The sequence below is a fragment of the Nicotiana tabacum genome, chromosome 2 (genome assembly GCF_000715075.1).
Source record: "Nicotiana tabacum cultivar K326 chromosome 2, ASM71507v2, whole genome shotgun sequence".
In the NCBI taxonomy this organism is placed as follows: Eukaryota; Viridiplantae; Streptophyta; class Magnoliopsida; order Solanales; family Solanaceae; genus Nicotiana; species Nicotiana tabacum.
The window spans coordinates 76,813,846-76,874,793 of NC_134081.1; the positions used below are offsets into that span (position 1 = coordinate 76,813,846).

At 37.8% G+C, this 60,948-nt stretch overlaps 3 protein-coding genes across 6 annotated transcripts; 1 reads left to right on the forward strand and 2 right to left on the reverse strand.

The window, feature by feature from the left end:
• Positions 1-29,732: 29,732 nt before the first annotated feature.
• On the reverse strand, positions 29,733-42,301 carry LOC142166938 (uncharacterized). The gene is made up of 3 exons (XM_075226832.1): positions 41,606-42,301; positions 30,755-30,848; positions 29,733-30,655 (listed from the first exon to the last, which is right to left on the reverse strand). Exons 1-3 carry the CDS (start codon positions 42,299-42,301, stop codon positions 29,733-29,735), a joined length of 1,713 nt encoding a protein of 570 aa, XP_075082933.1.
• A 6,417-nt stretch (positions 42,302-48,718) lies between these two features.
• On the forward strand, positions 48,719-49,728 carry LOC107776759 (nuclear transcription factor Y subunit B-3-like). The gene has a single exon (XM_016596673.2). The coding sequence runs from the start codon at positions 49,051-49,053 to the stop codon at positions 49,504-49,506; it is 456 nt and encodes a 151-aa protein (XP_016452159.1). The 5' UTR covers positions 48,719-49,050; the 3' UTR covers positions 49,507-49,728.
• A 1,091-nt stretch (positions 49,729-50,819) lies between these two features.
• On the reverse strand, positions 50,820-60,299 carry LOC107776760 (DEK domain-containing chromatin-associated protein 4). 4 transcript variants are annotated; one of them, XM_016596674.2, is made up of 12 exons: positions 60,121-60,299; positions 58,965-59,714; positions 58,811-58,844; positions 58,429-58,508; positions 54,318-54,377; positions 54,013-54,123; positions 53,660-53,740; positions 53,492-53,572; positions 52,104-52,569; positions 51,873-51,985; positions 51,490-51,520; positions 50,820-51,296 (listed from the first exon to the last, which is right to left on the reverse strand). In XM_016596674.2, the coding sequence occupies exons 2-12, from the start codon at positions 59,697-59,699 to the stop codon at positions 51,136-51,138; spliced, it is 1,953 nt and encodes a 650-aa protein (XP_016452160.1). In that variant the 5' UTR covers positions 59,700-59,714; positions 60,121-60,299; the 3' UTR covers positions 50,820-51,135. The 4 variants fall into 4 exon arrangements, with proteins under 4 accessions (XP_016452160.1, XP_016452161.1, XP_075090830.1 ...); XM_016596675.2 differs by having other exon boundaries at positions 60,160-60,295; XM_075234729.1 differs by having other exon boundaries at positions 58,965-59,760; positions 60,160-60,291.
• Between the last annotated feature and the right edge of the window lie 649 nt (positions 60,300-60,948).

Consider the following 60,948-nt stretch of genomic DNA (forward strand, 5'->3'; position numbering starts at 1 on the left):
TAGAGATGTCATATTCCTCATATCATTCAGAATTGATCTATTTTACTTGTACTGAGTTTAACTGTTGAACTTGAAAGCATGCCTACATTTCTGTATTGTTATTTCAATACTGGACTGTACCTGTTGAGCTAGTCACTACTTTCAGCCCAAAGGTTAGTATTGTTACTTATTGAGTTGGTTGTACTCATACTACACTCTGCACCTTGTATGCAGATCCAGGTACTTCCGGATACGGTGGCTGCTAGATATCAGAGTTTCATCTATTGGAGACTATCAAGGTAGCTGCTTAGCGTCCGCAGACCTTGACTCTCTTTCCCTTTCAGTTAATGTATTGTTCTACATTTCCAGAAAGTGTTTGTATTAGTGAGACTATGTTTTCATCTAGATGCTCATGTACTCGGTGACACCGGGTTTTGAGAGTGTTTTTATATCAATATTGGTGAGATTTTATATTGAATTTAAATATTATGTTTTCAAACTTAATAGAATTTATGGTTTATTGAGGTTGTCAGCTTGCCTAATATTAAGATAGGCACCATCACGACAGGTTTGATTTTGGGCCGTGACAAGTTGGTATCAAAGCCTAGGTTATATAAGTTTCATGAGTCATGAGCAGGTTTAGTAAAGTCTTGCAGATCGGTACAGAGACGTCTGTACTTATCTTCGAGAGGATGTCGAACCCTTAGGAAAATTTTACTTTCTTGTATTCTGTCGTGCGAATTGGTTGATTCCGAAAACTAAATTTTTGTTATTCTATTCTCTCACATATGGTGAGGATACGTACTACCGGATCGGATGGCCAACCACCAGTGCCACCAGTTAGGGCCATGAAAGGCCGGGGTCATAGTAGAGGTCGAGATATAGCTCGTACAGCAGTTGGAGTAGCACCTGTAGAACCACCAGTTGCTCCAACTCAGTAGCAGATTCCAGGTATAGTTGAGCCGGCGTGGCAAGCTCAGTCACCAGCTATGCCTATTGTGATTTCAGGCCTTCAGGAGGCTCTAGCACAGATATTGACTGTTTGTACTGGCCTTGCTCGGGTGGTTTTGGCTCAGGCCGCACCAGCCACTTCTCAGGTCGGGGGAGGTACTCATACCCCTATCGCCCGTACTCCAAAGCAGGTAGTGCAGGGACTTCAGATACCGGGGGCACTACCAGTCCATCCGGTTGCAGCTGCTCAAGCCCAGGTGGGTCCTATTAAGAATGACGATGAGCAGAAGAGATTAGAGAGGTTTGGGAGACTCCGTCCTCCAACTTTCAGTGGAACTGAGTCAGAGAATGCTCAAGATTTCTTGGATAGATGCCAGCGAATGCTTCGTACAGCGGGTATTTTAGAGACCAGTGGCGGTCTCATTTACTACTTTTCAACTAGTCGGAGCAGCCTTCAGATGGTGGGAGACTTATGAGAGGAGCAGACCAGTTGGTGCAGCACCACTTTCATGGCATGAGTTCTCCGTATTATTCCTGGAGAAGTTTGTGCCACAAACTCGCAGAGAGGAACTACGCAGGTAGTTTGAGCATTTACGATAGGAGGACTTATCCGTGACTCAGTATAAGATGCGGTTTTCATAACTGGCTCGCCATGCAGGTTGGCTGGTTCCCACTAAGAGGGAGAAGATCAGGAGGTTCATTAATGGTTTCAACCATCAATTCTGTTTTGTTATGACTCTAGGAAATGTAGCAGGTGCTAAATTCAACGAGGTAGTTGACAGTGCTCGACGACTAGAGATGGTCCATACTTAGGAGCGTGAGGAGAGGGAGGCCAAGAGGTCTCGTGGTCCAGGTAATTCTAGTGGTGTTCCTTATGGGGGACAATCCTATCACAGCAAGGGTCGACCTTATAGGCCTGCTTAGATGGCTCATCCAGCTCATCGTGGCGCATCAGCTAACCATGGTTCATATAATGCTCGACCGAGTCAGTCTTCTCTTAGTGTACTTCCAGCTCAGAATTCATCTCGTGCACCATCAGTTCAGGGTTCATCTATACCAGGTTCTTCTAGTAGTTATTCTGGTTCTCAAGGTCCGCCTCAGAACTCGCCACCATTCTTCGAAAGGGATTGCTATGAGTGTGGAGAGATGGGTCATGTGAGGAAATATTGTCCCCACCTTTCGCGAGGTCCAGTTCAGTAGAGGAGTCAGGCTACGACTCATGCACCAGCTACTACGCCATCTGCCCAGCCAGCTCGGGGTAGGGCTCAGGCAGCTAGAGGTCGCCCTAGAGGGGGAGGTCGATCAGGTGGCGGTTAAGCCCAATTCTATGCTATTCCTGCCAGGCCAGATGTCATTGCTTCATATGCAGTGATCACAAGTATTGTCTCAATGTGCCACAGGGAAGCTTCTATATTATTTGACCCTGGTTCCACATATTCATATGTATCATCATATTTTGCTCGTTATCTGGATATGCCCCGCGAGTCCTTAGTTTCACTTGTTCGTTTATCTATGCTAGTGGGTGATATTATTATTGTGTACCGTGTGTATCGGTCATGTGTGGTAACTATTAGGGGATTGGAGACTAGAGTTGATCTTTTATTGCTTAGTATGCTTGATTTCGATGTAATCTTGGGTATGGATTGGCTGTCTCCATGTCATGCTATTCTGGACTGTCACTCAAAACCCATGACATTAGCGATATTGGGATTGCCAAAGGTCGAGTGGAGAGGTGTTCTAGATTATGTTCCCAACAGGGTAATTTCTTACTTGAAGGCCCAACGGATGGTTGGGAAGGGTGTTTGTCATATTTGGCCTTTGTGAGAGATGTTGATGCAAATACTCCTACCATTGATTCTGTACCGGTAGTGCTAGACTTTCCGGATGTATTTCCTACAGACCTGCCGGGTATGCCACTCGACAAGGATATTGACTTTGGTATTGACTTAGTGCAGGGCACTCAGCCCATTTCTATTCCTCTGTATCGTATGGCACCAGCTGAATTGAAAGAATTGAAAGAACAACTTTAGGAAATTCTTGATAAGGGATTTATTAGGCCTAGTGTGTCACCTTGGGGTGCACCGGTTCTGTTTGTGAAAAAGAAAGATGGTACTATGCGGATGTACATTGATTACAGGCAGTTGAACAAGTCACAATCAAGAACAAGTATCATTTGCCTCATATTGATGATTTATTTGACCAACTTCAGGAGGCGAGGGTGTTCTCCAAAATTGATTTGAGGTCTGGGTATCACCAGTTGAAGATTCGTGATTTATATATTTTAAAGACGACATTCAGGACCCGGTATGGACACTATGAATTTCTCGTGATGTCTTTTGGGCTGACCAATGCCCCAGCAGCGTTCATGCACTTGATGAACATTGTATTGCAGCCATATTTTGATTCGTTTGTCGTAGTATTTATTGATGATATCCTGGTATACTCACGTAGCCAGGAGGAACATGCACAACGTTTGAGTATTGTACTATAGAGGCTGAGGGAGGAGAAATTTTATGCCAAGTTCTCTAAGTTTGAGTTCTGGCTTAGTTCGGTGGCATTCTTGGGACACATAGTGTCCAGTGAAGGAATTAAGGTGGTTCCGAAGAAGATAGAGTTAGTTCAGAGTTAGCCCAGGCCATCTTCAGCTACTGAGATTCGGCGTTTTCTCTGCTTGGCCAGTTATTATCATCTCTTTGTGGAGAGTTTCTCGTCTATTGCGGCGCCTATGACTAAATTGACCCAAAAAGGTGCTCCATTCAGGTGGTCGGATGAGTGTTAAGAGAGCTTTCAGAAGCTCAAGACTGCTTTGACCACAACTCTAGTTCTAGTTTTACTTTTAGCTTCAGGCTCTTATACAGTGTATTGTGATACTTCTTGGATTGGTATTGGGTGTGTCTTAATGCAGGAGGGTAGAGTGATTGCTTATGCTTCACGCCAGTTGAAGCCACATGAAAAGAACTACCTTATTCACGATTTAGAGTTGGCAGCTATTGTTCATGCATTAAAGATTTGGAGGCACTATCTCTACGGTATGTCTTGTGAGGTATTTACAGATCATCAGAGTCTTCAGCATTTATTCAAACAAAAACATCTAAATTTGAGATAGCGGAGATGGTTGGAGCTGCTAAAGGACTATGATATTACTATTTTGTATCATCTCGGGAAGCAACGTGGTGGACGATGCCTTGAGTAGAAAGGTGGTGAGTATGGGTAGCCTTGCATTCATTCCTATTTGTGAGAGACCTCTTGCAGTTGATGCTCAGGCCTTGGCTAACCAGTTCATGAGATTAGATATTTCGGAGCCCAGTCGGGTCCTAGCTTGTATGGTTTCTCGGTCTTCCTTATATGACCGCATTAGAGAGCGTCAGTATGATGATCCCTATTTGCTTGTCCTGAAGGACACAGTTCAGCACGGCGATGCCAAAGATGTTACTATTGGAGATGATGGGATGATCAGAATGCAGGGTCGGATTTGTGTTCCAAATGTAGATAGGATGCATAAGTTGATTCTTGAAGAGCCCATAGTTCGCGGTACTCCATTCATACGAGTACCGCAAAGATGTATCAGGACTTGAGATAGCACTATTGGTGGAGAAAAATGAAGAAAGATATAGTGGGGTTTGTAGCTCGGTGTTTAAATGGCCAGCAGGTGAAGTACGAGCATCAAAGACCGGGCGGATTGCTTCAGAGACTTGAAATTCCAGAGTGGAAGTGGAAGCATATCACCATGGACTTCGTAGTTGGACTCCCACAGACTTTGAGGAAGTTTGATGTTGTTTGGGTAATTATGGATCGGTTGACCAAGTCCGCGCATTTTATTCTAGTCGGTACTACTTATTCTTTGGAGCGGTTGGCTGAGATTTATATCCGTGAGATTGTCCGTCTTTACGGTGTACCAGTGTCCATCATTTCAGATTAGGGCACTCAGTTTACATCATAGTTTTGGAGGGCAGTACAGCAAGACTTAGTCAGACAGGTACAGTTGAGTACAGCATTTTACCCTCAGACGGATGGACAGTCCGAGCGCACTATTTAGATATTGGAAGATATGCTACATGCTTGTGTTATAGATTTTGGGGGTTTTTGGGATCAGTTTCTGCCGCTTGCAGAATTTGCCTACAATAATAGCTACCAATTGAGGATTCATATGGCTCCGTTTGAGGCTTTATATGGGAGACGGTGTCGGTCTCTGATAGGTTGGTTTGAGCCGGGTGAGGCTAGCATATTGGGTATTGATTTGGTTCAGGATGCTTTGGAGAAGGTTAAATTGATTCAGGATCGACTTCACACGGCACAGTCTAGACAGAAGAGTTATGCTGACCGGAAGCTTCGCGATGTTGCTTACATGGTAGGAGAGAAGGTACTACTCCGAGTTTCGCCTATGAAGGGTGTTATGAGGTTCGGAAAGAAGGGCAAGTTGAGTCCTAGGTATATTGGGTCTTTTGAAATACTTAAGAAAATTAGAGTGGTGGATTACGAACTTGAATTGCCTCCTAGTCTATCGGGCGTTCATTCAGCGCTTCATGTATCTATGCTCTGGAAGTATGTCGGAGATCCATCTCATGTTTTGGATTTCAGTACAGTTCAGGGATGGTAATTTGACTTATGATGTGGAGCTGGTGGCCATTCTGGACCGGAAGGTTCGAAAGTTGAGATCAAAGAACATAGCTTCAGTGAAAGTGCAGTGGAGAGGCCAACCAGTCGAAGAAGCTGCTTGGGAGAATGAGCGGGAGATGCGGAGCAAATATCCACACCTATTTAAGAGGGGGAGAATGTAACGACCCGGCCGGTCGTTTTAAGTATTACAACCCCGTTATGCCATTTACAGCTAATCTTGTGTTAAATTATAATTATGTGACTTGCCGAGGAGGTTTCAGAATGAATTGGAACATTTAGTTCCAATACTTAAAGTTAAAGGGAAATCATTGATCGGATGTTGACTTATGTGTAAATAACCCCGAAATAGAGTTTTGATGATTCCAATAGTTCCGTTTGGTGATTTTAGACTTAGGAGTGTGTCTGAAAAATTATTTGGAAGCGTAGATAAATTAGGCTTGAAATGGCGAAAATAGGAAGTTTAAGTTTGGAAGTTTGACCAAGGAGTTGACTTTTTGTTATCGGGGTCGGAATCCAGCTCTGTAAATTTTCATAGGTCTGTTATATCATTTTATGTGTAAAATTTGAGGTCAATCAGACTTGATTTGATAGGTTTCGGCATCGAATGTAGAAGTTAGAATTTCTTAGTTTCATTAAGCGTGAATTGGGGTGTGATTCGTGCTTTTAGCATTGTTTGATGTGATTTGAGGCCTCGGCTAAGTTAGTATCATGTTTTAGGACTTGTTGGTATATTTGGTTGAGGTACTGGGGGCCTCGGGTGAGTTTCGGATAGTTAACGGATCAAATTTGGACTTAGAACGAAGCCGAAAATTTTTGCCTACTCATGCAATCGCACCTGCAGAAATTTTCACTCATGTACGAGCTCGTAGATGCGAGCCTGGCATCGCAGAAGAGGACAAAACCTCGCAGAAGCGCGACCACAGAAGCGACAAAATGGTCGCAGATGCAGCCTGGGCTAAGGAGGGCACTGGACCATAGAAGCAGACTGTTGTTCGCATAAGTGAAAGGAGCCGCAGAAGCAGGCAGGACCTCGCATCTGCGAGACCGCAGATGCGGTTAAACATTTTGCAGAAGCGAAAAGCCCTGGACAGAATAAAATCAGAGGGGCTGCGGGATTTTGGCATTTTTGGACATTTCCAACACGGGTTAAGGCGGTTTTTTAGAGATAATTCATGGGAAAACTTGAGGTAAGTCACTTGTGATCATTGTTAGTCAATAATATTGAATTATCACTGAGTATTTCGACTAGATTACGTGTTTTTAAGGTGAAATTTTAGGATGTTGGCCTAGGAATTTGAAAATAAGATTTGAGGATTTGAAGGTCGAGTTGATGTCGGAATTTGGTAAATTTGGTATGGTTGGACTTTAAACGGGCATTCGTATTTTATAACTTTTGTCGGGTTTCGAGACGTGGGCCCCGCTGATATTTTTGAGTTGAATTTCAGATTTTGTTGGAAAATTAGTATTTTCATATGGAATTAATTCCTATAATTTGTGTTGACTATATCGAATTAATTGTGACTAGATTCGAGGCGTTGAGAGGCCGATTCGCGAGGCAGAGGCATATTGGAATAAAGAATTACACGGTTTGAGGTAAGTAACACTTCTAAACTTGGTTCTGAGGGTATAAATCCCTGAATTACGTGTTATGTGAATTGTATGAAGGTAACGCACATGCTAGGTGACGGGCGTGTGGGCGTACATCATAGAAATTGTGACCTAAATAAATTCTGTGGAGTTGTAAAATTAAAGAATCATGTCATTATCCGCATATCCTCCAAGTGTTAGATAAATTGAGCTGAGGCTCATATTAAAGATCATGTTTAGGCTACGTGCCGATATTTTGGGACCCATAGGGTCGTGTTGCTATTGAATTAATTATTTTTAAAATGTACATTTCAAACTCGGTCATGTTCATCCATTGTGAGAATTTTTATGGGATCGAGTTGCGCGTCGCATCATGCCATATTGGCTTTATATATTAGTATTATATGGATCGGGATTGCACGCCGCAGCAGGCCTTATAGGCTTTATTATTATGGGATCGGACTGCACGCCACAGTAAGCCACATCGGCTTTATATAGTGCTTGGGCTGAAGGAGCCCCTCCGAAGTCTGCACCCCCCACAGTGAGCGCATATGATCTTATGTTTGGGATGGACTTCCCAGGGCATGGAGTTGCCTTATTAATTTATAATTGCGATGCATTCCTTAGACATGGATCTTTTTCGAATCGTTTATATTCGGGGATGGATTTTCCCCTGGGCTGGATTAGCCTTATACAGTACTGAGTGAGTGAATGTCAATTGATGTATATATATATGGGATAGATCTTCCCTAGGCTGGATTGGCCATATATAGTACTAAGTGATTGATTATTTTGAGATCGTGAGTACACGAGGTTTCCACTGAGGTGCATCACATACAGCATGTACATTGGCATGTAGATATAGAGAAGTCATATTCCTCATATCATTCAGAATTGATCTATTTTACTTGTACTGAGTTAACTGTTGAACTTGAAAGCATGCCTACATTTCTTTACTATTATTTCTATACTGGACTGTACCTGTTGAGCTCGTCACTACTTTCAACCCAAAGGTTAGTCTTGTTACTTATTGAGTTGGTTGTACTCATACTACACTCTGCACCTCATGTGCAGATCCAGGTACTTCCGGATACGGCGGCTGCTAGATATCAGAATTTCATCTATTGGGGACTATCAAGGTAGTTGCTTGGCGTTTGCAGACCTTGACTCTCTTTCCCCTTCAGTTATTGTATTGTTCTACATTTCCAGGTAGTGTTTGTATTAGTCAGACTATATTGTCATCTAGATGCTCATGTACTCAGTGACACCGGGTTTTGGGAGTGTTTTTATATCAATATTAGTGAGATTTTATATTTAATTTAAATATTATGTTTTCAAACTTAATAGAATTTGTGGTTTATTGAGGTTGTCGGCTTGCCTAGTATTAAGATAGGCGCCATCATGATAGGTTTGATTTTGGGTCATGACAACCAAGCCACTCCAGCTTGTTCACACTGATGTGTGTGGACTAATCAATCCACCATCTTTTGGTAAAAGTAAATACTTTCTACTTTTCATTGATGACTTTAGTAGAAAGACTTGGGTTTATTTCTTGAACCAAAAATCTGAAGCTTTTGCTGCTTTTAAAAATTTCAAAGTACTTGTGGAAAAAGAAAGTGGCTATGAAATAAAAGCTTTAAGGTCCGATAGAGGAGGCGAATTCACTTTAAAAGAATTTAATGACTTCTGTCAGTCTCATGGAATTTGCCGCCCTCAAACGGTGCCTTATTCACCCCAACAAAATGGAGTTGCAGAGAGAGAATCGAACGATTCTTAATATTGCTAGATGTATGTTGAAAGCTAAAAGTGGGCCCAAGGAATTTTGGGCCGAAGCTATTTCTTGTGCAGTTTATTTGAACAACAGGTCTCCAACAAGGAATGTTAGAGATCAAATGCCACGACCCAAAATCCGACTAGTCGTGATGGCACCTAACCAAACCCGCTAGGTAAGCCAATTATAAAATATCAAATTCCAATAATAATTATTTAAACAATTTAAGTAAAAAAAAATCTTAATCTTATACATTCCCCAAGAACTGTTAGTACAAATCATGAGCTTCTAAGAATAGAATTTAATAAACTGGTATGAAATAATACATCATCTGTTCGAAATGTACATGAACAGATTTTTATAAATTAAAGGCTACCATGAACAAGAGACGGCTACAAGCAGAACGCAAGTACATCTTCAGATCCAGCTCCCAACGAACGCAGCAACATCAATTGCCAATATCTGCACGCAAGGTGCAGAAGTGTAGTATGAGTACAACCGACCCCATGTACTCAATAAGTAACAAACCTAACCTTAGGTTGAAAGTAGTGACGAGCTTGTACCAAGGTCGGGTCGAACTTCAATAATCAACAATAATTCATAACAACATAAAATAAGTAATACCAGAAGTAACTTAACGATCAAATGCTCAACAAAAATATGATTTCTGAAAATAGTTCTACCTTTCAAGTACATCAATGAAAACCCAAATAGTTTACCGAAGTTCCCAAAAATATGAAAAGTTTGAAAACAATAATTTTCCCAAAATCCTTTCAATAATAAATAAGATGTTTCATTTTCTTTCCAGATAACTAGTGTAAAACAAATGCATCACTATGCCAATCTGTCAACATGTGTGAGAAATCATGAATGATGTGATACCGTACAGCATGAGAAAAATACATCTTTATGCATATATGTCATGTGTGCATGTCAATGCAATGTATCTCAGAGATGAACTCATGTACTCATACTCTCAGAGTACTCAATTTCCCTTTCTCACACATTCCACTCATCATGCCCAATCACTCGGTACTGTATATGGCCAATCCGGCCCAGGAAAGATCCATCCCGGAATATACACATCAACTGATCATCAGTCACTCAGTACCGAGTAGGGCCAATCCAGCCCATGGAGAAAATCCATCTCCAGGTATATAATACTTAGGACAAGATCCATGTCCAGGGAAGATCCATCTCTCAATAATATCAACCGCGCTCACTGGGGGTGTGTGCAGACTCCGGAAGGGCTCCTTCATCCCAAGCGCTATCATAAATCAGTATCAATATTAGAATCAATCAGGCCCTAGCATGTGCGTCACCTCAACACCAAATACATAACACGTATAATCAGGGTTCATACCCTCAGCTCCAAAATTAGAAAAGTTACTTATCTCGAACAAGCCAATACCAATGTCGAGCAAGCTAAACAATGCTCCAGAAATTCTATTTTGCGCGTATCAACTTCCGAACGGCTCGAATCTAGCCACAATTAATTTGATTCAATCCACAAATTTATAAAATTTAATTCCATATCAAAATACTAATATTTTCCCATAAAATCCAAAATTATACTCCAAAACTCGCCCGTGGGGCCCATGTCTCGGAATCCGACGAAACTCACAAAATCTGACAACCCATCCAATTACAAGTTCAACCATACTAATTTTACTCAATTCCGACTCCAAATCGATGTTCAAAACTCAAAAATTTATTTTATGAAATTATAGGAATTTCCTTCGATTTCTCTTGAAGATTAGATAATCATACACCAAAATGAAGATTAATTCATGAAATATAATCACAAGGGAGTCAAGAACACTTACCCCAAGTTGTGTGGAAATATTCCTCTCCAAAATCGCCCAAACCGAGCTCCAAAATCCGAAAATGAGTGAAAATATTGAACCCTCGAACTTAAAGGGTTCTGCCCAGGCTTTTCGCACCTGCGGAGCCTGGGCTCGCACCTGCGCACCCGCTTCTGCGGAAAAATGTCGCACATGCACTGCCCGGCTTCCTCACCATTTTCTGCTTCTGCGAATCCCTGCTCGCATCTACGCAATTGCAGGTGCAAAAATCCCATCGCACCTGCGACCTATGCTGACACTCTCCAACTCCGCACCTGCGCTCGAGTTGCCACACCTGCGGCCAAGACCCTCGCAGGTGCGATCACACCAGAAGGGCTACAGCTTCAACAACCTCACAACTCCGATTTTTGACCTGTTAATCATCCGGAACTCGCCCGAGGCCCCCGGGACCTCAACCAAATACACCAAGAAGTCCTAATACATACCATGGACCTACTCGAGGCCTCATATCACATCAAACAACATCAAAATGACGAATCATACCCCAATTCAAAATCTATGAACTTTGAACTTTCAAATTCTATATCTTGTGTCGAAACACATCAAATCAATCCGGAAAGACTTCAAAATTTGCATACAAGCCATAAATGACATAACAAAGCTATTCCTATTTCCAGAATCGGATTCCGACCCCGATATCAAAAAGTCAACCCCCCTCCCCCGGTCAAACTTTTCGAAAATTCGACTTTCGCCATTTCAAGCCTAATTCCACTACGAACCTCCAAATAATTTTCCGGGCACGCTCCTAAGTCCAAAATCACCATACGGAGCTATTGGAATCATCAGAATTCAAATCCGAGGTCGTTTACATATAAGTCAACATCCAGTTAACTTTTTCCAACTTAAGTTTTCAATTATGAGACTAAGTGTCTCATTTCACCCCGAAATACTTCCGGACCCGAACCAACTAACCCGGTAAGTCATAAAATAACTGTAAAGCATAAATTGAGCAGTAAATGGGGGAATGGGGTTATAATACTCAAAACGACCAGCTGGGTCGTTACATTCTCCCCAACTTAAACATACGTTCGTCCTCGAACGTGCCAAGGGTTGTTTCCAAGCCACCAAATCATTATTCCATCTTACCACGCACGTACCCGGGGGTGATCCCACGTCACCCTATTCCACATAGGCCTGACAGCACAATACAACTGAAAATCCTTAATTTAACCTTAGTCCAAAAACCTTGGAATTCAATTCCCAACCTTCAGGATTTCTTTTCAAGACACGAATCTTACATTTACACATTGTACAAGTCTGAACAAGCTGCATCGAGCCATAGCCATTACCACGGATATAATTACCTAACATATTACACAACTCGCATGCTCGTAGCACCATTCGTGGTCACAATAACTACTTCAAAACCAACCAAGTACTAGTATTAAACCCCATATCGAACCAAACTTCATCCCACAACCTTCGTACACTGTTGATAATAAAAGAAACAAGCAAAATCTTGTAACCCCTTATCAGATCCATAATCACTTCTTAAGCCGACTTTTAATATTATCCTCCCGAATATACCATAATCGAACCCGATAGTACCCATTCTAGGTACAATGACCTTATATTATTAAACATAACTATCCCACAGACATGCCACACCAATATAACTCAGAGCCACAACCCGTGCCATCAGTGCGCCAATACGCAATAATTCAAATGTACTCAGTCATGAAAAATGACTCAAATGAGAGAACTACCCCGCAAGATTAACAAGTACAGCCACAACGAAATGCTGAAAATCCATCACACCGTAGAACCATCACACGATTCTAACACAAGGTTCATACCTTAACATAACTCCGCTGCAATGCGTGACCCCATCCAAACGATGGTCCATATTATCTACCTCGAGCCACCTTGCTCAAAATCAATAACCACGGAGAGGCAAATGACATAATTCTACACAAAACCTGAAGGAACCTAACCAATACACAATCGATCATGCAATACCCAAATACTCATCTTGCTCAGATTCCGCCATAAGGCCTCCAATAGAATCGTACCATGTGTGCATATAACCAATGAATCACAACTCCTCGTAGCATGGGAGAGTAACTCACCGATCATTTCAGAATACGAATAAGTCCAACACCAATCGAATGGCACATCCCTCAACAATAGCAGTATGGAGCCAACCAATCCGACTCGGTGTAGAATACACATCCTAATTGGGCCTACCAATAGACCCCCAAATCAACTCTAGTCACCCACAAATAGATAAATAACCCTCCGAAAATCCACAACGATTGAGTCATAATACATACTATTTTCTGGCTAGCTTCGGCCACGACTTCACAGTTTGCAACCATGAAACAAACTGCTCCTGACAACTCCCAGTCGATCAATCCCTAGAACACGTGAATCACCATTTCTGATCCAATCTCCACAGCCTGAATGACTATCACATCCTTCATGTACCATCATCCCACTCGGAATATTTCCATAATTCTTCCATGCCACATAGCAATAATTTGAATATCAGCAGTCTAACAACCAGGGCAGTGCTGCAATACCTATGAAATATCCATGATTCAAAACATAGTGCGCCTTCTGAAATATACACTCTACTCACGCAATACCAATTAGTTATAGCATTCATCTAAATATCGAAAACTGTCCATGCCCTCTAAGAATTTATGACCTCCCTTTCAAAACTAAACTGTGACCTGGCACACGCAAACCTTAATACCACACAACACACTGTATCTATCATGCCATCATATGAAAAATACGAGAACCCCATAATCATTCGAAGTCACAAGTAGAATACATATCCGATCAGCCAGAAGCCTTCCATTTGATCCCATCTGGTAGAAAATCACAATACTTAGCATGCTTCTCAGGCCGGTAGGAAAATACCCATCTCAAACCGTGGTAGGAATCCTCGAGAATGCCTTGGAATACATTTTCACATAATCAAGCCATCAGATTTAAATCTCTCTAACTCAACCAAGCCACGCATGTCGCCAAACCCAAGAGTATTGCCACAAAGCACTTGCAGTAAACCCCCACATCATAGGCACCCAAAGAACCGATCATATCCATTACCATACTGATCCAACCTACTACCAAGATGTCCTATTTCTCCGAGTCCCTTCCGATTTTGTCTTCAGATTGATACTTCTCCTTACTAAAACGTCACGATCTTTAACCACAACTCACCCCACAAACCTTAGCATAGAACCACAATGCCCTTAAGCAACTGTATTCTTCTTAAGCACCTCCATAAATACCACAACTGTAACACTCACTCTGAAAATACCTTGTGTGAATTTTAAAATTGTTCTTCTTACCTTCTTTGTACTAAACTGTTGAATCCATAGTCATACAGAATTTCCACAAGTCCAGGCACCATTAAATGCAAATCTCAGATTTTATCCATACACAAGTCCGGAGAAATTCTCAATTGCTATATATAAACCTCGGACCTATTGAAACTTTCTCAAGAGTCTCCCCCTTTGTTCAAATCCAAATTACACAGCCCAAATGAGCCAAAAGACACGTGCCCCATTAGCACAACAACACTCAAAGAAGTAACTCTACTTTAATACCACCTATCAAACTCATACTCCGTGTGCACTACATCATTCACAAATAACAACTCACTCATCCCACGATTTTCATATACTTATAAAGCGCAATATAACCCGTATCCAGAAATTTCCTTACTCGAGTCATTCTCGAACTCCACCTCTGCAAGTCATAACTAACCCACAAGTATGCCTCAGCCCAAAACTAAACCTTTACATATAACCATGAAATTGAATTGTCAATAGCAGGCTCCCCCACTTGGCTTAAAGCCATAGATTAAAACACTCGATAACTCACAATACCCATACTCTATTACTGCTTTAATACCGTAGTCAGTTCAACGAAAATTCTTCTCACGTTCATACCATGCCAACCATAAAAATACCTCAATGGTCTGCTAAGCTCGCATCCATTCCCTTAACACTCAAGTCAACTTTCTCAACCAGATTCAAATTCAAGTATCTACACATACACCCCGCTGGAAGAAAAGAAACTCTCTATTCACATCATAAAAAGCACACCTACGTAGATTACTCCGCAGGAGATAACCCACCTGCTTAGTCTCAAATTGGCATCTTGTTATACCCTTTCGTAGCCACAATTACTATGAAATCACTTAGTCTATCTGAGTCCAAACTCATTAAGCAAACATGAGAATTTAATTTGCCCCAAAATTTAACAACGTGAAAGATCTTTCAAAACATTCACACTCGAGACTGTACGTCACATCAAAACAAAAATCAAGCACCCAATGGCCTTCCTTTACACTTCAAGGAAACACTTCTCACCACATTCAAATCGTCTTAACACATTCCGCAGTTACATCATACTCGTCACAAAGCCATTTCACCGCTCATCGAGCCACAAATTCCACTCGTAAGGACATTACCGGACATATGAGTCCAAATGTACAAGTTACAACTCAAGCTACCGAGCTCAAGCTGCAGTCTAACCATGGCCTCAAGTCCTCCAGACTGGCCAATCACCAAAATATAGTATACACATCTCGAACTTCGTTTATATAATCACAAGCCAGCGATGCACAGCTGATACCGAGCACTCATGTGCGCATACGAATGCGTAGAAGGAATTCAAAGAGTTATGTTTCAAGCTAAATCAATTTAGCACGATAAGGAAAGAAAGATGGAAAGTATATATCCTAAATGCCATGTAGCCTCTCGAAGATAAGTATGGACGTCATCATACCGATCCACAAGACTCTACTAGACACTTGCTCATGACTTGTAGAACCTATGAACCTAGAACTCTGATACCACCTTGTCATAACCCAAAATCCGACTAGTCGTGATGGCACCTAACCCAACCCGCTAGGTAAGCCAATTATCAAATATCCAATTCCAATAATAATTATTTAAACAATTTAAGTAAAGAAAAATCTTAATCTTATACATTCCCCAAAAACTGGTAGTACAAATCATGAGCTTCTAAGAATAGAATTTACAAAACTGGTATGAAATAATACATCATCTGTTCGAAATGTACATGAACAGATTTTTATAAATCTAAGGCTACCATGAACAAGAGACAGCTACAAGCAGAACGCAAGTACATCTTCAGATCCAGCTCCCAACGAACGCAGCAACATCAACGGCCAATATCTGCACGCAAGGTACAGAAGTGTAGTATGAGTACAACCGACCCCATGTACTCAATAAGTAACAAACCTAACCTTAGGTTGAAAGTAGTGACGAGCTTGTACCAAGGTCGGGTCCAACTTCAATAATCAACAATAATTCATAACAACATAAAATAAGAAATACCAGAAGTAACTTAACGATCAAATGCTCAACAAAAATATGATTTCTGAAAATAGTTCTGCCTTTCAAGTACATCAATGAAAACCCAAATAGTTTACCGAAGTTGCCAAAAATATGAAAAGTTTGAAAACAATAATTTTCCCAAAATTCTTTCAATAATAAATAAGATGTTTCATTTTCTTTCCAGATAACCAGTGTAAAACAAATGCATCACTATACCCATCTGTCAACATGTGTGAGAAATCATGAATGATGTGAATACCGTACAACATGAGGAAAATACATCTCTATGCATCTGAGTTCATTCTTCTGCAGATGCAATGTATCTCAGAGATGAACTCATGTACTCACACTCTCAGAGTTCTTAATTTCACTTTCTCACACATTCCACTCATCATGCCCAATCACTCGGTACTGTATATGGCCAATCCGGCCCAGGGAAGATCCATCCCGGAATATACACATCAACTGATCATCAGTCACTCAGTACCGAGTAGGGCCAATCCAGCCCGTGGAGAAGATCCATCTCTAGGTATATAATACTTCAGACAAGATCCATATCCAGGGAAGATCCATCCCTCAATAATATCAACCGCGCTCACTGGGGGTGTGTGCAGACTCCGGAGGGGCTCCTTCATCCCAAGCGCTATCATAAATCAGTATCAATATCAGAATCAATCAAGCCATCGGACTCACTCTGTCATCAATCTCTCCAGTCTCTCTCTCATGGGATCACAATGTCATGATTATAGCCCAAAAATGATGATATGATGTATCAATAAATAACAACAGAGACTGAGATATGATATGCATTTAAATGCATATGACTGAGTATGTAATGCAATGAAAGCAGATAACTCAACAGCAAAAATGACCTCGGTGGGTCCTAACAGGATAGACATGTAATCTAAACATAGTTTATAGCATCAATCACATTTTGATAATTCTAGTACGTAGAGATTTCATGATTTCAGACAAGTTCAAATTACTATACAGTACCACAGAAATAACTATCATAGTTCACACGGTGCACGCCCACACGCCCGTCACCTAGCATGTGCGTCACCTCAACACCAAATACATAACACGTATAATCAGAGTTCATACCCTCAGCTCCAAGATTAGAAGAGTTACTTACCTCGAACAAGCCAATATCAATGTCGAGCAAGCTAAACAACGCTCCAGAAATTTCATTCTGCGCGTATCAACTTTCGAACGGCTCAAATCTAGCCATAATTAATTTGATTCAGTCCACAAAATTATAGGATTTAATTCCATATCAAAATACTAATATTTTCCCACAAAATCCGAAATTACACTCCAAAACCCGCTCGTGGGGCCCACGTCTCAAAATCCGACAAAACTCACAAAATACGACAACCCATCCAATTACAAGTTCAACCATACTAATTTCACTCAATTCCGACTCCAAATCGATGTTCAAAACTAAAAAAATCATTTTATGAAATTATAGGAATTTCCTTCGATTTCTCTTGAAGATTCGATAATCATACACCAAAAATGAAGATTAATTCATGAAATATAATCAAGAGGGAGTCAAGAACACTTACCCCAAGTTGTGTGGAAATATTCCTCTCCAAAATCGCCCAAATCGAGCTCCAAAATTCGAAAATGAGTGAAAATATCGAATCCTCGAACTTAAAGGGTTCTGCCCAGGCTTTTCGCACTGCGGAGCCTGGGCTCGCACCTGCGCACCTGCTTCTGCGGAAAAATGTCGCACCTGCACTGCCCGGCTTCCTCACCATATTCTGCTTCTGCGAATCCCTGCCCGCATCTGCGCAATCGCAGGTGCAGAAATCCCATCGCACCTGTGACCTCTGATGACACCCTCCAACTCTGCACCTGCGCTCGAGCTGCTGCACCTGCGGCATCGCACCTGCGCCAAGACCCTCGCAGGTGCGATCACACTAGAAGGGATACAGCTTCAGCAACCTCACAACTCCAATTTTTGATCCGCTAATCATCTGGAACTCGCCCGAGGCCCCCGGGACCTCAACCAAATGTACCAACAAGTCCTAAAACATACCACGGAGTTACTTGAGGCCTGTAATCACATCAAACAACATCAAAACAGCGAATCATACCCCAATTCAAAATCTATGAACTTTGAACTTTCAAATTCTATATCTTGTGTCGAAACATGTCAAATCAATCCGGAATGACTTCAAATTTTGCACACAAGTCATAAATGATATAACAAAGCTATTCCCATTTCCAAAATCGAATTCCGATGCCGATATCAAAAAGTCAACCCCCCGGTCAAATTTTCGAAAATTCGACTTTCGCCATTTCAAGCCTAATTCCACTACGGACCTTCAAATAATTTTCCGGACGCGCTCCTAAGTCCAAAATTACCATACGGAGCTATTGAAATTATCAAAATTCAAATCAGGGATCGTTTACACATAAGTCAACATCCAATTAACATTTTCCAACTTAAGTTTTCAATTATGAGACTAAATGTCTCATTTCACCCCGAAATACTTTCGGACTCGAACTAACTAATCCGGTAAGTCATAAAACAACTGTAAAGCATAAATTGAGCAGTAAATAGGAGAACGGGGTTATAATACTCAAAATGAACGGTTGGGTCATTACATCAAACCCATTAAGAAGCATGGAGTGGAAGAAAGCCAAGTGTCAAGCACTTGAGAATCTTCGGGAGCATAGCCTATGCTTATGTGCCACATCAAGGGAGAGCGAAACTTGACGATCGAAGTGTAAAGCATGTATTTTTTGACTATGATATGAGTTCAAAAGGCTACAAGCTATACAACCCAAGTAGCGGCAAGGTGGTGGTAAATTGAGATGTTGAATTTGATGTAGACTTGGCATGGAATTAGGAAGCTCGGGATGCAACTTCATATGATTCTCTTCTATACTTTGGTGATGAAGAAGAACCAGAGACTGTGGGACATGTGCAGGATACAACTCCACCTCCTTCTCCAACCAATGTTGCATCTCCCTCTTCTCAAGAAAGTTCAAATGAACAGCCGCAAAGTACAATGAGTATTTAAGAGATCTATGAGGACACAGAAGAAGTTACTAATTTTGATTTTTTATATTGTCTCTTTGATGACAGTGAACCAATGAACTTTGATGAAGTTGTTACAGACAAAAGGTGGAGACAATCCATGAAGGAGGAGATCGATTCAATAGAGAAGAACAACACTTGGGAGTTAACAACTCTTCCCAAGGGTCATCGCACAATTAGAGTAAAATGGATATACAAGACAAAGAAGAATGCTGATGGAGATGTGGAGAGATACAATGCATGACTTGTGGCTAAAGACTACAAACAAAGGTAAGGCATTGATTATGAAGAAGTCTATGCACCTGTTGCCCGCATGGAGATGATTTATTTGCTCATCTCTTTGGCGGCGCAAATGAAGTGGAAGATCCATCAACTAGATGTCAAGTCAACCTTCTTGAATGGATATCTTGAATAAAAAGTCTATGTTGAACAACCATTGGGCTTTGTCATCAAAAACCATGAAGATAAAGTGTTGCGGTTGAAGAAAGCTTTATATTGATTAAAGCAAGCCCCACGAGCAAGGAATAGTTGCATCGATAAGTATTTTCAAGAAAATCGGTTTACTCGTTGTCTCCATGAATATGCTCTTTACCTTAAAGTTCATACTAATAGAGATATATTACTTGTTTGTCTTCATGTTGACGATCTTATTTTCACGGGTAATAACCCAAGATTGTTTGAAACTTTTAAGAAAGATATGTCCCGTGAGTTCAAGATGACATACGTAGGGCACATGTCATGCTACCTAGGCCTAGATGTGAAGCAGATAGAGGATGAAATTTTTATCTCTCAAGAAAGTTATACAAAAGAGATATTGAAGAAGTTCAACATGCTCGATTGCAACCCCGTGAACACACCGATGGAAATTAGGACAAAATTGTCCAAGTTTAATGAAGGAAAAAAAGTGGATCCCACATTTTTTAAAAGGCTTGTGGGAAGTTTGAGGTACTTGACTTGTACCAGTTCAGATATACTCTTTACAGTTGGAGTAGTAAGCCGCTTTATAGAAGCTCCTACATCCACTCACTTAAAGGTCACTAGAAGAATTCTTCGTTACCTAAAAGGTACGATTGACTTTGGGCTATTTTATTCTTCTTCTAGTGATTTCAACCTTATAGGATTTTGTGATAGTGATTATGCGGGAGATATTGATGATAGAAAAAGCACAACTGGCTTTGTATTTTTCTTGGGTGATTCTGTTATTTCTTGGAGTTTAAAGAAACAATCCACTATTACTCTCTCGACTTATGAAGCTGAATATATAACAGCAACATCTTGTACATGTCATGTTATTTGGCTGAGAAGATTGTTGAAGGAGCTTAATTTTCCACAAATTGAAGCTACAAAGATTTGTATTGACAACAAATCCGCACAGGCACTCGCAAAGAATCCGGTATAACATGATCAAAGCAAGCATATTGACACAAGGTATCACTTCATCAGAGAATGCATTGCCAAGAAAGAGGTTGAGCTCAAATATGTGAAATCTCATGACCAAGTTGCAGATATCTTTACAAAGCCTCTCAAGTTTGAAAATTTTTAGAGACTGAGATCAAGACTTGTAACGAAAATAAAAAATCAAAATTAAGGGGAAGATTTGTGGGACCCATTTGAATAAAACGAAATTTAAAAAAAAGAAAACAAAAATTAAATTGGTTTGATTTGCTGCTTGGGCGGTGGAGCAAGACCAACTTGTAACAAATTTTCAATCTTGCAAATCTGCAAAGTAGGTGTCGAACCAATTTTAATTGGTTTTGGTGAGCAACAAAACTCTATAAATAGAGACGCTTCCTCCTCATTGTAAGCACACCAAAATAAGAGAAAAGCAATAGAAGTTAGAGAGAGTAATCCATGGATTGTAGTATGTGAGATAAATAGTGAGTGTGAGTAATATTGTAGTGATGTGTTTAAAATAGAGAGTGTTATTTCTTTCGAAGTTGTAGTAGTCCCTTGACACTACTAAGTGGTAATATTATAGTGATAACATTGCTCCGCTCGGATATTATATTTTACCCCGTTAAAATATCTGATGTTATTTTTACTCCCTTATGTTATTATTATTTACCGTGGATATTATTCCTGAGCGGGATATATTTATTTTTCTAACAGCATTTACATTGCATGGTCACACTTAATGTGATGTCATGCATGACATTATTAAGGCAATTTCTCTTCTATAAATAGCAAGAGTTTTATTCATTTGAAAATATCTCTCACTTGCCTTCTTATCTCCTAAGGCATTTGAATCGTCTTTCTCTCTTATAGTATTTCACTTGTATTTTTGGAGTGAAATAAAGTTTGAGTTATTGTGTCCGAGAACTAGGCAAAAATCAAATTTTGTCGAACCTCGTTAATTTTTGGTGTTCTTTTTATTATTGTCTCATTTACTATTTATTAGCTACCTTTAGATATAATAATTGTGATTTAATCACTCTATATATATTCGTCTTCCGCAACAATTGGTATCAGAGCCAAGGTTCTATCTGAGTATACTCTGTGGTTGCAGCATAGTCTGAACTTCCACATCAGAAAAAAATTATTTTGGTATTCTGTACTGTCAGCAAATAAATAGTATTTGTAGCATAAATGGGAGATAATAAAAATAAAGAGTCCACATCGGATGTCAGTAATACGTCGTTGGCATCTTTTCTTATAACATGAATCATGTCAAATGCAAAATTTGCAGTTGAAATTTTTGACGGGTCAGGACATTTTAGGATGTGGCAAGTTGAGGTTCTTGATGTCCTTTTTCAGCAAAGGCTAGATATTGCCATAGAAGAAAAGAAACCAGACAATATCATAGAATAAGATTGGAAGATTATCAACCGCGTTGCTTGTGGTACCATTCGATCTTACCTCGCAAGAGAACAGAAGTATCCATACACAAAAGAAACTTCTGCAAGTAAATTGTGGAATGCATTGGAGGATAAATTCTTGAAGAAAAACAATCAAAATAAACTTTATATGAAAAAAAGATTGTTACGCTTCACATATGTTCATAGTACTATAATGAATGATCATATCGCCAGTTTTAATAAGTTGGCGACAGATTTACAGAATATGGATGTGACTTTTAGTGATGGAGATATGGCCTTAATATTATTAAGTTCACTTCCCGATGAGTACTAGCACCTCGAAACAACTCTACTTCATGGGAATGATGAAGTATCTCTCAAAGAAGTTTGTTCTGCCTTATACAGTTATGAACAAAGAAAGAGAGAAAAGCAAAAGAGTGGATAAGGAGAAGCACTGGTTGTGAGAGGTCGTTTTCAAAACCAGATGAGAATGAAGAAAGGAACATCAAAGTCAAGATCAAGACCTCGCCTTTTGCCGAGAAAAGAGGCACTGAAAGAAAGACTATCCAAAGTTGAAAAACAAGGCCAAACCTAACAATGGGAAGGTTGTCATGGATTCAAATGTAGCTGATTGTGACGAGTCTGATTTCTCACTAGTTACAATTGAGCCATTCAAACCATCTGACATATGGCTGATGGATTCATGTTGTAGCTATCATATGTGTCCCAACAGGGACTGGTTCGTTGATTTTCAAGAAGGAGAATGTGGAGTTATTCACATCGCAAATGATAATCCTTTTACCGCATATGGTATTGGTTCAATTCAATTAAGGAACCATGATGGATTGATCAGAACATTAACAGATGTTCGATACATACTGGAATTGAAGAAAATTCTCATTTTTATAGGAGCCCTAGAGTCAAAGGGGCTCAAAGTCATTGCATAAAATGGGGTAATGAGAATATACTCTGGTGCACTAGTGGTAATGAAGGGAATTCGGCGAAAGAATAACATGTACTATTATCACAGTAATACAGTTATTGGGACAGCAACAGTGATATCCAGTGATACCAAAGAGGCAGAAGCAACCAAGCTATGGCACATGTGCTTGGGACATGTGGAGGAAAATCCTTGAAAAATTTATCACATCAAGGATTGTTAAAAGGAGTATAGACTTGAAATTTGGAGTTTTGTGAGTATTGTGTCAAGTGGAAACAAACAAGGGTTAAATTTGGAACAGCAATCCATAATACTAAAAGTATTTTAGATTATGTTCACTCTGATGTTTGGGGTGCTTCTAAAACACCTTCATTAGGTGGAAAACACTATTTTGTAACCTTTATTGATGACTTTTTTCGGAGAGTGTGGGTGTATACGATAAAAACCAAAGATGAGGTGTTGGGAATTTTCTCAAATGGAAGGCGATAATAGAGACTCAAACAGGCAGAAAGATAAAGTGTCTTCGCACAAACAATGGTGGAGAATACAAAAATAATCTTTACAATAAGATTTGTGAATATGATGGCATTTTGATACATTTTACCGTCATAAATACACCATAATAGAATGGAGTGGCAGAACGTATGAACCGGACTTTGCTGGAGAAGGTTCGGTGTATGTTGTCCAATGCTGGCTTGGGCAAAGAATTTTGGGCTGAGGCAATAACATATGCATGTCATCTCATTAATCGTCTACCATCTGCTGCTATTGGTGGCAAGACACCATTTGAAAAATGGTATGAAAAACCTGCTGAAGATTATAATTTTTTGCATGTATTTGGCTCAATTGCATACTATCATGTGAAAGAGTTAAAATTGGATCCGAGAGCAAAGAAAGCTATATTTATGGGGATTACTTCTGGAGTCAAAGGATACCGCTTATGGTGTTCAGAGACAAAAAATATTATATTCAGCAGAGATGTTACCTTTGATGAATCTGCCATAACAGATAAGGTGACAGTTGAAGATGTCAAACAAACTGATGGTGCTTCAAAGCAGGTGAAGTTTGAGGGAAAATTAAGAAAACGAGAAAAAAATAGAAGATTCTCCCCTGGAAGAAGAGTCAGTGGAAGGGGAGATTCCAACTCTGGAACCCCAACAACAACTTGAATCAATAGCAACCAGTAAGCCAAAAAGAACAATAAAGACACATGTTTGTCTCATAGAGACAGTAGCTGATGGTGTTTCTACCACTTATAAAGACATAGTCCAAAGTTTAGAAGCAGATAAGTGGAGAATTGTCATGAATGAAGAAATGCAGTCCCTTCATCATAATCGCATATGGAAATTGGACAATCTCCCGAAGGGAAAGAAAGTAATTGGGTGCAAATGGGTATTTGCAAAGAAAGAAGGATTTCCTAACCAAGAAGATGTTTGCTACAAAGCAATATTGGTGGCCAAAGGGTACGCTCAAAAGGAGGGAATTAATTACAATGAGGTATTTTCTCCAGTCGTGAAACACTACTCCATTAGAGTTTTGTTGGCTTTGGTAGCACAATTGAATTTGGAACTAGTTCAGTTAGATGTAAAAATTACATTTTTACATGGAGACTTGGAAGAAGAAATCTATATGACTCAGCCACAAGGATTCAAAGTTGTTGGAAAGTAAAATATGGTGTGCAAACATGAAAAATCATTGTACGGATTAAAACAATCTTCTAGACAATGCTACAAACGATTTGATAAGTTTATGTTGCGGCAGAAGTATAAAAGAAGAAAATATGATAATTGTGTGTATTTACACAAGCATGAAGACGGAACCTTCATATATCTTCTCCTATACGTTGATGATATGTTGATAGCTTCTAAAAGTCAAGAGGAAATTGAGAAGTTGATGATTTAACTGAGAAAAGAGTTTGAGATGAAGGATTTGGGTGAGGCGAAGAAAATACTTGGCATGGAGATAAAAAGAGATAGACATTCAAAGAAACTCTATCTATCTCATAGAGAATACATGAAGATATTAATCGATCGATTTGGAATGATCGATTAGGAATGAATGACAACACGAAGTTGGTTAGCACTATTCTTGCTCCTCACTTTAAGCTTAGTGATGCTATGTCGCCGAAGAATAAAGTTGAACGAGAGTATATGTCAAGAGTACCATATGAGAATGTCATTGGTAGCTTAATGTATGAAATGGTTTGCACAAGACTTGATATTTCACATGCTATCGGAGTTGTAAGCAGGTAAATGCATGATCCACGAAAGGAGCATTGGAAAGTTGTAAAATGGATTCTGCGGTATATTCGTAATATTGTAGATGTTGGATTAATTTTTGAGCAGGAAGATATTCAATATCTGGTTGGATATTGTGACTCATATTATGCGGGTGATTTGGACAAGCATAGATCAACTACTGGTTATGTTTTTACTTTTACAAATGCACCAGTTAGTTGGAAGTCTACTTTGCAGTCAACGGTTGCTTTGTCTACTACTGAGGCAGAGTACATGGCAATTACAGAGGCTGTAAAGGAGGCAATTTGGCTTCAAGGGTTGCTTAGAGAGCTTGATATTGGTCAAGAAAGCATCATACTATTTTGTGATAGTCAGAGTGCAATCCAATTAGAAAAGAACCAAGTTTATCATGGAAGGACGAAGCACATTGATGTTCGATATCACTTTATACGAGATATTATAGAAGAAGGTGGAGTCATGGTGCAGAAAACTCGGACTAGAGACAACCCTACTGATATGCTAACAAAAGTAGTGACTGCGATTAAGTTTCAACATTGTTTGAACTTGATCTACATTGTTGAACTTTGAAGATTAAAGTTGAAGACACAATCAAAATTTACCAGTAAGAGAAAATTGAAAAAGTGAAATCTTGCGAAGGTGGAGATTTGTTGAATTTGACAAGATTAATGTGAACTAGTGTGAATATTTGAAGCCTCATTTTAGGAAGAAATTGGTAGATGTATTTTTTTTATGCATTTACATTACATGATCACACTTAATGTGATGACATGCATGACATAATTAAGGCAATTTCCCTTCGATAAATAGCAAGGGTTTCGCTCATTTGAAAACATCTCTCACTTGCCTTCTTATCGCCTAAGGTATTTGAATCTTCTTTCTCTCTTGTAGTATTTCACTTGTATTTTTGGAGTAAAATAAAGTTTGAGTTGATTGTGTCCGAGGACTAGGCAAAAATCAAATTTTATCGAACCTCGTTAATTTCTGGCGTTCTTTTATTATTGTCTCATTTACTATTTATTAGCTGCCTTTAGATATAGTAGTTGTGATTTAATCACTCTATATATATTTGGCTTCCGCAACAAATGTCTCAACTAACTAAATTTATGTTTCACTTTTCTACTTCTTAGTAGTCAGGAAATTAAAAATCACCAGAAAATCCAAAAGGAAAAGCATATTACGAGCAATAAATAACAAAAGAAAAAAGAAAAAATTACAGAAACTAAAAGCAAAAAACTATAGATTAAAAACAAAACAAAAAAAGAAGAAGTAATAGAAGTAGATAAAGGAACAATTAACTCACAAGAAGAAACAAAGCGGGAGCAGAAGGAAGGAGAGAGATAATAAGAATGGACGACATCAAAGACCGAGAGTATCAGGTATCTATTTCAATTTTCACAGATACATGTACAGATCAGATAGAATGATTGACATGCATGTTAAAGATCTAGCAAGAAATTACGCAAATAGTAGGAAAAATGGACAAACCTTCAAAGAGAATCCAGAAGCGATGGGCAAAAATCAGTGCAAGAAAGGAAAAGGCAAAAGAAAACTTATTAGAACTAACAAATGAAACAGATCTAGGCAAGAAACCACAAATGGAGAATTTGAAAAATGATACTCAGAAGCGAATAACAAATGGAGTGGGAGAAATAGAATTAGAGAACAATGTAAAATTCGCTGGAACATACAGAAGAAAGGAGAAAAAATTTAGGTCTCTATAGGGGCAACTTCAAGACATATTTTTACAGAATGAGCACCACTTTAATCACTGATAATTACCGAAACGCGCTTCGTCGTACACAAACTTTCTCTTATTATATTGTTAATTATACTGACCTCCCCTATTGTATTAGAACGTAACCTCTAAAAGTGAAATTGTATTAAGAAGAAGAAGAACAGAAAGGTACATACCCAGTAGAGAAGAAGAGGAAGAAGACAGAAGAGAGAAGAAGATGATGAAAAATGAGAAAATGTTATTTTTGCATTATCTGTCAAGTGCACATACACATGTGTATATATACTAACACTTGTCTAACTAACTTAACCACTTACTTAATTCTAATTGGTTGAGTATAGTGAAATGATTAATCTACCCTCTAATGAGTTATGTAACACCTTTCTTAACACTCCCCCTTAAATTAGGAAGTGTAAAGATGTTCGAAGCTCCTAGCTTGGAATTGAGATATTCATGTTGAACTCGATTAAGTCCTTTTGTCAGAATACTAGCTGGTTGATCTCTTGTAGGAATGTATTTTGTTGTGATCAAGCCTTTCAATATCTTTTCCCTAATGAAATGACAATCGATTTCGATATGCTTGGTACGTTCATGATAAACTGGATTTGCCGCAATCTGCATAGCTGCCTTCCTGTCACTCTAAACATTCACATGGTGTTTAACATCAATTCCCAGTTCTTTTAGTAGTCCAAGTAGCCAAATTAACTCTGCTACTATTGATTCAAGACTCTTATATTCAGCTTCTGCTGAGCTTCTGGAAACAGTAGTTTGTTTCTTAGACTTCCAAGTAACTAATGACTCACCAAGTTTGATCAAATAACCAGATACAGATTTTCTAGAGTGAGGGCAGGCTGCCCAATCAGCATCACAGTATGTTGTAACTTCATTATTGCATTTGCTGGACAGAAGAATTCTTTCTCCTGGTTGTTGCTTTAGATATCTTACAATTCTGAGTAGAGCTTCCATATGAGATTTTTTAGGCTTCTGTAAAAATTGGCTAAATGTTTGAACACTGAAGGAGATGTCTGGTCGAGTCATAGTTAAGTATAGGAGTTTATCAATCAACTTCTAATAAGGATTCTGATCCACTAGTTCTGCATCTTTTGAGATCACATCCTTCTCTTTTTTGACATATTCATCATACTCTCTGGTATTTAACTTCATGTTGAAATCCAAAGGAGTTGTGGCAGGTTTGGCTGCTCCCAGACCTAATTCCGAAATCAATTCCGGTGCATATTTTTACTGATGCATTAGGATTCTTTGACTGGATCTTGCAAACTTAATGCCAAAAAAATATTTGAGTTCATCTAAATCTTTCATTTTGAATACTTGTTGTAGACCTGTCTTAGTGTCTAAAATTAGATTTAGGCTATCTCTAGTTATAAGCATATCATCAATATAGACTAAAACTATAGTGATACCTTCTGATGTCTTTTTGAAGAACAGTGAGTGATCATATTAACTCTGATGGAAGTGAGCTTTCAGTAAAGCCTCAGTTATCTTGGAATTACATTGCATTGGTGCTTGTTTTAATCCATACAAGGATTTAATAAGTCTAAATACTAGTTTCCTCTCCCCCTTACTGTTAAATCCTTGAGGTAAATCCGTGTAGATTTCATCATAGAGGTACCTTTGAAGAAATGCATTATATACATCCATTTGATGTATGTGCTAATGTTTAGCAGCAACTATTGCTAGGACAGTCCTTACAGTCTTTATTTTTATAACTGGTAAAAAAGTTTCTTGGTAGTCAATACCTTCTTATTGGCTAAATCCTTTTGCGACCAACCTAGTTTTAATCTTTCAATTTCCCCTGTAGCTTTATACTTTATTTTGTAAATCCACTTGCATCCTATAGGTGATTTACCTTCAGGTAGTGGAACTATATCCCAAGTGTGATTGTTTTCTAAGGCTTCAATCTCAGCCTTCATGGCATCTATCCATATAGGATCTTTGATAGCCTTATGGTAGTTTACAGGTTAAGATACAGAAGAAGATGCAGCAATAAAGGATTGATAGGTAGGAGAAATGTTTTCATATGTTATGAATTTAGATAAGGCATAGGGAGACTCCTGATGAATGTTTAAAGACACAAAGTCTTTCATCCAAAGTGGTGGTCTTTTGTCTCTATTTGATTTCTTCAAAGTCTCTTCTGTTGACAGAGTAGAATTTTGTTGACTAGATAATTGAACTTGAATAGTATTTGAAGGTAAGGTTTCAGTTGCTACATCAAATATTCTATTCTGTTGTAATGCTTCAGAGGTAGTATATTGTATCTTATCAGCTGATAAGTTTGGGCTTTGTTGATTTAAATCTTTTGTACCATTGTGGAAATCACCAACTTCATTTGTTTGAATGTCATTATGACTTGGTTCAATAACTTCAGTAGTGAACTGGTTGACTGGTTCATCTGATATTTGTTGAATTCTATTAGGCATGAAAATAGGCTGAACTTTGGTTTGATTGAGAGTTTTGAATGGAAAAATATCTTCTTTGAAGATAACATCTCTGTTGACAAAGAAGGTCTTGTTGTTAATGTCATACAGTAGATATCCCTTTTGAGAAGTTGTATAACCCATATGAATGGCTGCCTTAGACCTGGGCATCAGTTTATCTTGTTCTTGAACTATTTTTGCGTAGCATAAGCAGCTTAGTACTTTAAGATATTTTAATGAAGGTTTCTTCCCATACAATTTCTCATATGGAGACTTGTTTGCTCGTACACAACTTGACATTCTATTAATCAGATAGGTTGCAGCTAATACACAGTATCCCCAAAACCTTATAGGTATGTGTCCCTAAAATCCAATTGCTCGTGTGACTTCTAAAATATATCTGTACTTTCTTTCAGCCACACCATTCTATTGTGGTGTGTAAGCACAGGTTGTCTGATGGATTATCCCAAGATTATTGAACATATTGTTGCAGGTTGTATTGACAAACTCAGTGCCATTGTCAGTTCTGATGACTTTAATTGTTTTGTTAAATTGAGTCCTTACAAGCATTATGAATTGTTGAAGAATAATGCAGACATCAGACTTAAGTTTGAGCAAAAACAGCCATGTTGTTCTGGAAAAGTCATCCACCATTGTTAAAAAATACTTGTTACCATCAAACGTAGCTACTTTATATGGTCCCCAAAGATCTACATGAACCAAATCAAATGAAGAAGTAATTTTAATGCAACTAGTATGAAAAGTTTGCCTTGTTTGCATTGCACATTGGCATACAGCACACTTATTCACTTTTTCTGCTATAAGCTCTAGTTTAATAGGTAGTAACTTCCTAAGTACATTTGTTGATACATGTCCAAATCTCTTGTGCCACAAATCTATATCCCCTGCTGAGCTGAAATCATAACTGGCTGAACTTTCAATAGTTGTAAGAGTAACTTCACTTATGTTTCCCGCTGCTTGACTTCTTAGTATATATAGACCATGATCTTCCTTACTAATCGCTTTCACCTTCCCAGTGAAGAGCTCTTGAAAAATACAAAAATCAGGGAAGAAGGCTACTAAGCATCTCAACTCTTTTGTCAATTTAGAAACTAAGAGTAGATTGAATTTGAATTGAGAAATGTAAAACACATTAGTTATTGTGTTTCTACTTGCTAAGGTACTAGCTTTCGTGTGTGTAACATGTGTCACACCTCCATTAGGCATAAACACTCTTTTTGGATACTGAGTTTGAACTATAGTAGACTTGTCCAACAAGTACATATCTGCTACCATATGGTTGGTAGCCCCAGTGTCTATTATCCAGTCTTTAAAATACTTAGATGTACCTGCTACATTGGCATTAAAAGTTGGCCCAACATTGTTGTTTAGCATATGGAAGATCTACTTATACTGCTCTTTAGTAAAGGTGCAACTGGTCAGCTGACCTTGCATGTTAAGTTGATTACTCATGTTCTGCCCCATTGATTGGTTTACAGTATCTATTGATCCAGTGAACTGGCCAAATGCATTTCTTGTAGTCTAATTGTTCTGCAAATTATCTTCATTTAGAACATTACAGGCAGCTACATTATTGAACCTTGTGTTTCCTGTGTATTAATTGTTCTAAGCTGCTGATTCAGTCTGTGTTTTATGAGCAATATAGTTCCCAACTCCCCGTTTCTTCCGAAGTTTAAAATTTGTGGGATACCCCACAATTTTGTAACAACTTTCTTTGCTATGACCTCTGAGTTTGCAAAACTCATATTGAACATTGTAGTTCTTCTTTACTTTCTGATTAAACCTTTGATTTTCACATGTTCTTCAGTACATAGCCACATCATACTATCCAGGAACATTAGTTGGATTTGCACCTAATAATCATGCTGAAGCTGCTACTATTTTTTGGCTTTCATCACATATGATCTGTAACATCCCGACCGATCGTTTTGAGCTCTAGCACGTCCTTCAGCAGTTTGAGGCCATGCGCAACTTTAATTCAGGTATTATGACTTGTATGCATGGTCGAAATTGAAATTTCAGAAGTTCAAAATTGATTTGAAAAGAAAATTCTCATTTCGAAAGCTTTAAGTTGGAAGAATTGACTAAGGTTGGATTTTTAAGTAAACAATCTCTGAATCAGGATTTAAAGGTTTCAACAGGTTTATATGATGAATTCAGAATTGGGCGTATGTCCGGATCTGGTTTTGGATGACCCGGGAGCGTTTCGGCATCTATGGTGGAAGTTGGCATTTTGGAAGAATTTCATAAATTTGGGTTGAAGTGCATTTCGATGTTATCAATGTCCGTTTGGGATATCAAGTCTGAGAATAGCTCCGTATGGTGATTCTGTTATTGGGAGCGCGTCCGAAAGTGGATTCGGAGGTCTGTAGGTCATTTTGGAGTCATTTGGTTAAAGGTAAAAATTTAAAGGTTTTTGAGAAGTTTGACCGAAAGTGGACACTTTGATATCGGGGTCGGAATCCGATTCCAGAAGTTGGAGTAGGTCTGTAATGTCAAATGTGACTTGTGTGTAAAATATGAGATCAATCGAACGTGATTTGATAGGTTTCGACATCGAATGTAGAAGTTTGAAATTTTAAAGTTCATTAAGCTTGGAATGGGGTGTGATTCATGAATTCGATGTTGTTTGATGTGATTTGAGGTTTCGAGCAGGTCCATGTTATGTTATGGGATAGGTTGGTGTGATTAGACGGGGTCCTGAGGGCCTCGGGTGTGTTTCGGGATGTTCTCGGACCATTTTCCTTAGTTTTATGATTGATGGTTTCTGGTGTATCGAGTATGCATCGCGATCGCGAAATGGAGGACTGTGGTATGGATGTGCAAACTTGTTATCTGGTGCAGAAGGTCGTGGGAGCACGTCCCACGGGGAGATTGTATAAGTGTGACATGTAGTCACTTGATTGATCGAAGATTAGAGCCAAGTATGGGGATTGCGGTACTATTGTTCATGTGAGAATTTATGCCTGGAGGGCGCTCGGTTCATTTGGTTGTGGACTGTGGAAATTTGTTCCGGTTACGATGGTTGTTCTCGTGTGTTATGGGAAAAAGGGTTATTATGGATCCTTGAAAGGTTATTAGCCTAGTACGGTGCAATAAGAATTGGCTTGAGGTATGTGGATGGATTTAAATGTGAATGTGGGCTCTATGTCAGGTCGGATGTGTTCATTTCAGCATAACGCTCCTTATGGAAGAGCATTCGGACATTGGATGTTATTTCGTCGTCAGCTATTTCATGTAATAACTATATTGTGCGGTGTGAGTTATGAAACGGCTTGATAAATTTCATATGGGTTGAGGTTCCACATAGCGATGGTGTTATGTGAGCGGGATGGCTCTCGAGATTCAGATCATATATCGCACCTTAGTTGTGCTTGAGTTTTGTAGCGTATGGCGTTGTTTGTCCTCCCAGGGATGGTATTATGCACTTAGCATGCTTGTGGCCGATATTCGGGTATTTTGTAGTAATGAGCATTCTAGCTCGATAAGTATTTCCTTATAGATTTTATGTGTGGATCGGGTGGCACGCCGCCACGGGTATGTTGTTTGGATCAGGTTGCGCGCCGCAACAGTGTGATGTTGAGTACAATCCCTTATATTCTATTTTGCGTGTTTTGTGTCCCATTTTCTGAGGAAGGTTCATGACACCTTTTCGGTTGTCTAATTAGTTGCGTGGGTTGAGTAATCCCTTCCAGAGTTCATTTTTCTTATGTATCACGTTTGAGTTGTTAGCTTGTCGGCACATTGTGGCATCACATGAGACTTTTGATCGTGTCTGAGGTGACTTATTGCCTGAATAGCTTGTACTGGGTGAGATGAGATTTTTGGATCTGGGATCAGTGCGATTGGATTATATGAAGCATATTAAAGAGCAAATACCATTATTTAGTTCATAATGAGGTGATGATTCTAGTCAAGAGGAGAGGTTCAATGGTTTGTTGACTCGGCAGTTAGTTATGAATTTCTACACACCTCTTCCGTCGTGGCGGTATTTCCAGAGTTGAAACAAGACTTATATATATCATGAGGTGTATTGTGAGTATCAGATTCGTGAGATTTCGGCTATTATGATCAGAGAATGTTATTAGGGTCATGTGAATATTGCGGTGCATGGTGTGAATTCAGCAAAGGTATGCAGTCATGTTCTGGTACATCGTGTGGTGATTGATACGGTGTTCGTATGTGGGAAGCCGGCCTGGAAGATAATTTCATATGTTAGAACTGGGCTCTAAGGTTTATTCGCCTAAATAAAAAAGAATATCTTCATATTTGATTGAGCTAATGTGCTCAACTGTGTTATGATAGCACGATTAGGGGCACGAGGTGTTAAACAGCGACTTCGAACAACTCCAGCGCAGTTCTTAGCACGTTCGAGGACAAACGTATGTTTAACTGGGAGAGAATGTAACGACCTTACCTGTCGTTTTGAGCTCTAGCACGTCGTTCAGCAGTTTGAGGCCATGAGCAACTTCACTTCAGGTATTATGACTTGTACACGTGGTCGGAATTGAATTATCGGAAGTTCAGAGTTGATTTGAAAAGAAAATTCTCATTTCGGAAGCTTTAAGTAGGAAGAATTGACTAAGGTTAGATTTTTGAGTAAACGATCTCGGAATCAGGATTTGAAGGTTCCAACAGGTTCGTATGATGAATTCGGACTTGGGCGTATGTCCGATCGGGTTTTGGATGACCCGGGAGCATTTCGGCGCCTATGGTGGAAGTTGGCATTTTGGAAGAATTTCATAATTTTGGTTGAAGTGCATTTCGATGTTGTCAATGTCCGTTTGGGATTTCGAGTCTGGGAATAGCTCCGTATGGTGATTTTGGTATTGGGAGCGCGTCCGGAAGTGGACTCGGAGGCCCGTAGGTCATTTTGGAGTCATTTGGCTAAAGCTAGAAATCTGAAGGTTTTTGAGAAGTTTGACCGGAAGTGGACTTTTTGATATCGGGGTTGAAATCCGATTTCGGAAGTTGGAGTAGGTCCGTAATGTCAAATGTGACTTGTGTGCAAAATTTGAGGTCAATCGGACATGATTTGATAGGTTTCGACATCGAATGTAGAAGTTTGAAATTTTAAAGTTCATTAAGCTTGGAATGGGGTGCGATTCATGAATTCGATGTTGTTTGATGTGATTTGAGGCCTCGAGCAGGTCCATGTTATGTTATGGGATAGGTTGGTGTGAGTAGACGGGGTCTTGGGGGCCTCTGGTGTGTTTCAGGATGGTCTCGGACTATTTTTCTTAGTTTTATGATTGCTGGTTTCTGGTGATCGGGTATGCATCGCGATCGCGGAATGGAGGACGTGATTGCGAAGAGAAAATTAGATTGGAGGGGTTAGATGTTCTATGCGATCGCGGAAGTGGACTCGCGATCACGTAAGAGGGAGTTCTGAGCTGGGAAATCACGTCTTCGCGTTCACGAAGTTTGGTCTACGATCGCGTTGTTCTGGATTGTTGTATATCATGAACGTGTGAGAAAGTTTGCATTTGCGAAGAAGAAGCTTTTTGGCAGCTGGTTGTTGGCCTTCACGATCGCGAGGTGATTTTCGCGATCGCGAAGTGGAAAGGCCTGGGCAGTGTTCTTTTAAAATCGGGGATTTGGCTCCTTTTCACTTCATTTCTTCCATAGAAGGCGATTTTGGAGTGTCATTTTCATCATCTACTATGGGGTAAGTGATTTCTTCTCATTGAGAGTTAAATACATGGTCTATATATGGATTTAGGCATGAAAATTTGTAGAAATTTGTAATTCTAAAGAAAAACCTAGAAATTGGTATTTTTGGAATTTGACCACGAATTTGGGTAAGGAATTGAGAACAAATTATATATTTGAGTTTGTAATGCTTTGGGTAATGTTTATCTTCGAAAATTTTCAGAATCCAGGCACGTGGGCCCGAGGGTGATTTTACCGATTTTTCGGGCGGAGTTGAAAATTGTAGTAAATTGAATTGTTATGAGTAGTAGCATATGGGTTACTAATTTCGTAGTAATTGTACCCAGTGCAGCGGCATTGGATGATGTCGGCATGGAGTTTCCACAGGCGTTTTATCTCTTGTGAGCTGGTTAGCAGTCGCGTGGTGTTGACGAAGTTCCTACGGAGAATTTCTACTGACTATCCAGGAAGAGGTCGAATATGTGCATATGGCTAGTGATTCAGAGTGTTCGTGAAGTGTTTAATAGAAAGGTTTTGAGGAATTCGGCGGGTTGGTTGTGCAAGATTAGGTCAACGATGGAGAAAGAATCTTGGTGGGTTCCAGAGTTATGTAAAAGGTGACTTTAAGCTAAGTGGGAGACTCCCACCGCCTACGGTTGGATTGCATGGTCATCCATTTGTGAGATTTCTGGTGAACGGCATATTGGTGGGTTATTACAGCTAAGGGAAGAGAATATCAGTGGTAATCCGAGAAAAGGACTTAAGGAATGTATGCTATATTTGGGCCTTATCGATTCATGTTCAGTTTTGGGAAGACTTAGAGTTTCTGCTTCTGGTGGGAGTAATGTACAAGGGAAAAGAATTCAGTCGGCTGCTTTTCGGATAGGGTGTTCACGTGCTAGCAGAGGCACTAGAGTTTGGCTTATATTCGGGGCTAAGTCATAGTGAGTGACTCTCAACAGTGGTCCTAGTGGGTTCAAGAGTTTGAGTGAAGTGCCTAAGGACTTGGAATGTTCTATGTTATCATAGGGTATGTGGCGCAGTATTGGAGGAAGGGAAGAAGTAGCTTCAGATCCATCAAGGAATTTCCAGAATGGATATACCAGTTGAAGATGCGAATATGCGCACAAGGAGGGTATGAGATGGTTCGTAGGTTTGGGACAGCGTGGTCTCGTGAAATAAGGTCACTCAGGATGAGTGAAAATTTAGGTTCGTGATGTAATGAATTGAGCTATTATTATTTCTAAGTAAAGATAAGGATAAATTGGGAAAAGTCGGGTCGTCAAACGATGGTTGAATTGGCATGATGGTGGCAATGATCAGTTCCTTCAACGCATTTAGTTATGCATGTGATTTGTGGCGGTACGTGCGAGGCTTGACGGCCGCCGTAATTGATTTTATTTGGAGGAATTCAAGTATTATGGCATGTTATGTGTAGATGGATCCCGGAAGATTTATGGTGGTTTAGACCACTACTTGAGATAAGTATTTTTAGCGGATATGAGAATTTAGTCACGTGTTGTAATGGATCTCTTGAAACGAGTTAAGTAAAAGGTTTCTATGTGATGAAGTGTTTACCCTATTAGTAGTTCGGAAGTTAAGATAAAATTCTTGTACTCTTGCGCATTGGCATGACTAAGTGCAATGATCGGCATGAGATTCGGAATTTGAGGATCAAGGTTACAGTTTGGTGTCGACAAAAATGTGAATAGCTCGGATGAGCGGGAAAGGATTCAGATGGTTAGAGTAAGCTGGTATTGTCTTTAGCGTCACCTGAGATCGGTGTCCTGTGTAAGAGGCTTTGAGTAGTGAATTCGGATTTTGATTTGCTTTACAGCATTCGTGCGGCCGGTGGTGTGGATGTGCAAACTTGTTATCTGGTGCGGAAGGTCGTGGGAGCACGTCCCACGGGGAGATTGTATAAGTGTGACATGTAGTCACTTGATTGATCGAAGATTTGAGCCAAGTATGGGGATTGCGGTACTATTGTTCATGTGAGAATTTATGCCTGGAGGGCGCTCGGATGTTCATGGTTGTTCTCGTGTGTTATGGGAAAAAGGGTTGTTATGGATCCTTGAAAGGTTATTAGCCTAGTACGGTGCGATAAGAATCGGCTTGAGGTCTATGGATGGATTTAAATGTGAATGTGGGCTCTATGTCAGGTCGGATGTGTTCATTTCAGCATAACGCTCCTTATGGAAGAGCATTCAGACATTGGATGTTATTTCGTCGTCAGCTATTTCATGTAATAACTATATTGTGCGGTGTGAGTTATAAAACGGCTTGATAAATTTCATATGTGTTTAGGTTCCACGTAGCGATAGTTTTATGTGACCGGGATGGCTCTCGAGATTCAGATCATATATCGCACCTTAGTTGTGCTTGAGTTTTGTAGCGTATGGCGTTGTTTGTCCTCCCAGGGATGGTATTATGCACTTAGCATGCTTATGGCCGATATTCGGGTATTTTGTAGTAATGAGCATTCTAGCTCGATAAGTATTTCCTTATAGATTTTATGTGTGGATCGGGTGGCACGCCGCCACGGGTATGTTGTTTGGATCAGGTTGCGCGCCGCAACAGTGTGATGTTGAGTACAATCCCTTATATTCTATTTTGCGTGTTTTGTGTCCCATTTTCTGAGGAAGGTTCATGACACCTTTTCGGTTGTCTAATTAGTTGCGTGGCTTGAGTAATCCCTTCCAAAGTTCATTTTTCTTATGTATCACGTTCGAGTTGTTAGCTTGTCGGCACATTGTGGCATCACATGAGACTTTTGATCGTGTCTGAGGTGGCTTATTGCTTGAGTAGCTTGTACTGGGTGAGACGAGATTTTTGGATCTGGGATCAGTGCGATCGGATTATATGAATCATATTAAAGAGCAAATACCATTATTTAGTTCATAATGAGGTGATGATTCTAGTCAAGAGGAGAGGTTCAATGGTTTGTTGACTCGGCAGTTAGTTATGAATTTCTACACATCTCTTCCGTCGTGGCGGTATTGCTAGAGTTCAAACAGGACTTATATATATCATGAGGTGTACTGTAAGTATCGGATTCGTGAGATTTCGGCTATTATGATCGGAGAATGTTATTATGGTCATGTGAATATTGCGGTGCATGGTGTGAATTCAGCAAAGGTATGCAGTCATGTTCTGGTACATCGTGTGGTGATTGATACGGTGTTCGTATGTGGGAAGCCGGCCTGGCAGAGAATTCCAGATGTTGGAACTGGGCTCTAAGGCTTATTCGCCTAAATAAAAAAGAATATCTTCAGATTGAATCGAGCTAATGTGCTCAACTGTGTTGCGGTAGCACGGTTAGGGGCACGAGGTGTTAAAGAGTGATTTCGGACAACTCCGGCGCAGTTCTTAGCACGTTCGAGGACGAACGTATATTTAAGTGGGAGAGAATGTAACGACCTTACCAGTTATTTTGAGCTCTAGCGTGTCGTTCAGCAGTTTGAGGCCATGAGCAACTTCACTTCTGGTATTATGACTTGTACGCGTGGTCGGAATTGATATTTTGGAAGTTCAATGTTAAGTTGAAAAGAAAATTATCATTTCAGAAGCTTTAAGTTGGAAGAATTGACTAAGGTTAGATTTTTGAGTAAACGATCTCGGAATCGGGATTTGAAGGTTCCAACAGGTTTGTATGATGAATTCAGAGTTGGACGTATGTCCGGATCGGGTTTTGGATGACCCGGGAGCGTTTTGGCGCCTATGGTGGAAGTTGGCATTTTGGAAGAATTTTATAAATTTGGTTGAAGTGCATTTCGATGTTATCAATGTCCGTTTGGGATTTCAAATCTGGGAATAGCTCCGTATGATGATTCTGGTATTGGGAGCGCGTCTAGAAGTGGACTCGGAGGCCCGTAGGTCATTTTGGAGTCATTTGGCTAAAGCTAGAAATTTGAAGGTTTTTGAGAAGTTTGACCGGAAGTGAACTTTTTGATATCGGGGTCGGAATCTGATTCCGGAAGTTGGAGTAGGTCCGTAATGTCAAATGTGACTTGTGTGCAAAATTTGAGGTCAATCGGACATGATTTGATAGGCTTCGACATCGAATGTAGAAGTTTGAAATTTTAAAGTTCATTAAGCTTGGAATGGGGTGCGATTCATGAATTCGATGTTGTTTGATGTGATTTGAGGCCTCGAACAGGTCCATGTTATGTTATGGGATAGGTTGGTGTGATTAGACAGGGTGTGTTTCGGAATGGTCTCGGACCATTTTCCTTAGTTTTATGATTGCTGGTTTCTGGTGTATCGGGTATGCATCGCGATCGCAGAATGGAGGACGCGATCGCGAAGTGAAAATTGGACTGGAGGGGTCAGATGTTCTTTGCGATCGCGGAAGTGGACCCGCGATCGCGTAAGAGGGAGTTCTGAGTTGGGAAATCACGTCTTCGCATTCGCGAAGTTTGGTTTGCGATCGCGTTGTTCTGGATTGTTGTATATCACGAACGCGTGAGAAAGTTCGTGTTCGCGAAGAAGAAGCTTTTCGGCAGCTGGTTGTTGGCCTTCGCGATCGCGAGGTGATTTTCGCGATCGCAAAGTGGAACGGCCCGGGCAGTGTTCTTTTAAAATCGGGGATTTGGCTCTTTTTCACTTCATTTCTTCCATATGAGGCGATTTTGGAGCAATTTTGGAGTGTCATTTTCATCATCTACTATGGGGTAAGTGATTTCTTCTCATTGAGAGTTAAATACATGGTCTATATATGGATTTAGACATGAAAATTTGTAGAAATTTGGAATTTTGAAGAAAAATCTAGAAATTGGTATTTTTGGACTTTGACCACGAATTTGGGTAAGGAATTGAGAACAAATTATATATTTGAGTTTGTAATGCTATGGGTAATGTTTATCTTCAAAAAATTTCGAAATCCGGGCACGTGGGCCCGAGGTTGATTTTACCGATTTTTCGAGCGGAGTTGGAAATTGTAGTAAATTGAATTGTTATGATTAGTAGAGTGTATTTTCATTGGTTTGCACATTGTTTGGCTAGTTTTGGAGCGTTGGGCATCGGTTTGAGGTATTAGAGTGGCGTTGGAGCCGGTTATGGAATTTCGGAGCGAGGTAAGTCTCCTTTCTAACCTTGTAAGGGGGAATTAACCCTATATGTGAACTAAATTATTGTGTGCTTCTATTTTTGGAGGCTACGTACGCACGAGGTGACGAGAGTCCGTACATAACTACTAGCTATGCCTATGTCCGGGTAGTTTTAGGCTCACATCATGCCTTGTTGATATTGTTATTGATTTATATTTTTTGTCTGTCTCGAGAGGGAGCGAGATTGAGTTTGCTTATTAAATGTTTTGAAAGGAATTGAAATTCAAGAACTTAAGATTTAAAAGGTTTCATTTGAACTTCGTAATTTCGAAAAGGATTGAGTAATGCTATAATAGCTTAAGAACTTTATGTGTAACCGCGTCACATGTATGTTTCGCGAGCGGGGTAATTTTCTTAAAAGGCTACAAGCTGAATTTCCCATATTTTAAAAAGAATCAAGAAAGAGATATCATCTTAATGTTAAATTTATATTTGACCGCGTCGCAAATATGATCCGCGAGCGGGAAGATTCCTTAAATTTATATTTGACCGCGTTGCACGTATGATTCGCGAGCGGGGTATTTCCTTCTACCACCCTCATGGGATCGGGCCATTCGCCTCGGTAGGATTTATGTACCACACTCTCGTAGGAGCGGGTTGTTCGTCTCGGCAGATTAATAGATGCATTTATGGTTCGCACCGTTCGACCCTCGGTAATGCACAGTTTACTTTTATGTTGGATCGGGCCGTACGCCTCGGCATTTCCTATATATATATTATCCTCATGGAATCGTGCTAAACGTTTGGCAAGAAGCCAGTGTATCTGAGGGTTTTTCCCTGATTTGGATTATGACAACCTCTTTGATGAAATCCACTATATCGATACATATGCTCCGGTTACGGAGGAAACTTGCTAGTTAAGAGCTTGAGTAAATTGTAAAGAGGAAAATTGTACTACGTATTTTATACTTGTTTGTTTTATATATTTACTCTGTCTCATATTCATTCACTTCTTTACTCTACCTGATATTATTGGACCACTAGTAAGTATCGAAGTCGACCCCTTGTCTTTACTTCTTCAGGGTTAGGCGGAATACTTACTGGGTACGCGTTGATTTACGTACTCATGCTACACTTGCTGCACATTTTTGTGCAGGTACACATATGTTTTGCGGCCTTGTGGGCGCAGAGGCGCGATTATGGCGGGGACTTAGGTGAGCTGCATTCTGTATGACGCACTGCAGCCAGCAGAGTCTCCTTCAGAGTATTGTATTTTCTTTCCTATCCAAGTTGTATTCCGGACAGTTATTGTATTTTATTTTAAATTTCTAGAAAAGGCTCATGCACTTGTAACATCGGGTTCTGGGATGATTATGGGATGTTCACTGTTGGAAATGGAAAACGTGGTTATTTATTCTGTAAATTCATCTTTTACTAGATAAAATTGAGGTAAATTTACGATTTCAAAAATATTAAAATGAGGATTTAAAGTATTTATTGTTGGCTTGCCTGACAGTAGAGTCCAGCGCCATCACGACTTTTATGGATTTTGGGTCGTGACATGATCATTGCATATGCCTGATTGACATTAGGCATAGGACTCATTAACAGAATCTGGCTTCTTGCTTGACTGTATGAGTCATTTAACCCCATCAAGAACTGAAATGGTTTCAATTCCTGCAAATGCACTACAAATTCTTTTGATTTTTCACAATCATAACTAGGGGAGGGAACCAATGCTTCAAATTCTTCCCACAAATCCTTCAATTTTGAAAAATAAACAAACACGGAAGCAGTTCCTTGACTTAAGGTTGCAATTTCTTTATGCAAATTAAAGGATCTTGCACCGTCTATTTTGTTAAATCTTTCATACAAATCATTCCAAACATCTTGAGTACTTGAAGCATACATAATTTCACCTAATAATCCACTAGCTACGGAATTCATGATCCAAGAAAGGACTATTGCATTAACTCTTTTCCAATAATTCCACATTATTTCTGGAAAAAAAATTTTAGTGCAAGAACCATCTATCAACCCCAATATGTTCCTTCCCAATAGAGCTATTCGCATAGATATAAACCAAATAGAGTAGTTTTCAATACCTGCCAATTGGAACGATATGATTTGAATTTCACTTACATCTGAAGGAGACAGAAATAACGGATGATTGTAGTCTATTCCAGGTACTTGATTCACTCCCAATGTAGGAGTTGGAGCTGGTGCATGAGTATGGTGCTCAGTTGTATGATTCAGCAGATCTTTGATCGCCATTGTCAACCAAGAATTCATGAACACTAACAGTAATTGGCAAGTAGATTCTGTGGGATTAAGATCGAACCACAAGCTAGAGATTACTAGCTATGCTCTAATACCATAAAATTATATTAAGAAGAAGAAGAACAGAAAGGTACAAACACAGTAGAGAAGAAGAGGAAGAAGACGGAAGAGAGAAGAAGATGATGAAAAATAAGAAAATATTATTCTTGCATTATTTGTCAAGTGCACATACACATGTGTATATATATTAACACTTGTCTAACTAACTTAACTACCTACTTAATTCTAATTGATTGAGTATAGTAAAATGACTAATCTACCATCTAATGAGTTATGTAACACCTTTCTCAACCAAAAGCAATGATATAACCAGAAGTTTAATTTAAGATTTTATTTCAAATTTGTCTTCTAATTTATGTGAGTTTAAACTAAGTTTAGGAACTTTTGAATTTTGAATTTTGAATAAAGTGGAAGTGTTTTGAAATACTTTTTTCCTAACATATAAATTAGCAATGACATAGTTAATGCAACTACTTTAATTCAACTAGATTTGCTTTTCTGTTATTTGTGCTTTCGTTACTTATAAATATTTGTGGCTTGGATAGGTGCTATATCTTGTTGTTATTTAATCACCAACAAGGTTTTATTTGGGAGTGATACGAAGTTATTATATCATTTTTTCTTGTTGCACATAGCTCTTAAAATCATACTAATGGCTTTGGGGTTCATAATATAAACAGCTTTAATATGTCTGGAGCAGTAACAAGCACAAACGAAACCATCTTAACATAGGCCATAGTGTATATCAATCAATATGCAAAAAATATCAGCATTATGTCCATCAAAATGAGTTTATTCAACTGAGCGTAAATAGCGATTTATATGTATGAGTGGGCGTTCCGGCAATTCGGATCGAAGAAATGACAATCCAAATCCAATCCAAATAAACTCGGATTGGATCGGATTTTTAAGTTTGGATTCGGATTAATCGGTTTGGATATTTTGAGCTTTTTATTTTAAGCTTATAAGTTGAGATGTTTCTTCTTTCTACGATAATGAATATCCAAATGAAGTATTCATGTTAAATTGCTTAAAAAGTTCCTCATTTCATCGCAATCATCCAAATAAAGTATTCAAGTAATGAAATAATTACCAAAAAAATACAACAAAGACATTAGTAAAACCGATAAGAAGTAGCAATAATAAAATCATGTCCAAGTAGAAAGTATTTTATAGTAACTTAGTAATTAATATTGAATATATGAGATTATGTTTATTGGTTAGGATATTGGACTTGTTACTATTAGCATATGAATAATGGACTAAATATAAAATATAAAATTTGAATTTTCGGATATCCAAATATCTGAAATACCAAATCCAATATCCAATTTGAAATCCAAAAATTTTTAAAATTAAATCTGAAATCCAATCCAAACAAAAAATTCAAACAATTAGGATTTCGGTTTGGATTTCGAGTTTGCCCAAACTATACCCACCCCTAATTATATGTATTAGGGGTAAATCTAGTTTCTTTTAGTAGGTATGGCTGCAAAATTACTTTTCTTTCATCAAATACACTTATATCTTAAATTATATTGTAATCCTCTATATTTTTACAAATAAAAACGTATGTACATGTTAAAATTATTTATTCCAATCCTTTTGGCCTAATACAAGTACTATATATTATTTAAAACTACGCCAAGTGTAAAGATCATACCTGGAAAACTTCAAAAATTAAGATCGTAAATGCAAATTAAGATCGTAAATGCGTTGCTAGAAATTTGAAAGAATAGCTCATGGGGAGTTTCGAAGAGGAAAATACTCAATTAAATTCAATACCAATTCAATAGATATATTACATATAATTTTGGACAAATTATTATCTAATTGTAGCTAATTATATAGGGTGCAAATGGATAGGTTTAATCAAATTTGAATGGGTCAAAATAACCAAGTTAGTCGATATTTCATAACCCGACTCGTCCAATTTTTGCTTGAGTAAGTTAAAATGGGTCAAATAAGTGGTTATAAATTCGAGGAATTTTCAGAAACTACTATTATTTAGTGTCTATTAACTTCTTATAGCTACCATATACAAAATTACTTCCTATAGCTACTATTCAATTGTTACGGTAGTGTATTCGATGTACAGCAGCAAAAAGCACCTAAAAATCAAGGTAGTCCAGTTGTACGCGCATGTATTCACATGTATTCGCGCCATGTATTCATGAATACAGGAGCAACTTGAAAGCATGCCTACATTTCTGTATTGTATTATTTATACTGGACTGTACATGCGGAGCTCATCACTACTTTCAGCCCAAAGGTTAGTCTTGTTACTTATTGAGTTGGTTGTACTTATACTACACTCTGCACCTCGTGTGCAGATCCAGGTGCTTTCGGACACGGTGACCGTTAGATCTCAGAGTGCTATCAGTTGGAGACTATCAAGGTAGCTGCCTGGAGTCCGCTGACCTTGACTCCCTTTCTTGTAGTTATTGTATTGTTCTATACTTTCAGACATTGTTTTGTCAATCAGACTTTGTATTCATATTAGATGCTTATGTACTCAGTGACACCGGGTTTTGGGAGTATTTATATATGTAATTGTGAGATTTCTTCCGTTGAATTTAAATATCATGTTTTCAAACTTAAAAGATATGGTGGTTTATTAAGATTGTCGGCTTGCCTAGTATTGAGATAGGCGTCATCACGACAGGTGATATTTTGGGTCGTGACACTAGTAGTCGTACCCGCGCAATGCGCGGTCAATATTAAAAAATATTAATTAAATTGTGATCGGGCTTGTTTGAACATATTAGATCGTATTGCTTTAATAAATTTTAATTTTCATCTTATTTGTCTAAATTCTCTATTAAATTAAAGGGACTTATATAGTCATTGAATAATTTTTTTGTTCTATATTTTTCTTTATTCTATTATCCAATGTTTAGTATTTTTACGAAATTTTTATTAGCATATTACTTTGTTTAATATTTTGTCTGCTCACTTTCTTTTTGTAATATAAGAGAAGATATATATGCTTTATTAATGTTGAAATATTTTTTATTTTAAATTTTATTATGTTGTTGTCAATAATATTATCTGAATTTTGATGAATAAAATATCTATTAAATTAAAGGAACTTATATAGTCATCAAATAATTTTTTTGTTATGTATTTTTCTTTATTATATTATCTAATATTTAATATAATTACATTGTTAACATAAATTTTAATTAGCATATTGCTTTGTTTAATATTTTTGTCTACTACTTTTTTTTGTAATATAATAGAAGATATATATTTTATTACTCTTGAAATATTATTTTATTTTAAATTTTATGCTAATGTTCTCAATAATATTATCTGAATTTTAATGAATAAAATCTCTCTTAAATTAAAGAGACTTGTATAGTCATTGAATAATATTTTTGTTCTATATTTTTCTTTATTATACTTATACAATATTTAGTATTTTTACATTGTTAATAAAAACTTTTATTAGTATATTACTTTGTTTAATATTTTTGTCTACTACTTTATTTTTGTAATATAATAGAAGATATATATATTTTATTACTCTTGGAATATTTCTTTATTTTAAATTTTATCATATGGTTCTCAATAATATTGTCTGAATTTTAATGAATAAAATCTCTGTTAAATTAAAGAGAGTTGTGTAGTCATTGAATAACTTTTTTGTTCTATATTTTTCTTTATTATATTATCCAATATTTAGTATTATTGCATTCTTAATAGAAATTTTTTATTGGCATATTACTTTGTTTAATATTTTTATCTACTACTTTCTTTTTGTAATATAATTTAAGATATATACTCTTGAAATATATTTTTATTTTAAATTTTATCCTATTGTTATCAATAATATTGTCTGAATTTTAATGAATAAAATATCTATTAAATTAAAGAGACTTGTATAGTCATTGAATAACTTTTTTGTTCTATATTTTTCTTTATTATACTTATCCAATATTTAGTATTTTTACATTGTTAATAGAAATTTTTATTGGCGTATTAATTTATTTAATATTTTTGTCGACTACTTTCTTTTTGTAATATAATAGAGGAGAGGGTGGCAGCGGCTAATGAGATTAGGATTATGTTTGGGTAAATGGGTTAAACCATTCACATATAACAATGGAATTGTATTTGCAGGTTCATCAGCAACCATTGAAGCCGAAAGGAGAATAAAAATACGCAACAATTAATTGTAGATGTGTTTATATGTATTCGGGTCCGCATACATTAATTTTTAGTTTGTACAGTGGGTTTCTCTTCTTGTATTTATATGTATTCGATAAGGCATACACTGATTTTTATTTTGTACAGTGATTTTGACTGTTGTATTTATATGTATTTGAGGTCATACAATAATATTTTTAAATACATTGTTAGTTCTATCATTTTGATGTTATTTATCAATTAGTTATGCATTTAATCTAACTGTATTCATCTATATTTTCAACCTAATTGTATCCATCTGTATTTAAAACAACAATACAATGAAATACAGTAAAATACTCTCAATACAAATAGAAAATCAATGAATACAACCAATGAAATATACTCAATAAAGTAGTAATACCATGTTGTAGGAATAAATAAAATATTATGAATACAAAAATAAACTTGAATACATTGAACATAACTGTTAGATACAACAGAATACAAGCACTAGGTTTATTATGAAATATGCAGGCAGTAGGTTACTATTACAGGTTGTATCTGGCATAAATACATGATCTATTCATATACAGAAAATCGAATTTCAAAGTATTTCTGTAGATACTTGTATCAATTCCGAGCAGAACCTCGAACAATGTCATGTCAGGAAAAAAAAAAACTCAAACTGTATCAGAAAAAAAAAGGGACTGAAACTCTGAAGAATACTTTATTTTTTAGTGTTTAGCGTCTGATAAATCTTCTCATTAATTGGATTGATAATGTTGTGTGTTATAATTGATTTAGGTGAGTTATATTAGGAGTGTATCCCGTTAAATTAGCAGCTTTCCGTTATTAAACAACTGAAGAGACCTATTATTACATTGTATTCATGAATACATGTGAATACAGTGGCTGACAGCTGGACTGCCCTGTTTTTTAGCCAATTTTTGCTACTGTATTCATGAATACAGTAGCTCGAATACACCGAATACATTATCATAACAACTGAAAGGTAGCTACAGAAAGTAACTATGTATATGATAGTTATATGAAGTTAATAGCCACTAAACAATAGTCATTTCTGAAAAATTCTCTTTATTTTTCTCCAAAGATATTCTGTTATAAAATAAATTTTGAACTCACTTCTTTCATAGTAAGTGAAGCCCATTGGTGAAGTGGTTTCAAATTTTAACGGGTCATGAGTTCCAAACTAAACAGCAACATAATGTGTATTACTACTCTTTTCCTATTTAGATACAATAATTCAGAGAAAGATCACTAAACATATTTATTTCTTTTCCTTAATTAGTTTGTGATTAGATTTTTATTACTGCCTTTTTAGTTAATTAGTTTATGTTGAGCCATTAGAATTTTATTCCATTTACCTTTTTTTCAATTTCCCATCAATTTGTGTTTACATATTATTCTTAGTGACTTAAATTGCTTTTTACCAATTAATCTAGGTTTTAATTTAGTTACAAGGAAAGTATCACGATGTTAGTTACAGTTGAGTTTAGTTCAATTCTTGTTTGTGATACTTTAATTCTAAATATATTTATTAAATTAATGTTCTAATCCAGAGAGATTTTACTCTCCGGTATCTTCCGAGTTGCCACAATCAAGTTCATCCTCTCAAATTGCTCCTCGTGTAAGAATCTTGAGCCAATTAGAATAACAACCACACTTCTCTACAAAAATAAAGGCAAAGAATAGAGATTTGAATTTTTTAAGACTGATGCAAAAGAAAGAATATTCATCTGATACTATTATCCAAGTGAGCTTGATGAGATCAGAAAAGCATATATCCGAAAAAGTCCTTACTAACCCTGAAATCATTAATTTTCTCGAAGAGATTAGTTTTAATAATATATTTTAATTTTTAATATTAATAACAATTTATTTTGTCAAGTTTTTTGTACATTTGCTTTTTCACATGTTGAACCTGCTTGATGAAAATCTTGGCTCTGCCACAGCAGGTAGGCGCTTGAGTATAATATGTTTATGATTTACAACAACCAAAAGAAAAAATGCTAATGATCCACGTAAGCAATGATAATATCTCCATTGTCCATTAAAAATACCATATCCTAACCGACCATGCCCCACATACGACATAGACGTCTCAGATCTTTCGGCAAAACCAACAAACCAATCATATGCTTCCACGTACTCACCCTCATACCGTTATTTAACCATTATTTCATCCAACGAACCTCATTATATCCTATTTTATCCTATCCTCGGAAGTTAGAACTCTGTCCCCTCACTCTCTACTCTACCTCTCCATCAATCTTTTCTCCATTTTCTTGTTCTGAAGCTTTTTTGTCAGTAGTTCAGAATTCTAACTCAGTTCTCTACAAAGTACACCATTAGAGCTCTTGTTTTGATCGAGAATGACAGACAGATTCGTATAGTTTGAATCTTTGACTAAGTTCAACAACTCTAGTGTCACAATATATACTTTGCCCTATTTCCTTTTTGTTCATTTTTGCAGTAACCGTTGTACTGATCAAGAAGCCTAAGAAGACAACATAGCATAAGCAATTCGAATGGCAGATTCGGACAATGAATCAGGAGGGCAGAGAGAGAGCGAGAGTTCACTAAGAGAGCAAGACAGGTTCCTTCCAATAGCAAATGTGAGCAGAATCATGAAGAAAGCTCTACCAGCAAACGCGAAAATATCAAAGGACGCTAAAGAGATAGTTCAAGAATGTGTTTCTGAATTCATCAGTTTCATTACTGGGGAAGCATCAGATAAGTGCCAGCGTGAGAAGAGGAAGACTATCAACGGTGATGATTTGTTGTGGGCGATGACAACACTTGGTTTTGAAGAATACATTGAGCCACTTAAGATTTATCTGCAGAGGTTCAGGGACTTGGAAGGACAAAAGAGCACCATGGTTGGAATACAAGACAAAGAGAATGGTGGAACAGTGAATATGGGTAGTTATGTTGAGGACTATGGCATGATTATGATGGGTCAGCATCATCAAAGACACGTGTAAGGTACCGGAGTATACAATCAGACGGCTGGAAATGATGCAGGGTCTCGATTTCCGATGTTGGGAGGCCAAGGTAGCGCTACAGGCTACAACTATTGAAGCCCGTGATCATACTTACTTTTGTTCTACAAATATGTGTGTACATTTTACAATTTGGTGTAAACATGGTAGCAAACAGATTATAAATGCCTACATCATAGTTTCTGTCAGTTGACTTGTAAGTAACCTGATTGTGTAACATTCCTCCTGTGTCAAACCTAAAAGCTCTTCATCAAATATGTATATAGGTTAAGTGTCCACTACATGTCTGGTAGATGAAATGATCTCCAATGTCTTTAAATATAAGGAAACAATCCACAATTTATCTCAAATGTGTTAGTTTGAGTTCACCAAAAGGTTGTATAACTAAAATAACATATTTGTATCATAACGCGTTAGTAATTTTTTACGTTACATATATTTGATTTTAAGCAGCAACCAGGGAAGTTGATAGATCGCATGCCAAGCTACAAAACCTCACTTAAAGTAGTAGTTTGATATAGGACTAATAGAGTAGAATATGTTTTCCACACTGATTGTAGAACTCGCGGATACAAATGAACTGAAAATAAGTCTGTATGAGTATATTTTTTGAAACTGGTAACTTAAGTCCGTATGAGTATATTATGACAACCACTCAAGTAATAGTCCTTGGTTCTTTCTGTCTTCATTTTAACCGGTGATACAAAGATGAGACCAAAAAATGACTGGAAGCTAAAGAACACCAATGACATGGTATTATGGTAACACCTTATACTGAAAAAAGCAGAGAACAAAAGAAACGGGGCACTCATCACTAGTTTGGAACTCAACAAATCACAGTGCTATCATCAAACAATAAGAGGCACTAGAGTGATTGTACCTTCTTGTTTAGTGGGTGTTCCACCAGTAAGTGGTACAGCTTGGTCTCACTTGACAGGCCTTCCGTTCTGAAGTTTAAATCTTATTTATTCTCTACGTGGGATGATTCCTTTTCCACCTCACTTGAAACATTTTCAATTCCTAAATCCAAACGCCCACAAATTTTACGTTGTAGGAAAAGTTAAAGGCATAGAAAAACATCACCATGCAATTGGCCACTAGCCAATAGCTGATCTATTAATACAGATTGTTCAAACACTAGTTAGCCTGAGGCAAGATATAGCAAGTTTCTAAAAGATTCCAGGCTTCCTTGACTGGAGCACAATTTAACAGGCAGAGAAACAAGTCATTAAGCAACCAAAAAGAAAAAGGGAAAATTCCTTAACATAAAAAATGGAAATGAAAACAGCCCCGGGTAGCCCCAAATGCATGTTGATTCTAACAATTTATACTTGTAGATTTATAGTACATGATCAGGGCAGTCGATTAAGTTAACAGAAAAATTAAAATTAAAACTACAAATGTGTTTATACAAGCAGTAATCTGGCACTGGGCTTAGGCGCTTATGGCTCTACAATATCCTACTCAAAGAGTTAATCGAAAAACGAGAAATTAAGAATAGATTACAGCTGGTTGAACTCACAAGGCACAAATTCACGAGGAAGAGAAAGGTTGGATATTGATACCGACAGTGTAGGGTAACTTTCCTGTGATTACATTCTACCCATGTTTTCAGGCCTTCACACCTTTGCCAGAAGGCTTTTTTACATCCTTCTCAGCATCACCTTCCTCTTCCTCATCATCTTCCTCATCAGCTAGTTTAGTCAGCTCGTCCTGGATCATAATCTTTATAGCTGATTTTCTGGGTGTGAGATCTGTATCAAACCTCTTGGCTGCAGAAGAAAAAAATATTGCCATGCATTGGTTAGAAACAAGGTGAGTGCTCTTTTGGCATCCAAATATCTTGCTACTATGACCTAGCATCTTTTTTTATAACTTAACTACCAGACAATAATCAACAAGACCTAGCATCGTTTTTTATCTTTGTTCACCGAAAAAACTGCCAAAAGAGAAATACACACTTACCAAGTTGCTTCAGAATGTCAGTGAAGGTGGCCTGCAAGCACAAACAAACGCGCTGTTAGCAATTCAGGAAATGCAAAATTTGGAATGTAAAGTACCACTCTGGAAATATTATGACTCAAAATATGCAACGGCCTAAGAGCTTCACTGAGGAATGGGCGGATGAAGAGCATTATGCAAGCTTCTAATTAAGCAAATATTTTCCGGGAAAAAGAATGATCTTTGCCTTGTGTTCCATTATAGACCAAGAGTAACCTTGAAAAACTTCTGCATCATAGCAAAAGGGCTACAGAGAAGAATATATAATGACCATGAACCGCAGAAAGTACTACAACATTTATTGTCACAGCAGGAACACGCAACCTAATTACGGTTCAAATGCTCACCGTGTTGAAGTCAACTTCTTTAAGAATTTCACAAATTGCATTTCTGAGTTCATCATCACTTGGTCTCAATTTATCTTCTTTGCTCTTGTCTTTTCCCTTTACAATCTTTTTCCCTGCACAAATAGAAAAGCTCGCAAAGCAGAAAAGCACGTTAAAAAATACCTTCGATAATCATCATGACAAAACCAACCATCCTTGAACACCTCATAACAACCCATAAAAGATTCTCACCAGTATTTTCCTTGGAAGTAGACTTCTTTGGTATTGAAGATTTTTCTTTAACTACTTCAGCTTTTTTCTTCTTTGCAGACACCACTTTTGGACTTGCATCAGTACTAGCATTGTGCTTTGAGCTCTTTGGTGATTTTGAAGGGGTCTTTTTGGGAGCAGGACTAGGCAGTTTAGCGACTGCAGGTTTCTTGGTCTTAGCTTTCCCGGCAGGTTCTTTCTTTGTTGAAGATTTGTTTGAACTTTGCTTATGCTTTTTCCTGTCCTCCTCAGACTCATTTTCAGATTCACTCTCCTTCTCACTTTCAGCTTGCTCTGACATCTCAGCGTCAGATTTCTCAGGAACACCATTAGCCTTTTCCTCTTCAGATTCCTCCTCATGGTCATCTTCTTGCTCAGATTCATCTTCTGACTCATGCACAGTCTTCTTCTCAGCCATTTGAGATGCAGTTTCAGTTTTCTTTCCACTCTGTAAATACACCAGCAACAAAGACCGTGAAAGAAAAATCCCACAAAACTCACTCAAATAAAATACTGATGTAAATGCACAGCTCTCTGTAGATGATTGACGCTAAAGTATATGTAGCATTAATCCAGACAGCAAAATTTTAGCTAATTGTTTGATAACTTTCTCTCTTCTTTTTCACTTAGGAAAAAAGATCCTCTATACAAATCAGTCTTTCTGAAAGCGAAAAACGCAAAAAAAAAAAAAAAAAAAAAAAAAAAGGTGAATGGGTCCATGGGACTTGAGGCGAAAAGCCAGAAGTGAAGCACACAATTTATGAAGTTAAAAATACCACATTTACGAATATAGTACTATAATTATCAAATTGCATTAGAAAAGAAGAAAAAAACTCATTTCAGCATTCAACAATCCTACTCCTCAAAGTTGAGATTCAAATAACAGACTGTTTAGGTTTGGGATCATTTAGAGCGTCATCATTCGAAGCAAACACTTCTCTGAAGCGCATGGCTTCACTTGAGAAGCGGTAACTCATCGCTTTGCATCGCTTTAAGCAACAAAGCGATGGCTTTAACTGAGTCAAATCAGATTATAACTCTGGACAATTCCCAGAAAAAGTCACTTTAAAACACCAGGAAAACTTTGCAAACAATTTGGCAACTACTACACTGTTAAGTCATATGGCATATTAACCCTTAGATCATAGGATGTGGATGCAGAAACTCAAGTTGAGAATAAAAGGTGAGAACATGTAAAACTAAAACCAAAAAGTTTGTGCAATAAATTTACAGTAATTAATTTTTTAATCAAATTTTGTCATGAAATATAATAAAGTCCACAGATAAAAGTTGCCAGTTGCAAGCAAAAAATTATCTCTTAGTTGGTCTTGCACTGCTAAATCTCAGTTAAATGTTAATAAGAGAAATACCTTAGTTGAACCTTTCGAGCTAACAGATGCCGAGGAGGGACTTTTTTTGCTCTCTCTTTTACGCTTTTTTCCTTTACTTGACTGTTCATTTGACCAGAGAAGTGTCAGCACACTATAAACAAACAGAACAAGTCACATATGCTTTTACAACAATCAGAAGTCACCAACCTGTTCCTTCTCAGCAAGCAACTCAGAAGTCATAGCATGAGGAGCTTCCAAAAAGTCCAACAACTTTGTCACCATGTCTTCCTGATGCATATAAAACTCCTAATTAGTTAAAACACTTGCGAGAAAGACTAAATACAAGATGCAATCTTCATACAATGAAATAGGCGAGTCAATTTTCAGAGGCAATTTTCAAAAGCAAATTATCAACTACCTATTTGGCCTTCACTCAGTAAAATAATTTTTCCCCTTTTTGATATGTAATTCACTGGGGTAAGGCAAATTGCATGTGATGAATTAAAGAACTATTTAAGTGAAATAAAAAGGTCTAACATGCAGCTACAAAATGAACTCACCTTTCTTGATGTAGCTTTGGAAACAGGTATATCTAGTACATCACAGAATTCCAACAGCTTCTCTTTTACGTACTTGTCAAGCTTTTCCTTTACTTTCATCTTTTGCTTTTCCTGCAATATACAATGATCTAACGTTTAGCATTTCTAAAAGCATAATGATAAGATAATGACTGAGATACATAAACAATCAGTATGAGCAAGCAAAAAGAGGTTTATGCTCAAGTTTACCAGACCACCATCCCAGGGATGGAAAGGCAATGGGATAGTCATTTACTAGTATCATTTTGAAACATGGATGTCAATACCTCATTTTCATGCCACACAAAGCCAGAAAACCGTGAAATATTGCTCTTGATCTGAGCTGCCTGCAAAGGACAAGAACTATAAGCAAAACGAATAAAATGTTGAAACTAGTAAGACGAGATCATAATTGAATAGCACTCTAGCGGATGTGAGCTGGCTGACTAGTTCCATAAGTGGGGAACTAGTAACATGCAGATAGTCCTAATTAAGTTATCAGTAGAAGAATCACGCTATGTGCTTCAAATCATCATCATTACCAGACAAAAAGAAGGGGAAATTCCGAGTATAAGAAAATGGTAGAGCAATCCCCCAAACTTTAGAATCCAATGTAGACAAGCATACTCTGGTAATAATTACTCACGGATCTTTTTTCAAATAAGGAATATATCTCTTCTTGAGAATAAAGCTTTAACTGCATGCTGGCAAAGAAAATAAAAGTACCTTATATTGTTATCTAAATAGAAGAAATCATATGGCACTTATGTGGCATGATGTGACTCCTTAGAAACTAGAAAAAAATGAACAAACCATTTCTTTTCTAAGAAATACAAACTTGTTCATAGACTAGCTGCAAATGATCTCAAAATTCTTTGCACCACTTCACTTCTCACATTGCTTCTGAGTTGCGAAAGAAGAAAAGTAGACTAACAATGTTGCTCAGACGAAATCCAAAATGCTTTAAAATACAACAAGATTTGTTCTTACATAAAATGATGCAAGTGATTTCTTCAAGATAAATGGTGAAATAATTGTAACTTCTTCTCAATGATTATATATACATATTCTATCTTCCTTTCAAGGGTAAAATATAGGAAGAGAAGAAGAAAGATGACTTTTTTGGGGAACAATTAACATCAAGTAAAACCAATCCATTTAGACTATCACATGATATAAGTGAATCAGAAAGAGCAGACTTCAAAGTTCCCCTACAGGAATTATACTTTCTACTTTTTGAAGGATATAGCCTCATCATTTTTATATGACGGTGGTGTCCGAGTGAGCTTGCTCACACCTTGATTAATTACACCGGATACCTACTATCTCACACCAACACATATCAAATTATTCTACCCACCAAGGCTTAGACAAAGGGAAGAAATCGCCTAGTGTTTTTTTGCTTCCACTGAAATTTGAACTGAGACCTCATGGTTGTCTCCCACTTTATTGACCACTAGGTCACGCCCTTGGGTTGGATATAGCATCATCATAAACAAGAGAAACTCAAGTTTTGCACTGCACTCAACGTCAACACGACATACCGAAGTTCCAAAAAATTTAAAGCTTCTTTTAAGTTTATCTTATCCAGTAAGTAAAATGTCACAGACAAGTTCATATCTTAGTTGCTCACACTTTTCACTTTCAGTACCCGCCCGTGTCGACACGACATCGACACTAGTGTAGGTGTAGAATCCATATTGCATCTGGTCAATCGATTTGGGTACTTTGACCAACCAAAAGCTACAAGGAAATTCTAGACAAGATGCACTTTGATTTTTAAAATCAAAACAAAAATTAGGGTAGATTTGACATGGATATGCCGCTATTGGGGAAGGCCTTGAATGATCCTACAGTTCTTGCTTCTTTTTCATTTTTTTGAGTGAGAGAAGCAGAGAGCTTCAGAAAAGGGCTTGGGGAAGATGACCAATCGATGATGGGAATTTTGGAAAGTGCACGAGTAATAAAATGGATTAAGTGAAAGCTTGACATGTTTGCCAAGTCTTCAAGAATTTTATTTCCATAGATTTATCCAAAATTATAAAAATGAATATTTAATTGTAGATGAAAGATAGTTGTGCAAAAGTTATTTCTTACAGTACTGATATGGCCCATAATTTAGGTATATTTTTATAACTCTATTTTCGATATTTGAATTATTTTTAGCCTCACATGTACTCATACCTGTATTTGTACCCCCTAATCTTAATATTTAGATCATGAAGAATGCAACTTCTAGGTTCACACCCGTATCGGACACCCGCACAAGTCCGAGCAACTTAGGTTTCATAAGGCCAATAAAGATTCACAGTCACAGACGTCGGTTGATAGATATTTTTTCAGACTATCTACTTGCAAGAAATATTCATGTAACGATCCAATACGTTGTTTTGAGTTTTAGTACCCTATTTCTTCTTTTGAAACTTCTCGTAGGTTTGTATGATGTTTTGGGACTTGCATGTATGGGTGGTTGGATCTCGAGGAGCTCAATTAGGAAAAAAACATGCACCAGATAGCGAGCAAGCACACCACACCTGGTGCCAAGAGCGTTAGGAAATACAAGGAATATGCCCGTGTCTGTGTAGTTTTTGTTTTTTTTGTATAAATAGCTTTGCTTCATATGTTGGTCCATTCACCATTTTTGGATCTTAGAAGCTCGAATTTGAGGAGTTTTGAGCTAGATCTACATCTTCAACATTGAGGTAAGTGATACTAAGTTGAATCTATGATTATATCATAAATATATCATAATTTTGTCTTAAAAACATGATCTTAAGGTGAAATCAAGTGAAATTTTGAAGAAAATGTAGATTTGGACTCATTAGAATGAAAATGTAGATTTTGAATAATGAATTGAATGCCTAAATGAACTTAGAATGAAAATCTAAGATTAGATTTGGACTCATTAGGTTATGGGTCAACGGGATTGACTTTGATTTTCAAGGTTTGACCGTGTAGGCTTGGGTTTGATTGTAAGTTTGACGTTCGACCTAACCTTAGATTTTGATTGATTTAATGAGCCCAATAGCTTTGGTTGGCATCCTTGAACACTCTTCTGACTAGATTGAGGTCGTTCGGTGGATTTGGACCGAGGCAAAGGTGTTCTTCAGGAGTAGAGACTTGCTTGGATCGAGATAAGTTAAGACTTTGACCTTAATGAGGAAAGTTTTCCCAAATTGTCTTATTTGTTATGTGCTAAGCGCTTGGGGATAATGTATATTCAAGGTAACAAGCGTATATGTGATACCATGCATTTCCATGATTGGGTAAATGATAAGATTCGTGTGCTTTACTTGTTGTATGACTACTTGAGCATTTTATTCATGCAAGTATAATGTTATAGGCATCATTCATATGCTAGTTTAACATTATAGACTTCGTGTACTTTTTTAACATGATTGAATTGTTTAGTCCTACAGTATTTTTTTAGCACCTATTTAGTGTATATTGTTCTCATTATCTATTTGAGACTCCTTATGAGAGCCGTCAAGCTATTAGGATGTGTGGATTCACGTTCCTATTGAGGTATCAGTTATGACATGTGACTTCATGTTCCTGTAGGGTGTAAAGGACTTACGTTATTGTTGCGTGTGAATATGGACCCTCATAAGTTGTCCAACCATGTTTCTTTTTTGGGGGTGCATGATATTGGTTGAGGTGAGCATAAAGGTGGAAGCTTTATTCTATTTTAGTGGTCCTTTGCGACTAATTATGTATTCTTATATGGTAAATTTGTGCATATCACGTATATATGTGATTAGATGCATTCTACATATGTATTGGACTTGCTAGAGTGAAAGCATGCCTCATAATGTCTGCTTGACTGAGCATATCCTTGATTCCTACCGAGACAAAGAAGGTTCTTCGAGGCCTTAATTATGGTATTAGATTTGGGATGGCACAAGAGATCGAGACGGGGACTACTTTTAGTAGGTTGTGGAGATAGCTAGTAGAATGGAGCATATCCGCCAACAGGAGAGAGGTGCGTAAAGCCAAGAAGCCTCTACTTTTAGTCACTCGTAACATTTAGTTTCTTTTACAAATAGCAAAGCTACAATAATAGATATTAGTGTCAAGGTTTAGTGTTAGGAACAAGTTTAATAATTGCATAGATTTAGGAGAAAAAATGGGAATTTTGAAAGATGCAATTGGTAAAATAGCCATGTTTAACATATTTTAACAATAGAGTAATCAAAATATACGCTGAAAAACTTATAAGGCTTTCTTTAATGTACTCATAAGATAAAAGTTAAATAGAACTGGTAAAGATACATATTCATTGTCAAGCAGAGAATTTAAGGGAAATGACTAGTTCTTCACTAGGAAAACCAAGGGTAAGAGAAACAATACAATTCAGAGACAAATCTTACAAAGAAAAGAACTAAGTCAGGACGTCACCTTTCCGCGCCTTCTAAAGAGAATTGTGTGCAGCAATTTGAATGTTTCTTCAGTCTTCCTTTTGGATAATTTGTATGCAACTGAAGTTAAAATAAAAAAATAAAATAAAGATGTTGAGTCGCAGACTATGTTAATTTGCAGCTATATGAAATCCAGTGAGGTCAGGGACCAAACTGAGACTTTACAATAGAGATATCACACTAGAAAAGATAATATCATTGACCATTATCAAAGTTTATTACATATATGGTTTTCCTCACATGAAAATCCCAAGAAATAGATTAGGATAATCTGAGCACAAAGAAAAGAAAGCAAGCCTGAAATAACATCAAGTAACTCGTTCAGAGCCAATTAAAACCCAGGGAATTGGCAAGTAAAATACCATTAGGAATATCTTTCAGTGCAGTTCCACGACCCTGCAGAGCACAGAAAACATGAATTCATATCACAACCAACAATAAACTTGCAGTGTGAGCCTAAAATCTGGATAAGCAAAAAAGGAAGACACAATAAATATCATTAACAGTATAACATACCTTTTCAATGCGGAATTCCTTGATGGATTCTCTGTCAATAGATGCAACAAGCCTTTCAACAGATTTGCGTTCACGTACAGGACGGTCAGTTGTTGAGGATGCAGGAGTTTTTGGCTCTATTTCCTTCTCCTTCTTCTTTACAACCTCTCGTTTCCTTTTCTTGTCTTTCTCCCCCTTCGACTTAACACTCTTCTTAGACCCTTCTTCATCCTTACGCTCTTCATTGCTTTCTTTATCCTTTTTCTCTCCACCTGCCTCCTTTTCAACCTCCTCATCATCCTTATTATCTGGCTCTTCAGCCGTATCTTCTTCCATCGTGTCGCTCTTGGGTTCCTGCTTCTCTTCCTCCCCTTTAATTTCCTGGTCAGCTTTCTCTTCTTCTTCAACTTTATTGCTTTCGTTCACCTCTTCCTCCACTTCAATTTCCTGGTCAGCTTTCTCATCTTCTTCAGCTTTGTTGCTTTTGTTCACCTCTTCTTTTCTTTCTTCTGCCTCTTTTTCTTCTTTGCTTTCTTTCACCTCTTCTTCTACATTGGTTTCTTTTGCCTCTTTTCTGTCTATATCCATCTTTTCAGCATCGTCTTTATCAGTCTCTTTGCTCTCTGCTTGCACTTCCTTACTTCCATCCTTTTCCACGTTCGAGTCCTTGGTAATAGCTTCACTCTTATCTTCCACTGCCACATTCCCATTAGCAGGCGCCTCCGCTACCTCAGTAACTGTCTCTCCTTCTCTCATAACTAAAATTCAACTCTAATATTCGAAAGATGAAAACTTTTAGCAAGTAGCAGGAACTAAACTGCATATGAATATGCAAAATTGTAACAGGCAAAACATATAAGCAATTGGCAGTATTTTTGTCGTAATTTACAGCAATTGGCATAACTAGTGCAGCTTAATATTAAGCTAGAAAACACAAAGCAACATTGTCTAGAATTAAGTGCAAATTATATCTTCGAAGTATTTTAGCACACTGAAGCGAAAAAGAAAAAGAAAAAAGAATAAAGATCCAACTTTTTTAATGAAATCTACGAAACCCTAAGCTGCAAAAACTAAATCTCTTAACACAAATAAAACATATCGAGGTACAAATATAGAACAAAAGCACGATTTTTTGTGAAATATGCATAAAATTGATGTACAATTAAAGAGTACTTACAGAGATTTGCGAACTCTAATTAGGGATTTTAGTGCTCACCTCACCGAGTTACACTCTCATTAACTGAGTTTCTCTTCTTTTTCTCTCTCTCTCTTCGTTTCAACGCTTTCACACACAAACACACACACAGTAGGGAGCACTTTTTGTGTTTTGTGTACTAAAATGCGTTGCGGACTCCAATTCCGGATTTAAAACCGGTTAAATGCCATGTCGGATAAGTGTGACAGAGCCACTGTTCTATCACTGGACTTTTAATTGAACGGTGTATGATCGGTTTGTAGATGGCATCTTGTGGGGAACGGTGGAGATTGCATATTCGTTTTGGACCTGCAAATGTCTTTTTACGCTACATTGCTTTAATTATCGTTGACTACCAAACTACCTTCCATCTTTTCCTCTTTCATTTTTTCTTTTTTTTTCTTTTCATTTTTGGTCTTTTTCCCGCGACACTTTCCCTCCAAAAAGACTCTTGATTTTTGAACAAATTTCAGAACGCACAAGGGGCTGTTTGGTTATAGGGCTTAAGGAGGCTATTCAATATAAAATTTGAGATTAAATTGATACAATATTTGATTGTAGGTATTAATTAAAATTAAATTTATACCGAAATCATAAGATTATCTATCCTATATAAAAAGTTAGTTATCTTTGTTATAGTCTCAGCTAGGGGTGGGTATCGGTCGGTTCGGTTGTGAGTTAGTTATGCAAATTGAAGTTATGTAGGTATTTGGACAATATTTGTAATATATTTAAATTAGAAATACTAAGGACCCGTTTGTCCATAGAAAGATTTTTTTCTTCTGAAACTCATCTTTAAAATATTGTTTG

Excerpts from the sequence above, each read along its gene's own strand:
- LOC142166938 (XM_075226832.1), bottom strand. The coding sequence starts at position 42,301 with ATGGCGATCAAAGATCTGCTGAATCATACAACTGAGCACCATACTCAT. Across the intron at positions 30,849-41,605 it reads CTATGCCTAATGTCAATCAG|ACTACAAGAAATGCATTTGG; the intron begins GCATATGCAATG and ends CAGAACAATTAG. Across the intron at positions 30,656-30,754 it reads TAATCAACTTAACATGCAAG|GTACATCTAAGTATTTTAAA; the intron begins GTCAGCTGACCA and ends CCAATGTAGCAG.
- LOC107776759 (XM_016596673.2), top strand. The coding sequence starts at position 49,051 with ATGGCAGATTCGGACAATGAATCAGGAGGGCAGAGAGAGAGCGAGAGT.
- LOC107776760 (XM_016596674.2), bottom strand. The coding sequence starts at position 59,699 with ATGAGAGAAGGAGAGACAGTTACTGAGGTAGCGGAGGCGCCTGCTAAT. Across the intron at positions 58,509-58,810 it reads ACTGAAAGATATTCCTAATG|TTGCATACAAATTATCCAAA; the intron begins GTATTTTACTTG and ends TTTTAACTTCAG. Across the intron at positions 52,570-53,491 it reads GCTCGAAAGGTTCAACTAAG|AGTGGAAAGAAAACTGAAAC; the intron begins GTATTTCTCTTA and ends GTGTATTTACAG.